Here is a 72089-nt window from a genome sequence, read left to right as displayed (position 1 = left end):
AACATCCAAACTTTTTCTCCAAAGAACATAATTTAGAAGTTAGCCTGAGGTACGCAGAACAGTAAAAAGTCTTAAAAGTTACTTTTCATTTTTACTTTCAGTAAAAGATCATAATATGAAATCGGTTTCTAATATCAACCAATTAAGCCTCTACATAAAAATCGGTAGTGTCCTTTGTCAGTGTATAACTGATACGTGGGTCGACCTTCAACATCTGACACAGTTTCGTGGTACGAACCCAGTTGACGGCGGTGCACGTATCGCTGTCACGATGTCGTTGACACTGATACATGCAGGCCAAGGCGTTGGTCGTGGTGGTTGTGAGAATAGGGTTAATTGATAAGGAGGAGTTTCTAGAAACTTTGAAGTAGTAGTCTCTGTGGGATGCGTAGCTGACCATCACTTTCACCTCACAAATATTTATAACGTCTGAGCCAAATCTGTTAGAAATTGTATGTATATATATATATATATATATATATATATATATATATATATATATATATATATATATATATATATATATATATATATATATATATATATATATATATATATATATATATATATATATAAACATGGGTTAGGTACTGCGAAATGGAATACGCTCAACGAAAACGAACCTGGTGAATCGAACAAATCTCCCCAATAACGGATTGGTACAGTTCTTTGTGAGCACCTCCCCAATGCCCAGTGATTCTGTTCTTGCGTAGCACACAGCGCCAGGCTCATTGGGGAAACCTCCAGACAACCTTGGGTCAGTTTTAAACACGTCGAATTGGAAAGTCTGTGTTCTAAGTGATGAGTTAAGATCGTCACCCCTGTAACGGTTAAGGACGTTATTGAGAATTAATATGTATTTGTGACAGGACAAATGATCTCAGACACAATATCCCAGACAAAAAAAAATCTCATGAACAAATTATCTCAGGACAAATGATATTAGGACAAAATATATCAGGACAAATGATACCATGGACAAATGATCTCAGACAAAATATTTCCGACAAAATATTTCAGAGATAATATCTCAGACAAAATATCTAATATTATTTTATTTAGGAGATTTTAGTCAATGTTAAAATTGTATTTTAATTGTCAAATGAATTTTATTTGCTTTTTTTTTACACATAATAATTGTAAAATATACTAAATGAATTAGTTAAACTCCACATTTTAAAACGTATTTTATATGTTCTGAAGGTTAAATCTGACTTTTTAAAAGCTTTTTGCGAGGATGTAATTAGAGGTTATAGCTGGGTAATCACCAGTAATACTACTTTGTTTGCATGCACACTATCATTAACATTCCTTCGCAATGACCACTGTCGTTGATATTAGCATTTGTTACGTGTGACCGAAATATCACTATTGACTTAAGATTATTTTTGTTTTGGGCGGATGTCTTCTATCATAGGGCATGTGTCCGCCAACAAAGCGAGTGGCCACCTTGCTGCATAAGTGTGTTTTCATAGCCCCATCATCAATAGATGAGCTAACCCTTTGATGTAGTTACGTTTACTTAATACGGTAGGATTGTCTCATGTCCGGCAAGCCGACCTACACTGTTTATCGAAACTTAGTTTAGATCTACCAATACTATATTTATAATTGTAATTTTAATATGATTATTGTTATGTGACCAACCTATGCGACTAAACTTTTCTCACATTATTATGTGTAAAAAAATAAAAATAAAAAACCAAATGACAATAGTTTTTTAAAATGTAAAACAAGTTAATAAAAAGTCTAGTGACAATTTAAGCGCAATTTCCTTATGTTATCCATAACAATTTTTAATTTTTTGTGACCGAACGAAAGGATATTTTTTTGCGCTAAAAAAAAGACAACTATATTAACCTATATCAACGGAAATAGTTTTATTTTAACGAGTAGGCCTACAAGATGCTCAGTTTAAAAAAGTAGTAAATATCATCCTAGGCCTACACGATGCTCAGTTTAAACAAGACGTATAATGCTGGGGTGCGTTTAAGCTAGGAGAACGATCGGTTTGTAGGTGTTCAACACTAATAATTAAGAACGAAGAAGAAGAAGAGAAGATTGGTAAATGTTTCAAGTCGCTAATATATGCCGAGATACGGGCAAAAAACTGCATTTTGTCGAGTTTTTTTGGCTTTTCCGGGAAATCCAGGAAGGAATTCCGGGAATTTTTTTGGCCCACAATCATCCTCGGAACTTGTTTAACATATTTGCTTTTGAAACTAGTCCTCGATATTGCTACGTTGTGGAGGAAATACGACTTAAAGCTGGGGACACACATCCATCCAGAAATGACGAGTTAATAATCGCAATTGTCCGTATGGAAATTGCGCTAAAAATATTTAGCTGTGAGAATTTTTGTCTAAGATTTTTTGTCTGAGATCATTTGTCCTGATATCATTTGTCCGTGAGATATTTTGTCTGGGATGTTTTGTCTAAGATCATTTGTTCTCAGACCATTTGTCATGGAATCATATATATATATATATATATATATATATATATATATATATATATATATATATATATATTATAATTAGCAGCCTGCAATACTATCATAATTTCAAAGCAGTAATAGTTTTAGTTTCGACAGATGTCGGTAAACTATTTTGCAAAAAAAAAGATATATGGTAGTAATTCAATGAATAGAAATTAAAGTCGAATGTTTGTTTAAATGGTATTAAATACCTGTTGATTAGAACAATCTGCTCCACACTGTAGAGTCCTCTCAGATCCACCATCCACCAGCCTGGGTTACACACATTTGTATGAATGCAGTGCATGCTACTTAAACTCACATCGTCATAGCCGTCGTTCGCTAAATTTGCCGGATAAGAAGGTATGAATGGATATTCTGAGCATTGGTAAGCTGGTTTGTATAGCGCTGCGTTAAAGAAACTCTCAGACACCCAACACATGCATATCATGAAAAGAACAAATATCAAGAACAAGCGCGACATTTTACCTAAACACTGCCTGCTCAATGAAACGAAGTGCGGAACTAATCTTCCTTGTAAATTACGGAGTGACCGTTAAGTAGCGCAGTCGAGCCCCTTCTTAAATTCATATAAATATAAACAAATAAACAAATAAACAAACAAATAAACAAACTAAATTAGTTAATTAATTAAAAAAATATTTAAAAAGTAAGTGAGTAAATAAATAAGTAAGTAAGTAAGTAAATACAGAAATAAATAAATAATATCATAATATTTATTTTACATAAGTTTAGTACTATCAACTAGGGATACAAATTACTTACCCAGATTACTTAAAATTGTTTTAGTCATCCTTTTCTTTTCGCTCATTTTCTTTTATATAAGAGACATTTTAATAATGACATTAAGGTTATACCGAAAACCAAACATCGTCTTAAATTACTTGTTTTCAATTATATTAAAAAAAAAATTGTGAATATTTTATAATTTATGACTTTTGTAGACAACAATCATAATTATTTGGTTCGTACATAACTTTAGATATTTCCAAATCTAGAATTCATTACATAAACAGAAATGGTAAAATAAATAGCACAATACCTTTTCATTGAAGGAAATGCACCATGACGTAACTAAAACGAAAAGCTTTACATTTTATCTCGACGAAATGGAACTACGTATACGTGTTCTAAATGATTGGCTGAACGCTCGAGTGAAGCAATTGAATTAAAGGAGGAAATGAAAGAATACTAAAAATATATACAAAACAATATGTTTTACATGTCTGCATCAATATTTAAGTTAAAATTAATATATTGCAGTTATTAGTTACACGTTTGTGAATTAACCTTCGCACATGACTTGTCCATCCACTGTATAGTTTTTGTGTCCAATAAAGCATGTACATCTATAACCTCCATCTGTGTTTGAACAATTTTGTTGGCAACCGTTCAGTGTTTTATTGGAGCATTCATCAATGTCTGTGAGAACACATTCGATCAATAAATTGCATAAGCCTATATGCTTACTTAGTTCTCTAGAAAACAGAGTGACACAGAATATTGTAGCTTTGGGAAAAGGGCTGAATATATTTTAGAGGATGGAGTTATGAAAGTGCTGCATCTCCCACACATACTCGAAATTGCGTCACTCGGTTCCGATTTCTATTCTCCCCATATATGACCTTTATTGCAAGCAAAATGAAATTTATATTTACACGATGTAAGTATTTATGATATCTTGTTGCAACACTATTTTGAAGAGTGCCTTGTCTTAAATGTACTTAATTTTCGCACCATTGTAAAAACATCAAAGCAAGCTGAGGTATTTTCTAAAGTACCTCTTTCAGTTAACCATTTAAAAAAACATGTAGGCTCTATTTATATTGTGACTTTACTGCTTTTAGTGGTCGGGTGTATATCAATATGTATATTAATAAGTTATTTATATATTTTAAATTTATCTCAGCTGTTTAGCACATCAACAGTTTGAATGGTTTCAATATAATATGAGCTACAAAACACACACACACACACATATATATATGTATATATATATATATATATATATATATATATATATATATATATATATATATATATATATATATATATATATATATATATATACATATATATATATATATATATATACATATATATATACATATATATATATATATATATATATATATATATATATATATATATATATATATATATATATATATATATATATTCTTTAGTTCTGCTATAAGGTTAAGCAAGTATTTAAACCGACAGAAGTTAAAAAAAAAATGATCAATAAATTAAAGTTTGGATTAAGATTTAAAAAAAAATTACGAGTTTAAAATGTATTCTAAACTTTGTTGCTTGACAACCCAACCTACCAGTGTAACTTATTGTCACTAAAGTCAAAACCCATCCTACTATGTGCGGAATGTCGATAATTGACATTCCCTTACCCGCAATTAAAATCATCAAGAAGATCGTACAATATATTTTCTAAGTGTGCTACAGTCTGTGCTGTCTATTAAAATGTACTAACTTTAATGTGTATGTAGCACCTCAAAAGAAATTAACTATAATGAGTATCAAGTAAACATTTACCTTTACACATTACCTGCCCGTCCACTACCTGGGACAGGTAGCCTTCAAAACACGAACAGGTATAACTCTCGTATGTGTCGGTACATGCTTGTTGACAATCGTTCAATGTTGCATTTGCACATTCATCTATGACTGAAAAATACGTTTCAAGTTTAATTTATAAAGGTGTTTGAAAAACGGCATAATTTTTTGGTGTGAATTAATGAAATGATAAAAAATAATAGTGGGTCTATACATATTTATGTGTGTTTATTGCCTCATGTTTTGATTGGAACTATGATTAACCTACAAATTAAGCCGTTATATTCCTTAATTATGTTATTTTTCCAATTCGGAATTTTATTTTTCGCTCAAAGGATTGAATGTTCAAAACATAGTAGCTTAACAATTCTTGAAAACTAGGACTAGATTTAAAAATATAAGCGTTCAGGTAAAGGTAAATGCAATAATAACAAAATGTTAACACAATCTAGCTAGATCGAGTAATTTTGATATGGATATCTCGAGTGAACACAAAGGTATATGTGCGCTGATTAATGATGTCTTACACTTATAAATATTTTACCACTTCAATTGTCTGTTCATTTGTTTATCTCGTTGAACTATGTGTGTAAAAATTGCATGTAGGGCCTATATATACTTAAAATTAATATAAAAGATCGCCATCCAATAAAAATTACAACAATTCTATTAACAAGAATATACGACTAAAATTACATCGTATCACAACACATGAAAACTTAACACAATGCAGACATTAATTTCACGGACACACTGTCCAGGTGTGAAATTTCGATATTGCTGAACACCAGAATCTGTTTTTAAATGTTGTTTCCTTATTTCAGTTTATGTCATACTTTCATTATTTTAGTTCAAATCAACTCGATAATAAATGTCCTAATCACATACTATATTTCAAATATTATTCTATAATGATACTATAATCTCATATGCATAGAAACAGTAAGGTCACGGCAGAAATTCGACTGTGTACACATTCGTAAAATATTTCAATCCTGTGTCTCTAAAAAACTTTGATAAAAAATAAGGGCACCAACAGTAACACAGTCATCGATTTCACAAGCCAAACAAAAGTGCAACATGTACATAGTACATCAAGTAACTAGATTTCAATCGTACTGGAATTCTCTGCTAGTATTAAGGAAAGGTAGAAACAATATGAGAATCGCAGCGAGTTCATCCTAACTTACAACTTACACATTTTTCCTTACCTATGTCTAGTAGGATTACAAGTTTTATACATAAAGGATACAAAAATTGCTCAGTTATATTAGTGTGAACAATTCTTACTTTGAAGATATATAATATAGATATATAAACTTAACCAGGATAAAAAGAAGAACCTAAAAAATGCTGGAATCTAGCAAACATCAATGTCTAGTTAAAACGAAACAAGTGTCAGTAAAACCAGAAAAAGCAACACAGGTATGTACTGACTAATGGATCTTGGAGTAAAATTTAAAATGCTTGATAAGAACGCACATTTATTTGAGAATAAATGAAATTATTTCACCAAAAATAGTTTCATTACCAGCAGCAGCTACTGCCTAATGTTAAATTATAATTGTGATGACTTTAATTACAATGTTTATTAACAATGTTTAACTACAACGAAACACATATAAAATCTACTTACAAATGACCATTTCGCAAATGAAGGACCACTGTTCAAAACATGAGGTGTCAACCCAGTCAGCATACCGAAGCAGAGCGCAGTTTTCACTTAATCCACCTCCAGGTTCACCTACATAAATAAAACTAAAATGACGACTGCCAGAAACCGAGTTATTTCATAGAAAAGTCTCGAATTCGCTTCCATATGTAACGGATAGGTGACAATTGCCAAGATAATAACTCAAGAACTGCATATGTGACAGAAACAAATTCAGGTAGGATACTTTACTTTCCTAGGGTTATTTATCACCCAAAAAAATAATATGTTAAACTATATTTAAACTGAAATTCTATATAATATACTTACATATATTAATATTTCTATCTCTAACCAAATAAAGGGTAGATGTATATGAGTATATGTTATATATATATATATATATATTTGTATATATAAATATATATATATATATATATATATATATATATATATATATATATATATATATATATTTGTGTATATATATATTTGTGTATATATATATATATATATATATATATATATATATATATATATATATATATATATATATATATATATATATATATATATATATTTGTGTATATATATATATATATATATATATATATATATATATATATATACACAAATATATATATATATATATATATATATATATATATATATATATATATATATATATATATATATATATATATATATATATGTGTGTGTCTGTGTGTAATTGTGAGTATATCTACGTGTGAGTCTGTGTTTGTGTCCATGTGTGTACGTGCTGTGTATCTGTGTTTGTGTGTCTGTGCCTACGGCTACTGGTACGGGCACAGCCATAGACATAGACACGGGCATGTACATGGGCATGGGCTTGGGCATGGGTATGGGCATGGGTATAGGTATGGTTATGGGTATGGGTATGGGTATGGTTATGGGTATGGGTATGGTGTGGGTATGGTGTGGGTGTGGGTGTGGGTATGGCGTGGGTGTGAGTGTGGGTGTGGGTATGGTGTGGGTGTGGGTATGTTGTGGGTGTGAGTGTGGGTATAGTGTGGGTGTAGGTATGGGTGTGGGTATGGTGTGGGTGTGAGTATGGTGTGGGTGTGGGTATGGGTGTGGTGCGGGTTTGGGTGCGGGTGTGGCTGTGGGTGTGGATATGGTGTGGGTGTGGGTATGTTGTGGGTGTGAGTGTGGGTGTGGGTATGGGTATGGTGTGGGTGTGGGTATGTTGTGGGTGTGAGTGTGGGTATGGTGTGGGTGTGGGTATGGTGTGGGTGTGGGTGTGGGTATGGTGTGGGTGTGGGTGTGGTGTGGGTGTGGTGTGGGTGTGGGTGTGGGTGTGGGTGTGGGTGTGGGTTTGGGTGTGGGTGTGGGTTCGGGTGTGGGTATGGGTATGGGTATGGGTATGGGTATGGGTATGGGTATGGGTATGGGTATGGGTATGGGTATGGGTATGGTGTGGGTGTGGGTATGGGTATGGTGTGGGTGTGGGTATGGGTATGATATGGGTATGGACATGGATATCAATAAAACAAAAACGTACCATATCCCCATAATGTGAATGTATATGGTGCTCCATCTAACCATTTCCATTCACCTTCCTGTTGTTCATCAGTCAATCCAATCCAAGCATGGTAATTGATTGCTCTGTACTGACCTGAGCAATTGATAAACATCAAATAACTATATCGTCTAAATTTCAAGTTGAATAATAATTTACATGTAAAACTGAAAGTTACGTTTAAAAAGGAATCGATTAAATGTTTTTAATATTGCTAAGATAATTTATTTCTGAACATGCCTATCAATTCACACAAAACATCAGAATGTATTTTGACAGAAGCTAAGTGTGTAAGAATAAATTTCAGTGTCCGTTTAAGTTAAAACTAGTTACTAAAAATATAGTCGCTCTCATCTTGTGATGTGATGGTAACTAAACTTCCGTTGTTTGCCAAGCAAATATTCTGAGCTTCACGCATGGTTACACGCATGGATACATAAGAATAGTAGACATCTGTTCCGTTTCTTCTCTGCCACGTAAATGTTGAGGCTGAAAGACAAATGGAAAAAGTAATGCCAACGGCTTAGAATACCCTTAAATCTAAGATTAAACATTTTAATGTATACTTTTCTAAAACTTGGTAGATTAAGCCCAGACACCACACATGTTTCGACAGTTTAAATTTTTTCTACTAGTATGGGTTTAACATTAATTCTGATAGTAATACCATTTAGCTATCTAACCTTAACGTTTCCAACCTCTACAGCCAACGGTAATCCGTTTATTGCGATGTGAAACATGGCACCGCCCATCAAATTTTCACACTACTACGCGGACAGCGGCTATCTTCGAACGTGTGCTACGTGATCTGTTGCCAACGAGGCAACGTAAAGTATACAGCAACCTATCGGCCATGCACTTGTGTACACGCTGATGTAGCGACCTTTATTTTGTTCTACAAATAAGTGGGATAAACGTTGTTTTCTACCAAGTAAAATTTGATGTCAAACTCCATATAATTGCATGCGCGTAAAAATAATGAATCTGAAGAGATTCAATGATACGTTTGACCAATCATACAAAAGTACAGTAAATCATAATAATCTACGATAGGTTGCAACTAAACACCTGTGCTAAGCAGCCATCTTGTTTCTAGACTAACAAAACAATCGCCTGTCTCGTTTGTTTACTTCATTTGCGTAGTATAATCTTCTATTTGTTGTTTTAAAGTTATAAAACAACATTAAGTTTAATAATTGAAACTTTGCCTAGAAATCTACTTTTGATTGTCACTGGAACACTATTAAACACTGTTTCGTACGCTTTATACTAAGCTTAAACAATGCGTCATGTACATGTCTGTCTGTTTAAAGAATGTACTGTTCATCCCGTTTATCCCCCTCATCCCCTTCTCGCCATTCAACCAACGGCCGGTTTATAATCTTGTTAAGGCATGCTGTGATAGGCTTGAACGCGTTCATCAGGCTTTACATCGCACTGTATACGACACATAAGTTAATGTGTATGCCAATCTCTCCGCATATGGTTTGCTAGCAACGAATGTAAATACGAGATGGGACAGCTGATAAATATTCACTTAGGCCCTGTACTTGACCCTATCTACACAGATGTGTTATTCACGGTTGATTGAACATTGGTAATCTATGGCTGATCGGTTCTTCACGCTCTTTCCAGCGATGGGGTGGGATGGAGGGGCGTGTCTAGCCTCAAGCGTTGTACCCAGTGTCGTGTAGTAGGCTATTATCAGAAGGCAATAAACTTGCGTAAGCTACAATTTAAGTAGGGATAGACATTGTATAGAAGTGAAAAGACCGGCTAACAAACAAAACTTAATCTGGTTTGATGATAGTTGTTCTGTGAATAACAATCAAATGATAGGATGTGTAAGACTTAATAGTCATTAATTAATTTCCTGTTGTATACATATTTTCTGCTTACACAGAAAAATCTATCTAAAACAACATAAATCAACGCGTATTGCATTAGCCAAATGGTTCTTACACACATAAAAAGAAGTCCTTTTCTGTTTTCTATAAGAGGAAACGCACAGTGCCTTTTTCCGCCTTTCTTTTCACGTTTTCTCAACTTTGCATTTTTACTCAAAATTCAACATTCAAATCGCTAAGGCTTTAAAAACCCTTTGTCATACAAGTTTGAATCATTTCACATCCATTAAGCATTATACCATCTACAAAACTACGTTTGTACATTAAGTTTACTACAATGCTCTAGAAAATATTGATATTTATGTGGCACCACCCCTTAATTTTTGTACATACATTTACATAATTTTTTTATTAAAAATTGAGTACGAGCTATCGCAATGAACAAACGTATAAATGAATAGTTTGGTTTGAGAAATCTAAATCTTTCATCCGCTTTTAAAAGTTTCTTATGGGAACAAAGTTTGAATAGGTGTTAGTTTTCACACCTTTTCGCGGTTTTCATAGCAACCAGTACTGCTATTTACGGCCATATATTATTTTTATCTATAGTTTAACAACTAATAACATATGAACTTATTGAACACCCAGAAATGTGTTAAATAAAAAAAAATTCTATCCGTGGTGCCTATCCTTAATCGATTGATTGGTTGGTTAGTTGATTGGTTAATTGATTCATTGATTCATTGATTGATTGCCTTATTGTTTAATTGCTTCATTGCTTGATTGGTTGGTTGATTAATTGGTTGTTTGTTTATTTGGTTGATATATTGATTATTTGATTCTTCAGCTGATTAATTAATTAATTAATTAATTAATTAATTAATTAATTAATTATTTACTTGATTGATTGATTGATTGATTGATTGATTGATTGATTGATTGATTGATTGATTGATTGATTGATTGATTGATTGATTGATTGATTGATTGATTGATTGATTGATTGATTGATTGATTGATTGTTTGATTGATTGCATCAAGCTGCATAAAAAACGAGATACATTTTTTATAAAAACGGTAATAACAATGGGAATTACTTCTCAAAACAAAGCTATGAAAATTTATTTCATCAGTTGTTTTTTTAAATTGCTTATTTCCCAAGCAGTCTGACTAACGTAAACCATCTACTACCCTGGGACCACCATTTGGTTGATTATTTGTTTATATAAATTGAAATATTTTAACTTACCAAATGTTCCCAGGTTGAGCATAATAAATAATATTAGGTACATTCTTGTAATTTGATATTTTCCTAGAAATAAAAATATGAAAAAGGCTAAAAATAATTTTATGCAATATACTGAAACATTAGCTATTGATTTTAAATAATTTTAAGAAATTCAACATTTCAATTCTTTGTCTGGTGCAGTAACAGACAGTTCGATTTTAAGCATAGTAAAAAACTTAGCAATGGCATCAAGATAAAAGATAGTTTGCAACTACGAAAAATATTGCGAATTGCAACATCCCAGAATGCTATAAAATGATATATATGTAATACTTTTTACATTTATGTGTTGTGTAATTTACTATCTTGATTGTGTGTTTAACTGTAGATTATACGTTTTATGTTATAAATATTTTCTTTTATTAAATACTGTTATAGATTGTACTTAAAGTGTATTTATTAGGAGTGAACACTGAGTGTGACAGTAGAATGCATGGCCAAACGGAAGTGACTGGATTCATCCGATTTTAAATATTTTTTCTCTGATTTTGCTCACAGAGTGTAGTGTGAGAATTAGACGGTATAAAATAAGGTGTGTAGTTGAGATGTTTGGGGTGTCATCTAAGATTAATGTAAGCTGGTACTACGTCCGTCGACAGAGAGAGATTATTTTTCAAGTATTTTGTATTAAGCATTATTTCCACTATGGATGTGATTACAATTTTAATGTTCAAACCAGAAAGGCTGATGCTTGATTTAGCATATATGAAGAACAAACAACCACTGTGTATCTCAATAATCACAAATTGTAACAATTGTGTCAAAAGTGGTTGTAATTTACAAATTCTAATCAGAAGCGTCTTCATTTACACGAAGTGATCTTTATTTACACGTCGTAAACTTGGAATCAAAAGTCGTTATGAATGCAAATTAAATAAACCGGGAGTGATCTCCCCTAAACTTTCTCGAATATTCTTATATAAAACAACAGGGGATGGGAACTAGGGCTATAGACATGATTTTTAATCCATTTTAAATACTTAAAGTTTTAAAAATAGAATAAAATCTCGTAGACAAAAGAATTGCACACCAAGTGAACGCGAAATAAAAAACCGGGAGTGATCTCCCCTAAACTTTCTGGAATATTCTAATATAACACTACGGGGGATGGCAACTCGGGATATAGACTTCTAGACATGATTTTAATCCATTTTAAATACTCAAATTTTTAAAAATAGAATATAATCTAGTAGAAAAAAGAAATGCACAACAAGTGAACGCTAAATAAAGATGTGCATAATAGTGCGCAATATTATTAGTACTTTATAAATTTAAATGCGTTTTTTGAGAAATCGGAAATAGCGTAACTAAGTACTTCCGGTGAACGGAAATTACTCAAAATTTGACAGAAGGTGGAGAATTATATCTTTTATTTACATATCAATAATTCATTTATCTATCTGAAATAGTACTCAAGTTATAGGCTTTTGAAAAATTCAAAGTAGAAAAAGTACCACTTCCGGTTATCAGAAATCGCTCACAAGGTGATACGGATCTACGATTTTGATAAAAATACTTATATATGAAATTTCATCAACCTAGCTGTAACGGTACTCAAGTTATCATGTTTACACATGGACACACACACACACACAGACAGCAGACGGACAGACAGACACACAGACATACGGACAAGATTGCAAAATTATGTTTTTTCGTATCATTGAGGTGTAAAACGTCGAGATTTGTAAAAATCTCAATTTTTTTTTTTGCACGATTACAAGACTTTCTCTATAGGCTACTTTGTATATACGAGAAAGTAAAAAACATTCATGAATTCATTAATGAGTTAAAACGCCAAATCTCCCCTAAACTTTCTCGAATATTCTTTTATAAAATAACAGGGGATAGGAACTCGGGCTATAGACATGATTTTTAATTCATTTTAAATACTTAAAGTTTTAAAAATAGAATAAAATCTCGTAGACAAATTAATTGCACACCAAGTGAACGCCAAATAAAAAAGCGCATAATAGTGCGCAATATTATTAGTACTTTTAAAATTTACATTAGTTTTTTGAGAAATCGGAAGTAGCGTAAAGTACTACTTCCAGTCAACGGAAATTACTCAAAATTTAACAGAAGATATAGAATTAGATCTTTTACTTACATGTGAAATTTCATGTATCTATCTGAAATAGTACTCAAGTTATAGGCTTTTGAAAAATTCAAAGTAGGAAAAGTACCACTTCCGGTTATCGGAAATCGCTCTAAAGTTGATACGGATCTACGATTTTGATAAAATACTTATATATGAAATTTCATCAACCTAGCTGTAACGGTACTCAAGTTATCGTGTTTACACACGGACAGACAGACAGACAGACACACAGACACACAGACATACGGACAAGATTGCAAAATTATGTTTTTCCGTATCAGTGAGGTGTAAAACGTCGAGATTTGTAAAAATCTCGTAATACAAATCTCGATTTTTTTTTTGCACGATTACAAGACTTTCTCTATACTTCGTATATACGAGAAAGTAAAAAGGAGAGAATAAAAGGTCAGCTAAATAAAAGAATAAACAGTGGATTGGTTTGGTGAGGTCGTTATCAAGAGTGCAGGAAACAACAATCAAATGTTTTTATTGCGATAAAAGAGGACTCATGAAATCTAAAAGTTGGTACAGATTGGCTGATCAAAAAAGAGACAGCAATTCAAATAGACCTATAGGCCTATTTAGTACACATAAAAATAGCAAGAATTTCAAAAGGCGTGTATCTCAAGAATGCAACAAAAACTATAAACAGAAGTCAAAATAACAAATTTATATACACTATAAAAAATTATGAGAGACTTAGAAACAGTAATAACGTATGTATTAAATTGGTTTATATACCAAGTAAGCAGACACAAAGGTAGTAAACTGCTAGCGTAGATCAGAAACCTACGCAGAACGACATGGTACAGATCGACAATTAAAATGGTGCTAATAGAGGAGCAAAACTCTACATCAACTAAATAAACGAAGACAGGCAAAATAAATTAAGTAAATTGTGACAGTATGCTAACTAGAAGCTTTACGTACAATACAAGGGAGAGATAGCAATAAGGTCATGAACTATATAAGGGTTAAAACAAACGTAATTGATTCAGATATTTATTGTTTGTATAAATATGAAAGCATTATGCAATACAAGTTGAAGAATGTTTACGATAAATACTTTAAATAACTTATGTAAACAGGTATACACTTGAGAACTATTATATCACATATAAATATAAGCAGGAAGTCTTAATACATGACTGAAATATATGTTTTATAGCCTGTCAATCGCAGGAATGTAATAATGTGTTGTGACCCAGATTCATTGTATGTGGGTCTCCAACCGAGACGGAGAAAAAAAATTAATCAATCGTGAAAATAGAATACTTGACGTTGAAATGTGTGTGTGTGTGTGTTTGTGTGTGTGTGTGTGTGTGGAGGGGGGATGACTAAGCTATCCCTATTTTCAAAACCTTATGAGATGAATTTTGTTTGAAGTTGATTTGTAAAATTATTTGATACATATGAAGATGAGTCCTGTGTCATATAGGATGAATGGCATGTTGCAATTTTACATTTTACTTCAATCAATTGGTAATTAAACTGTTTTCTTATTAATATATTATTTCGTCACACTCGATGCAGTTGTATATTAAAAATAATTTTAAACTGACACATTTTACTCATCAGTTTTTAATTAATGTTGATTTTTTAAGGTTCAGTATATGAACAAATTGTTCCACTGTCGAATAAAATTTCGGAAAATATCGAGACTAATATCTGGTCTTATCATCTTGTCACATGTGTTTTTACACATTTTGTTATTATGTGCGATTCACCACACATAGGCTATGTGCATTTTTTCTTCACTCTAAATTTGATGACCACAACTCAATAGTTTAAACTGAATGTTTTTTCCCGCTCCAGTAGTGTGAGCTGCAAGATTTGTATTTTCTGGCGCAAGATCCCGAAAAAATTGGTGCATAAAATGAAACTTAAAGGGGGGACATGTGGATGTACTTAAATATTTTTTTTTTGTTTTGAGTGAATATTCTGTTACAGTGGAATGTATTGCCAACGGAAAAAAGTGGGTGAGCAATTATTTATGTTTTATTCGTTTCTCTGATTGCGCTCACTGAGTGTAGTGTAAGAACACGACAATATGTATAGTGTGTGATTTCCGTGTTTGGAGTGTCATATAAGGTGTGTAATTGAGATTGTCTGGTTGTCATTTGAGATGAATGTAAGCTGGACATTCGTCCATCGACTGTAAGAACGAATGTAAGTACGCTGCTATCGAGTATGTATTCTGTATCGAACATTATTTCTATTATGTACCGAGTTTATTCAATTTATTGTAAACATACACATTTAAAGTTCAAACTAGAAAGTCTTATGTTTGATTTATCTTCTAAAATGTTTTCACGATGTTAACCTTAGTCTAAAGGCTGTCAAAGGTTTTATTGTACCCTCTAGACTTTCAAAATACACACACGAGCACATAATAAAAAAAAGTCCTAGATATGTTTTCCAACACTTAATAACACTGAATCAACATACCTCAACGGGATTTTCACATTTAAACTGCCAGTATTTATTTAACTATAGCAGCATACTAACTGTAAACACAGCTTCCAGTCTACAGGTACACAAAACAACCGTTATATAACACGCAGGCTTATAGACACGACAAATCGTATCCAGCTTATAAATAGCCTTTGTACCATCAAGTAAGTAGGTCTCAATACCGTACACTACGTGTTCAGTCGTGTAACATAATAGGTTTTAAGCTTTCCTAAAGGTTGAATTAGCATTATTTCGAGTAGTAATTCTTATAAGCAGCATATTTTCTTTTCTGAATTAAAACAGTGTTGCTTTTCTAGTTTAAAAAATGCTCTTGTTTTCTAAATTCATTTCTAATATATAAAGCTCAATTCTGTATGTAACATGTAATAAGTTTGTCGTTGACATACTTGGATGGATTTAAGTGTTAGATTATTATCGTGCTCATAGTCTAAATTTATGAGTAAAAAATTACTATTGAAAGTGTTGGGAAATAATTTTCATTTTTCAAACTGATAGTAATAATTGTCGGCATGTTCGTTAAACACAATTTAAAAAAAATATCATCTTTTACAAAAACTCTAATTATGTCTGAAAATTATTTATATTTAGTCCTTTAGCACTTACTTCCCTTTGATAAATTAGGAGACACAATTACTTCCCTTTATAAAACATTGCATTAGTGGAAAAGAATTTACTTTTTATTACTTTGTTTTGGTGTTGGGAAAAAAATAATTACATAATTATCGGGGATTGATCAAGTGCAAATGTTGTAGTTATTTTAAGGATAAGCTTGGAGTATTATAATTGTTCATTTGGTTTGATTTGGCACCTACGTTCTTTTAAGTGAGTGCAAAAGACTATGAATAAGTTAGGGTACTATAGTCGTTTATTAAGGTGAAACAGGCGATTCTGCCCCGGGCTAGACTGTGAGCACTTTGCGTTTATGTTCGCGTTTGTGTTTTCTTTGTGTTTAGGTTGGGTTTAGTGGTTGCGTTTTGATTTGGTTCGTTTTTGTTCTTTCTTTTTTCGTTTTCGTTTGTGTTTTTTTTCTTTGGGTTTGTATTTGTGTTTGTGGTTGGTTTTGCGTTTGGATTTGGTTTGTTTTCGTTTGCTTTTTCGTTTTTTTTCTTTGTGTTCGTATTGGTGTTTGTGGTTGTGGTTGGGTTTGTTGTTAGGTTTTTGTTTTCGTTTGTATTTGTTATTGTGTTAGCGTTATGTTTGCGTTTTGTTGTTTAGCTTTTGGTTGGTTTTGGTTTGGGTGGGCAATGCCGGTTTTATGATAATTAATAAACACACAGGTAATGGTCTTTAACAGAAAGGTTTTTCACAGAAGCCAGAGCAGGGCCTGGCCGGGACGGCTAGTATCTCTATACATGTATCATTTCAAACTATTAATTAAACATCACACTAATGTGACGCATTTCAGATCAAATATGTTTAGCGTTCATAGTTCTAAAGTGGCGTCTAAATTAGAATAATTTAGTAACTATAGCATCAATCAATTTAATTAGTGGGCGCGTGGTCAGGAGTGAGATCGTATGATTACTAACACCGCACAGTTTTCACTCGTCCCACCATCAATCTGGTTCATCTTAAAATTTTTAAAGATCTTTAAAGTTAATATTCACGGGATATTTTAATACGATACAATTCTAACGGCATAACAGACTAAATAAATATAGGCTAACAAGCTGTTAACACTCACATAGGGACCATATTTCGTATACAACAGTTGTTCCAACAAGCCATACCCAATTTCCTTCGTGAACTTCATCAGTGAATGCAATCCAGGAGTAATCATGGTTGCATTCGTATTTAGCTAATTAAGGTAATTTTTAAAATATCAAACAGATAATTAGCAAATGCCAAAGTAAACATATTTTTAAAAATGCTATTCATACTTTTTTAAACATGCGAATGAAATCATACAGGAATCGTTGTGGCCACCGTATTAAACTGGGTTTTTTTCAGTATCATATGATTAATATAGTGCTTTTACAAGTTTTTATTTAAATTGCTTCTTCTGTCGTCAGTCGTCAGTCATTGTAGATCAAAACGCTCGAGCGAAATATCGGTCACTTCTAACTGACAGATTCGGTTTAAAGTTGGCACGTCGGTAAAGACAAGTAGCCTAGACAATGCAATCTGACATTAAATTCGACTTCCTTGGATGCCTAATTAGCTTTTTATTTAATAATTTATTTGTGTCCAAATTACTAGGCTGTATTATCCAACTATTCGGCATTATTATACGTGCGTTATCATGTTCATTGGGTCCGCAATAGTTTTTAGTCATGCAACTCTATTGTAAATTTAAAGGAAAAATAAGTACTAAATAGAAATTTAAAAAAAAACACGTTTTAATAACAAGCTTTTATGTAATCATGCACTAAAGAGTAGAAAATAAATTATGCACTACTATTTAACACTTTATCTACTGACGGTACTTATACGTACCACTTTAATTAAGTGCATGTATTATTTTTAATTTAATACGAATTTTAATAATTATTGAAGTAATTAATAGTATTATCTCCCCTGAATAGCCGGTAGTTAGAGGGATTGATGTTTTTTGAAAATTACTGGTGTGGCGCCATTTTCAATATCTTGCTATATCGGTAGTTCACAATTTTTCTGTACATTTCTCACACACGTTCTAGATTTTCCTTTGTTTTACCTTATTTTTCAAGTTTTCAACTTTAACATCTAGTTATACAATTTTAATCAAATTGTCTTTGTATTAGATCGATGTTTACAAGTGTACTTATAAGTACCGTCATGGCACACGGTCATGTTTTTGCATTTTTGTAGTATATATATATATATATATATATATATATATATATATATATATATATATATATATATATGTATATATATATATATATATATATATATATATATATATATATATATATATATATATATATATATATATATATATATATATGTATGTATTTTGCGGTCAAACTGCAAACGGCGTACTTTGGCGTACTTAATTACAGTACTTCACGGGAATGGAGCAATATATCTATAACATAAAATTATTTTGTTCTCAGCCCACAATTTTTATATATATATATATATATATATATATATATATATATATATATATATATATATATATATATATATATATGGTTCCATGACAAATGATCTCATGAGAAATGATCTCAGGACAAATGATCTCAAGGACAAATGATCTCACGGACAAAAGATACCAGGACAAAATATATCAGGACAAATGATACCATGGACAAATGATTTCAGACAAAATATCTCAGACAAAATATCTCACAGCAACATTTTAATAGTATATACGATAATTTTAGTTGATTTGAACACTTTTTTTTATTACTGTAATGTAGTTTATTTCTTTTTACTTTTTTTACACAAAATAATTGTAAATAAAAGGAATTGGTTAGACTTAACAAAACATCTAAAAATTTATCTAACTTTATCTTTGTTATAGCATTTGATTTGAAAACGTAAAAATTAAAACAAACTTACTGCTTTAGTTTGAAAGTTATAATAAATGATAATGTATAAAACAAATACAGTAACGACAGCTATGCAACATTAATGTTCAAAACACGCGATATATATTTCAAACATGTGATTTGGTCTTCATGTTCATAACGTAAAACCATTGTTTTTATTGCATCGACAACTTAAACATGATCACACCTCTCCAATACTCTGGGATCATGTATTGTATGAACTCTTGCTCGACATGTTCTAACTTCACATTTCCAAATCACTTTATCTGCTGCACCACTTATGGTTTTTACAAACAGAAATTCGACAGAAACGAATTTCCTATAACCTTTCTGCGATGTAACCATAGAGGCCACATCTGATTTATTGATTTATTCATTGGTAGATTAACCACATTAATTCTAAAAGTTCAGAACAATGACTTTACTTAGAGTGAATAATGACGTCACATAATTTATTTACTTTTTACATCAACAATGTCTTCATATTATGAAGGGATTTTGTGGTCAAAGACATGCTCGGGCGGAATCGTTTTTTTTTAAACAATAAAAACATGTTGTTTGAGACTTGGTGGGACACTGGGCAGGGGAAGTAGAGTTGAGTAGTTCACCTGTGACGTCAGTACATGAAGGGATAGTGTGATCAGACCCATTTTCAGCAGAAATCGGTGTTTTTAAAAGATAAAAAAACGTCTTTATGAATGTTGGGTCTGGCTATTTTGTGATGATGAGTGACAAACGTGATGCCATTTATGTTTGACCCCCGGAACCCACAGTTATCTAACTAGTTAACAGGTAGTCTAGTATAATATTAAAAGTTAGCTGTGAGATATTTTGCCTGAGATATTTTGTCTGAGATCAATTGTCCATGGTATAATTTGTCCTGATATATTGTGTCCTGGTATTTTTTGTCCGTGAGATTATTTGTCCTTGATATCATTTGTCCTGAGATCATTTGTCCTATCCCCATATATATATATATATATATATATATATATATATATATATATATATATATATATATATATATATATATATATATATATATATATATATATATAATTAGTTGTCTGGTTTTTGTACGGTTTTGAGTTTGATCTTTGAATTTCGGATACTTTATTTGAATAAATAAAATTGCATTAAAGAATAAATATGGTAATCTTAACGCGCAGAAAGATTTATTATTGATTTTTCGTAGTTGGTTGTCGAAAGAACACTGTTGTCTTCAAATCAATGGGTATGAGGAAGTAAAACGTACAGCAGGGGGTTTATATCTGTAATGAAAAAAACTTAAGCTCTAGAATCCGCCAGCTATTGTCCTCACGTTATGAAAGGAAAATGTTTGAGGTACTGTAAACATTTGACTCATCACAAATAGCCTTAACCTCGTTTCCCACCAACCACTACAATGAAGTATGTTTAAATCTCCCTGACCTTTCCGCACTCTAAAATAACACATTTTTAAATTTATTAGCTTGCATTTTTAATAATTTTTAAGTTCAGCATATTCAAATTGTATTTTATATTATCTGAACTATGTGTATTTAACCCACTTTCCATTATCAGATTTAGTAGAAATATAGCACATTGGTAGATCTTGGATGACAATTCACGAATATTGAATTTTTGTTTAACTAGTAAGACATTTAGTCATAAAAATTTAATTGAAGTATTAAATATTCATTAATAAAAGGGGAGATAATAAGATTAAAAAAAATTACTAGAGATCCTTTGATCAGAGTTTCTTTCAGGCATCCGAACGAAATATAATTTATATAGAAAAATAAGTACTTTTAACAGTGTCCGCACCTCCCGGGAAATTTAGTCTGCCCTCCCCCCACACCTCCAAGAGAAAAAAATCTGAAAAAAAGCACTGATCAGATAGCCGTCGAGAGTGAACTATTTTCAGTTCACGGTTGACTGATTTCGTCGACAAGGGCAGGTAAATCAATTTCTAGAGATCATAAGCTACTTGACGAATTTTAACGTAATACGAGCTGACCCGCGACGTAGCATACGCCATTATTTAGTTGTTTTATTTTCTATTTTTCAGTAATTCATTTTTTGTAAATTCGACACAACCAATGCTTTGACTGAAAATATTTTGCTTTACAACACAATCAGTAGCTCGTGAAGGACGATTATCCTCAATCTCACTTTCCATTCCTTTCCCCCACCCCCTCCCCCCGTGAATGCAGCCGTCTGTGGCTACAGTTTACAGACGACAATAAAAAGATAATTTGTTATTACCTCCCCTTAGTTTCAAATCGTTACAAAATCTAAATTATCTGCCCCTACTAGTCATTACTAATTCAACCCGGCTCTTCGACTGTAAACAGCTCACCAGACTAGTGTGGTGGGGGTGGTAGCGATATGCTCTATTGAGCATGCCTGGAAAGCGACAGAGGGGGACGTTCGGGGTGCGTTGACGTCTTGTCCCGCATTGTCCCTCCATGAAGAGAATTATAAATATAAATAATCACTTTTTTAAACAAATGACTAAAAAGTGGAAAATAAATCTCACATAAAAATGTTTAAGGGAAAAAGCTTTATTACATTAACAAATCACAAAAAATAATCATAATCACAAATGAAATAATGCATTAAAAAGTGTATCATAACTAAAGTTATATGCTGGTATGTCTAAAAAAGTAAACACTGGGCGCTCACTTATCGAAAATATATTCCCTTTACATAGGTAGTTCATTTATATATCGTATGTTATGATCTATGTTCGACTAGTGGCACACATCCGAAACCATGTAAAGGCCGCAGCTTAAAGTCAAGACATCTGGTTAGGGTCGAGAGCAAAACCCTTCTTGGTTCCCGGCAGTCTTGCACCTCTCCTCCCCCACGCTATTTAGAGCAAGCAACGGAGATTCGCCCGTCTAGTGTGGACAAATCTCCCGGCTCGCCCATGTAGGGGACTTGGGAGTCCGACGTACCAGGCTCTTCGGAGCTCGTCCTACGAAAATCCTACAGCGGCTCCTTCCTTAGGTCTCGGGCGTACAGATTAAAGACCCCTAGCTACCGCTAGCTCCCCGGGTAAAAACCCGGGTCCCCTTCCGCGACCACGAGGAGGTCGTAGCTTCAGGTCGAAACATCTGCCGTAGGGCCATAAAAACCCCTTTCGTTCCTTAAACACTGACATAGACAATCGAAAAACTTACAAACTTTAGGTTTTATTTCCCGATGCTGCTAGATATAAACAAAATGCCATAAAAGTTGTCACAATGTGTTACAATGTGTAACATGTTAAAAACTCCAAAACTGATTTTGTAAAAATATATAAAACTCTAGTGTTAATAATCGTTAAATGAGTTAGTCCATCAATGATGGCGCAATAATTGTGGTAAATCGTGCCATCCCAAAAATTTACATCAAGCACCGTATTGCCAAATGTCAAGTATAATTAGATTTTCCCTAAATTACCCCCCCCCCCAAATTCCCGCCTCAAGTAAAGGATAAATACAATGTTTTTTTTCACCAAATTAGACTTACAACCATTTAAAAAAAACAATTATGTTACGAACAATCCAAATTTAAAACAATTACATAATTTCAGATTCTCATTTAAATTAAAACACAACTAAGCCTCTATGTAAACATCTGTATTGCCGTCATATGTTAATGTAAATTTTATGCGTGGGTCAACCTTTAACATCTGACAGAGTTTCGTGGTTCGAACCCAGTTGACGGCGGTGCACGTATCGCTGTCACGACGTCGTTGACACAGAGCTGTACAAGCCAGGGCGCTGGTGGTGGTGGTTGTGAGAAAAGGCGAAACTTGCAGGAAATGATTTCTGGTAACGGTGAAGTAGTAGTCCCTGTAGGATGCGTAGCTGACCATCACTTTCACCTCACAAATATTTATGTTGTCCAAGCCGAATCTATCGGAGAGAATATATATATATATATATATATATATATATATATATATATATATAAATATATATATATATATATATATATGTATAGAGAGATAGATAGATATAAACACATTTTACATGTAAAATCCGCATTTTATATGGTTATACAAAACACCCAACCCATGCGTAATAATGTAAAATACTGAATATAGGAATATTATATACTTCACATATAACCTGAATGTTTTGAGTTTACTCATTTTTAAAATTACTCTAACATATGATCATCATGAAATATCCATGACACCTATCAGCCTTAAATCGAGATCCATTTTCCAATACCTGCATTCTGAATTACGATATAGACAGGCTATTCTTCAAATAATGACTTTAAGAGAATGAATTTGCAAATATGTCCTCTATAAAACAAACAATATATAGGTTATCTTGGTGTGCTACGAAATTTATGTAAATGAAATATGAACCTAGTAAATCGGACAAATCTCCCCATGATTGGGTAGTCACATATCTGTGTCAAGGTCGCTCCCTGTCCAACTGGTTCTATTCTCTTGTAGCACACCTCGCCAGGGTCAGTGGGGAAGCCACTAGACAACCTTGGGTCAGACCGAAACACGTCAAACTGATAATTCTGAGTTCTGAGAGATGAGTTGTTGTCGTCTCCCCTGTGAGGCGAAAGGAAGACATTTTATACAGTATCATATATTATACAGTATCATACATTTAATATTACACAGGATCATATATTATACAGTATCATATATTAAATATTATCATATATTACACAGTATTATACTTTATACAGTATACTTTATAGAACCATACAATGCACATTCATTCATTATACAGTGTCATCTCCTTTATAATACCTTACTTTACATAGTGTCATAAAATACACATTATTATTACCCCATTTGCCGACTAAAAAATTAAACGTAAACCATGTTTGACAACTTAGAATTTTAAATTTGTTTTAACCTTTGTTTTATTTTGATGATGAATGCAGCACAATCTAAAACGTGAAATGACTGTAATAAGTTTTTAATTAGAGAATCAATATTAATAATAAAGTTTAACTAGAAGCGTGAAATGAATGGGACTAAGGCGATTTGAAAATACCTTTTTCACAACTTATAGTAATTATGCTACTTAAAAATTATTATACCATACTTGATTAGCATAAACAAAACTATGACCTTTAAAACATTTATTCATCATTTTCCATTTTCTCGGTGTTTTCCACTAAATTAAAATACACGCGAATTAGAAATAACACAGTATAAATAGAATATTCATTAATTTTCATCACAACATTGTAATTCACCTGTTTACTAGAACAATCTGCTCCACTCTGTAGAGACCTCTGAGATCCACCATCCACCATCCAGGGTCGTCCACATTAGTATGGGTGCAGCTGGCTAAACTCACACTATCGTTACCGTCATTAGCATTACTAGCTGGCAGAGAGATGGTTGTATACACCGAACTGACATAGGCTGGTTTGTACAGCGCTGCGTTAAAGAGACTGTCAGACACAACACTCATGCTGCGATGTAAAGACAAAATAGTGCGAACATTTATTTTAGCAGTCTCCAAGAATGATGCGACAAATGCGATGTAGTGCTTCCGCACAACGAAGAATGACAATTAAATACAAATTTTTTACAACCTTCTCTACTTTTGTTATTAAACGCATTGACCTTTAATGACACGCCTGAATTAAAGCAACTTATTGACTAGCTGCTGATTGCTTTAGTCTTTAACCCGACTAACTCTCTCTTAGTACGATACATTTACAGGATACAACGAGGGGCAACATTCCTATTTCTGTTAACTCAGATCTCGGCTATCATTTTACAGCGTATGATTAATTGATCACCTTCAGTTAATTAAACAAAGTATTGTCCTTTAGCTACAAGTATAGATTTAACGTACACAAAAAATGACTTGGCTATTTATTTTGAACACTGTTCATTTAAAAATGTTAGCTACCGTTTTCTCAGGTGCATCGTTAAATATAAATGGGGATCATTTACTATTGCAGAGAAAGATTGTTGGGCTGTCGTCGAAACTGTATAACGGCACACAATATCTACTTCACCGCAATACATGGAACAGGATACTAGCTGGATAAGACAAGCTCTGGTATACAAAAAAAGTACACCGGGTTAGATCGAGACATAGCACCTTGCTGGCCAATCGGCATTGGTTTTATAAAGTAATTATTAAATGTCTTTCTTAATGTGAATACAATGGAAAAAAACACACCGAAAGCGTCAATATAGAACACGTTCAAATATTGACGTAGAATAGTAGTAGGTGCTTTGACCACAGGTGCTTTGACCATAGGAGGTTTGACAATAGGGGGTTTGACCACAGCTGAGCTTTGACCATAGGGGGTTTCACCATAGGGGGCTAACCACACGGGGTTTGACCATAGGGGGATCGGCCACAGTGGGGCTTTGGCCACATAGGGAGGGGGGAATTAATCATAATATATAGATATTAAAATATACATTTTGAACTGTTATTTGATTTTAATTTATGATACACTTAACACGATTTTAAAAATATTTCCTGAGAGTACATTAATAAAAATTAACATGTACAAAAAAAAAGTCAATAACGATATGTTAGTCTCCACATACAGGCTGGTGCAAGGCGTCATAGATTTATTTTAGAAATAAATGAAAATGGAACATAAATAATGTAAAATATAAAAAAGGTTCACACATTAATAATGAAGATGTTCTTGAAAATACATAGCATACATAAAGGATAAAACAGCATGCCAACAGTATTGTCAAAGAAGTAACACTGTCCCCCATTACCCAATATTAATCCTTACTATATACAGACAAAGCGCTTGTTATCAAACGCCCGCATTGGACAAACCACCTGTGATCAAAGACCTTCTGCTGAGAAAACAGTTGTGGTCGATCCTCTTATGGTCAAAGCCCCTATGGTCAAAGCTCCTATGGTCAAAGGTCCGCGCACCATTTCTTTTGACTTTGCCTTAGGCAATTGATATGTAAAACATGTAACAATCATTAATAAATAGTATTCTAATAAAGCTATATACTCAATGACTTTAAAGAAAGAAAGATAAATTAACTTACCGATCCTATAAATATGTCTTTATCCTTCATGCATATTTGATTATTCCCCGTGTAAAAGATACATTTGAATAATTGCATTAAAATGAGTGTTTGTGTGTGTGTCAGCGGCGTAGCAAATGGGGGGGGGGGGGCGGGGGGGGGGAGGTTGACCGCACCGGGTGACACCATTTAGGGGGGTGACACCAAGGCAAAAAATAGCAAAATATATAGAGAAAAACGATTATTTCAATTAATTAAGTGATTATTTCGAGTGTTAAATAGTCTTTTAAATATCCATCGTTGTGTATCTGTTATCAATTATCACCTTTCTAGACGATAATCTTACTTGATTATTATCCAAAAATAAATATGAATGAATAGGCCTTTCTATTTAAGTATATATTTCAGTTTTTCTCATAGTTATTCATGTTTATTATTAAACTGTTTCGAACTATATGCAGGAAAAATTATCGTCTTTTCGACAATCTCTGAAATTTACACTATAATAATTTACGGCTGCAAAACAATGATTTTTTTCAACTTTTGAAAAATACGATACACGAGCACATTCAGTTATGTTAACATTTAAAATCAACTTACCCTCAAGGGTTCAGTGGCGTAGCTACCGTAAAGCTAGCGTAAGCAAGGCACAGGGGCCCAAGCCATTTAGGTGCTCTTTTACATCTTAAAAGAATAAAAATTTTACGTTGGAATTTTAATATTTGTTTTATACAAATAATTTTGAAAATAAATTAAAATTCAGTTTCTTTTCTATTGTAGAAATAATTAAAAGTTCCAAAAAGGCCCTTCAGCCCTTTCTTACTTTACAAGTAGTGGGATTCTGTGGGGGGGGGGGGGGGTCAAACAGGGCCAATCCGCAATAATATCACTATATCTTTACCTTAATTACATTTCCATTTTTTTATGAAATTAATCTTTAAACAATATGGCGCTACCGACACTATACGTTTTTGGTTTTCGTCCAATCGCCGAGAAATTTTGTGAAATCGTTGAGATGACTCCAAAAGAAAGTTTTTTTCCCTGGCATTTTTCATGAAAAGGTGCATGAAAGCTACTCTGACTTTTGGGAAGGTTTCTGCCATTAAATTTTATTTTATTTCGGGGGAGGCGCCGCTGCAGTTAGCCACCCAGAGCTTCCCAGCGGCTATCTTTGCACCTAGGATCCGTTGATTGGATGTCCGCCGCAGCGCGTCAGCGTTACTACTTGATTCAGCACGGACGCATCAGCCGGCACCCCGGCGGTCGTGTAACCCGGTACATCCTGGGCTCCCCCATGACCACAAAAAACAGATCTAAATATATTCATGAACAATAAAAAAAAATTGTTTGGTTAGTAGCGTCACAAGGTCGGGTGTTATCCTACGTGTTTACTAAAGATGCCACCCCATCGTCCCCAACAATTTTGCATTTTCGGAGTGGTGTTAACCCTCTCTCACCAATCTTTTATTATTTTATCTGGATACAACTTAGTTTTGACAGTAAATTTTAAATGTCTTGTCATGGTGTCACGCCTAAATGTTGTCATCCTTTGCTGACCGCACCTCTGCCCCAGCCTTATGATGCTACTGTGTTTGTTTGCTTAAAAAAAAAACAAATTAACTGTAAGCCTATAACATTTTTACAAAACTACATACTAATCTATATATATAAAAAGCAATGTATGTCTGTGTGTGTGTGTGTCTGTGTGTCCTTTATGCATTACTACACCTCTCATCACATCGCCGTGAAACTTTGGAAAGTTGTTGAGAATATTCCTGGGGAGGTTTCTGCGAAAAAAAAATTTCAAATTCGCAGGGGTGGCGCCCCGGCAGGGCGCGATTTGTTTTTCTCTATATACCGTATATAAAAATAAAAGTCTTTTTTGATTTCACACTGTTCATCCGATAGGCGTGAAACTTTGGGGAGTTGATAAGAACACTCTAGAGAAGGGTTCTGTACAAAAATCATTTTTAATTTTGCAAGGGCGGCGCCACGGGAGGGTGCGATTTTTCTCTATATACGGTATAAAAAAATAAAAGTCTATTTTGATTTCACAATGTTCATCCGATAGGCATGAAACTTCGGGGAGTTGATTAGAACACTCTAGAGAAGGTTTTTGTACAAAAATAATTTTTAATTTCGCAAGGGCGGCGCCACGGGAGGGTGCGATTTTTCTCTATATACGGTATATAAAAATAATAAAAGTGAATTGCCGTGACTCCGTTTACACGATCGCCATGAAACTTTAGGAAGTTGTTGAGAATATTCCTGGGGAGGTTTCTGCGAATAAAATATTTCAAATTCGCAGGGGTGGCGCCCCGACACGGCGCGATTTGTTTTTTTTCTATATACGGTATATAAAAATAAAAGTCGATTTTTGTTTGGCACCGTTCATCCGATAGCCATGAGACTGTGGGGAGTTCATTATACAACTCTAGGGATGGGTTCTGTAAAAAAAAAAATTTTAATTTCGCAAGGGCGGCGCCACGGGAGGGTCCGATTTTTCTCTATTTACGGTATATAAACATAATAAAAGTGAATTGCAGTGACACCGTTTATTCGATAGGGGAGTTCATTATACAACTCTAGGGAAGGGTTCTTTAAAAAAAAAAAAATTAATTTCGCAAGGGCGGCGCCACGGGAGGGTGCGATCTTTCTCTATATACGGTTTATAAAAATAAGTCGATTTTGGTGAGACACCGTTATCCGATAGCCATGAGACTTTGGGGGAGTTGGTTAGAACAATTCAGGGAAGGGTTCTGTAAAAGAAATCCTTTTTTAGTTTCGCAAGGGCGGCGCCACGGGCGGCTGCTATTTTTCTCTATGTAACGAGACTATTTGCCTGTAGGGCCAAATGTTAACGAGTTCTGCTCGACAACGCCAAATGTTACCGAGTCTAACCACTCATTCTACACAACATCGACCACAGTATAGATACTCGAAGATGCAGGTTCGCTATTGATCCTTTTATTACATGAATCAAAGAAATGCTTCACAATAATATAATAAATCAAAAGGAATGCTTCACAATAATAGTCTGAATCAACTGACCCCCAACAGTCCTCACTAGTCTTCACATAACTGAATGCACATGTCTATCGTCCTTCTTAACACAATACGGCTAACCCGTTCAATAACCAACTTGATACTGCCTCACTGACTGACTGATCGAGAGAGAGACCGAGAGACAGCGAGCTCAGCCGTCGCCTTCCTATATATCCCCCTCGTATTCGTAATCGTATTCGGTTCTATCATAATCGTACTTGTAATCGATTCTAATCGTTGCATCAGAATGTTAATTACACCGCTTCTGTCGTACAGTCCGATTTAATAAGCCATCTGCATCCTGTCACGTCAAAGTTGACAGACCGTATTGCGTTCTTATCGTATCGCTTCCCAAGATACTACGCCTTGGCTTTCTGATCGTTATCAGCCAACACCTGTGTTATTGCATCAGTCGTGTCAAAGTTGACAGCGCTGTACTGCGTTATGTCTCTGGTAACTTCCCCTAGTTACATCCACCCCTGCCTTTTTTTGTGTGTTATCAACCACAAACAACGCTTGGCAGGTGCAGTCCTTCAAAGTCAATCGCACCACCGTAAAAAAAAATGTATTGTTCCACTCACTGTCAATGTCGTCACATTCGTATAAGATTGACAGTTATCCCTATTTCACATATCAAATGTGTCTACATCATCTTCCCCAGACACAAAACAGTTCTAGAATTCACATCCACCTTTTTTCGTTTGGTGCCTTCACCAGTTCACTTTTATGACTTTTTGAACAGTCTGTTCTCATACCAGCGCGACCATGAAAGAATTGATGGTTGCTGACAAAAAATTTCGTATTCTTTCTGTTTCTCAAACTTCTCCGCGGACCACTTATCTGATGGTCTACTGTCTCTCTGCTTCTGGGAGGAACGGGATCCTCTTCGTTGCCGTTATCCTCCACTTGTGTATCGCTGTTGTTCTGTTGATGGTGACATGGTTCCGGGATGGGTATGTGAATTTCCGTTATAGTTTCCGGTTCCCTAATTGTCTTGGGTTTCCTTGTGTGTAACTGCTCTTCTTGACTATGACAATATTTCTTTAATTGAGCAATATTCGCCCACCGATCCGGTTTGGCGTGATCGATGGGTCTTATCTTAAAGGGGCCACCTGCTACTTTAGGCATCTCCACGACTTGCCATATCTCCTGTCCCCAGAGGTCGTGGATTTTGTTTCTGCCTAACGGGTGGCTACGCAGTAATACCCTGTCGTTCAGTTTGAGTGGCGGGTCCTTTGTCTGTACCGGCGGTTCCCTTCGCCGTGCTTCATGTTCTAGTCTTTCCTGTACTACCCTGTACATTTCTCTAATTCGTCTCATATGTTCATTCACATATTCCAGTGCAGTGTATGAGCCAGTCATACTCTCCTTTTTTCCTAGGAACAAGTCAAGAGGGAGTCGAGCCTCCCGTCCGAACAGCAACATGTGTGGCGAAAAGCCGGTTGTGGCATGGGGGGTGCAGTTGTATAGATATACCAACTCTGGGAGAAAATCAGGCCAACGTTTTTTCTGTTCAGGTTCTAGAGTACGCAGCAAATCATGCATGCTGCGGTTGACCGCTCGCACTGTCCGTTTCCTTTCGGATTAAATGTGGTTGTTCTAGATTTGTTGATCCCGTAGTGGCTGCACAGTTGGTTAATTACTTCTGACTCAAAGGCCCTTCCTTGGTCAGAGTGTAATTGTCTTGGTATGCCATATTTGATGAACCAATGTTCTATTAAGACCTTTGCCACTGTTTTGGCAGTCTGATCTCGTGTGGGCACCGCCACAGTCCATTTGGTGAATACATCAGTCATTACCAACACATGTTCCGTCCCATCCGATGATTGCTCCAACGACGTAAAGTCCATAGCCACAATCTCTAGTGGTTTTGTCGCTAGTAGGTGTCCTGATGGCTGTCTCATTTTGACAACTGGCATTTTCGCATGCTGACACCTCACACAAGCCTCACAATGGCGTTTGACCTCCATTTCCATATTGGGCCAGTAACACCTCCGTCGTAATATTTTGTGCGTCCTGTCCTGACCCTGGTGTCCTGCCCTGTCATGTGCCAACCTTAGCACTTCTTCTCGTAATTGTCCAGGCACCACCACCTGGTGTATTGTCCCATCAATTTGGTCATGAATTCTCCGCATGAGAACACCATCCTTTATACTGAGACGGTCCCACTGACTCAGTATTTTCTTTGTTTCTCGACCAAATTGTTCTCTTTCCCTTCTTCCTGGGAATTTTTGTTCCTGGACGTGTTTCAACAGCGGCTGTAAGCCACTATCCGTTCTCTGGGCATCTCTTATCTCTTTGTGATTAAGGCAATTAAAATCACTAATGTCCATATGTCCGGGCTCTGTGGATATGTGCTCCACCCCGGTCTGTCCGTTTTGCATCACTTGCACCCCGTGAGGGATATCTGTTGACGCTCTGACCTCACATATTCCTGTCAGCGTTTCTTCCTCATCGCCCGGTCTCTCGTACGGATTCCTTGATAAAGCGTCCGCATTGCCATTGGACCGCCCCGGGCGATATTTTATCTCCAGGTCAAAGAGTGCCAATTCTGCTGCCCATCGCTGTTCGATGGATCCCAACTTTGCTGTCTTTAGGTGACTGAGGGGGTTATTGTCAGTGTATACCACACATTTAGCACCTAATAGATAGTCCCTGAATTTTTCAGTCACAGCCCATTTTAATGTTAAAAGTTCTAGTTTCATGGCGCTGTAATTTGTCATGTTCTTCTCTGATTCCTTCAGAGCTCGACTGGCATACGCAATAACCCTGAAACCTTGCTCTTGTTGTTGTGATAGCACAGCTCCCAGACCTTTAGAGCTGGCGTCAATTTCTAGCCGAAATGGCTTGTCAAAGTCTGCGTATCCTAATATCGGCGCCTCTGTCAAAGCCTTTTTCAGTAGCTTAAACGAGTTCAGGCATTCCTCAGTCCATAATTCACCTATCAGTTGTGTTTTGCCTTTCTTTTTCTCCTTACTGTGTTTCTTTGTCATTTTGTTTCTTAAGTCATGCAACGGTGCGGCATTTTTTGCAAAACCAGGTACAAAGTTTCTATTTTCTTCTTCAGATAACAGACACTCTACAGATGAACGTTTCTCCTGTGCTTTTACTTTTCATGAACTTTCCCTATCCAGTTTCATGGTTAACCTTGAGATCTCATTCTTAAGTCTACCAATTTCTTCCTTATCATCATTTTTCTCAGCCAACAAATTGTTCACTTGAAACTTTTTAACATCCAAGTTCATTTCACAGTTCATTTTTTCAATATCTGATAATTTCTCTTCGAGTCTTGTTTGAGACTCTTTCATTGTTTGTCCCATTTTGTTTCTTAAGCCATAACCTCGCCGCTCTGTAGCCTTGACCTGCCTTACAGAGGGCGATCGTTTCACCGGACAGTACCGTGCCATATGTCCGGGTTGTGAGCAGGACAAGCAAATTGGTCGACCGTCAGCCGTCCACCGGAGCGATGGACCGGCAGGTCGCGGCTGTCCAACCTGTCTCTGTTTTGTCCCGTTCTTTTCCTGATTCTCAGCTGTTGACCTGCTTTCTAACCTCTCCAATCGTTGGTCAACCTTATCCAGGTGGGCCAACAGTTGAGCCAACATGGTTTCCACCGTGCCGGTCCCTGTGGGTGGGAATTGTTTCTGTTCCGGCACAGAGACTTTGTCCACCGAACAGTTCGATTGGTCCTCATCCTCGGACCTGCGGATCGCTGAGTTCCTGACCTGAAGGAAGGTCAACTGCGGGTCTTTGTGGACCTCCTCTTTCAACTCTCTCCTTAAGATCGGGGTTGCTAGCCCCTCGATGAAATGGTCCCTCAGTAGGCGTACATCAATGTCAGGTGTTTTGCCCTTTACCGAATCAAAGGCCCTGTTCATTCGGTGTGAATACTCCATCACACTCTCCGCCATTCTCTGCTTTAAGCCTACGAACCCCGATAGCAGTTGCGATCTCGACCGTCTCTCCCCAAAGGTCTCCATAATTAGATCCAGCACCTTATCTGGATCTGATTGGATGGTTTTATCGTGGCATTTGACCTCTGCCCTAACCGTCTCTCCTATACTGCCCATCAGCAGTCTTAATCTTTCCTCTGGTGACATGTGTCTCGAGGCCCAGGCCGCTTTGACCTCTTCACTGAACCTGTTGGTTAAAGCTGGATCACCGTCCCCGTAAAATTTGTTAATGTGGGACTCTCTGGGCAGGACCACAATATGGGTCTGCTTCTCGTCCAGAGTAGACATTTTATTCCTTGAGTAAAAAAAAAAAAGAGTTCTTTCTTACCGTGTGTGTATGAAAAATTTTCCTCGTTCCTCAATTTTCACTGTTCCTGAATGTCCGAATTCACACACACACGAAACACAGTTATGAACAAGGTTGACTATGGGTGCCTAAAGCGGCAAGTCTAGTTGAATTCATCCTGTCCGCAGCGCCAAATGTAACGAGACTATTTGCCTGTAGGGCCAAATGTTAACGAGTTCTGCTCGACAACGCCAAATGTTACCGAGTCTAACCACTCATTCTATACAACATCGACCACAGTATAGACACTCGAAGATGCAGGTTCGCCATTGATCCTTTTATTACATGAATCAAAGAAATGCTTCACAATAATATAATAAATCAAAAGGAATGCTTCACAATAATAGTCTGAATCAACTGACCCCCAACAGTCCTCACTAGTCTTCACATAACTGAATGCACATGTCTATCGTCCTTCTTAACACAATACGGCTAACCCGTTCAATAACCAACTTGATACTGCCTCACTGACTGACTGATCGAGAGAGAGACCGAGAGACAGCGAGCTCAGCCGTCGCCTTCCTATATATCCCCCTCGTATTCGTAATCGTATTCGGTTCTATCATAATCGTACTTGTAATCGATTCTAATCGTTGCATCAGAATGTTAATTACACCGCTTCTGTCGTACAGTCCGATTTAATAAGCCATCTGCATCCTGTCACGTCAAAGTTGACAGACCGTATTGCGTTCTTATCGTATCGCTTCCCAAGATACTACGCCTTGGCTTTCTGATCGTTATCAGCCAACACCTGTGTTATTGCATCAGTCGTGTCAAAGTTGACAGCGCTGTACTGCGTTATGTCTCTGGTAACTTCCCCTAGTTACATCTATATACGGTTTATAAAATTTCGGTTTCACACCGTTCATCTGTGTACCATGAAACCTTGGGGAGATGATTAGATCACTCAATGGTAGGGTTCTGCAAAAAAATATTGCATAGCGAGTAAGGGGTACTACTATATTCAGCGGTAAAACTATAACAGGCTTCTAAAAATAACTTTGTAACGCGAGTAAATCCTTCTGTACAGTTTCGTCACCTTGCGAAAGATGAAAAAATAACTTTTTGAATTTGAGGAGCCTACTGTAGAGTTTCGTCACTTTGCGAATGATGCAATAAGCATCTATTATTAGACAATTCAGTCAGAAATTGAGATCGAGCATCTAATAATAGACCATTAGTAACGCTAGCATATTGCATCAGTCACACTGATATTTAAAATACGTCAAATAATTTTTTTACGCGTTAAAGAAAAAAATCCTGTTCATTTGTGTCACTTTAGCGAATGACGAAAGCTGCATCATTATTAACAGGATGCTATTTGGCCGATGGCGCCTGTTAGTTTTAAGGAGCTAGGGGTCGTACGCCGCGCCTATGCGGTAGTGTAATCGGGGGGTGGGGGCCCTGAGAGCGCCCCTCTACGTCTCTGACACAGAGGCGGTCACCCAAGTGTGTTCTACCATATTATTTCGGTGAGTGATTAATGTACACTCAAGGTTTTTATGCGGTAGTGTAGGTAAACCCGTGTCCTGATATTTATGATCCAAGAACAGGCATTGTTTACATTTAAATAACTCATTTTTAGAAAAGAAGGTCACGCGTCTAAGAACATATAATTATAATTAATAACGCGTTGGTGAAATCCTAATATATTTCGTCAAACTTTATTCTATCCCCGCGGCAACGCGCGGGGGTCGGGTACGCTAGTATAGTATAAATACACAATAAGAACGTATCTATCTATATATACAAAAAGCAATGTATGTGTGTGTGTTTGTTTGTCTGTCCTTTATGCATTACTACACCTCTCATCACATCGCCGTGAAACTTTGGGAAGTTGTTGAGAATATTCCTTGGGAGGTTTCTGCGAAAAAAAATATTTCAAATTCGCAGGGGTGCCGCCCCGGCAGGGCGCGATTTGTTTTTCTCTATATACCGTATATAAAAATAATAAAAAGCAATGTATGTTTGTGTGTGTGTGTGTGTCTGTCCTTTATGCATTACTACACCTCTCATCACATCGCCGTGAAACTTTGGGAAGTTGTTGAGAATATTCCTGGGAAGGTTTCTGCGAAAAAAAATATTTCAAATTCGCAGGAGTGGCGCCCCGGCAGGGCGCGATTTGTTTTTCTCTATATACCGTATATAAAAATAAAAGTCGATTTTGGTTTGGCCATGAGACTTTGGGGAGTTCATTATACCACTCTAGGGAAGGGTTCTGTAAAAAAATAATTTTTAATTTCGCAAAGGCGGCGCCACGGGAGGCTGCGATTTTTCTCTATATACGGTATATAAAAATAATAAAAGTGAATTGCAGTGACACCGTTCATCCGATAGGCATGAAACTTTGGGGAGTTCATTATAAAACTCTAGGGAAGGGTTCTGTAAAAAATCATTTTTAATTTCGCAAGGGCGGCGCCACGGGAGGGTGCAAGTTTTCTCTATATACGGTTTATAAAATTTCGGTTTCACACCGTTCATCCGTGTACCATGAAACTTCGGGGAGATGATTAGATCACTCAATGGTAGGGTTCTGCAAAAAAATATTGTTTAATATTGCAAGGGCGGCGCCCCCCGGGGTGAGCGATTTTTTTTCTCTATACACGGTATATAAAAAATAAAACTTGGCTGCGGTTCATGAAACTTTAGGGAATAGATGAGAATACTCCCGAGAATATTTCTGCGAAAAAAAAATAAAGTTTCTTACGGGCGGCGCCATATAGGGTACAACTTTCGTCAATACACGGTTTGGCGCCCAGAGTTTTAGAGCGACTAAGTTGGCACTTGGCATCCGTTAATCGAGTATCCTGCATAGCGAGTAAGGGATACTACTATATTCAGCAGTAAAACTACAACATGCTTCTAAAAATAACTTTGTAACTCGAGGAAATCCTTCTGCACAGTTTCGTCACCTTGCGAAAGATGAAAAAATAACTTTTTGAATACGAGGAGCCTACTGTAGAGTTTCGTCACTTTGCGAATGATGCAATAAGCATCTATTATTAGACAATCCAGTCAGAAATTGAGATCGAGCATCTAATAATAGACCATTAGTAACGCTAGCATATTGCATTAGTCACACTGATATTTAAAACACGTCAAATAATTTTTTTACGTGTTAAAGAAAAAAAAATCCTCTTCATTTGTGTCACTTTAGCGAATGACGAAATCTACATCATTATTAACAGGATGCTTTTTAGCCGATGGCGCCTGTTAGTTTTAAGGAGCCAGGGGTCGTACGCCGCGCATATGCGGTAGTGTAATCGGGGGGTGGGGGCCCTGAGAGCGCTCCTCTACGTCTCTGACACAGAGGCGGTCACCGAAGTGTGTTGTACCATATTATTTCGGTGAGTGATTAATGTACACTCAAGGTTTTTTATGCAGTAGTGTAGGTAAACCCGTGTCCTGATATTTATGATCCAAGAACAGGCATTGTTTACATTTAAATAACTCATTTTTAGAAAAGAAGGTCACGCATCTAAGAACATATTATTATAATTGATAACGCGTTGGTGAAATCCTAATTTATTTCGTCAAACTTTCTTCTATCCCCGCGGCAACGCGCGGGGGTCGGGTACGCTAGTAAATTATAAAATTTATATTTTTTTATATCCTCCATCATAAGTAGCAGTTGAATTCTTCGTTTAACTCCATTGTAGCTTAAAGGCTGAGGAAGGTGGCCCACTGATAAAATTTTTGCACAGGGGCCCAAAAATACTAGCCACGACACTGCAAGGGCTGTTCCAATCTAAACAGCGACTACTTCATTAATGATGGTCGAATACTCGCAGTAAGAACGTCATTCAATCTGTACAAAACCACCGGTTACAAAATATGCCAGATGAATAAACACGACTCGACAAACCACATCAAGTTTATAAATAGTATTTTTAGCATCAAGGAAGTAGTTTGTTTACCTTAGACTACCTGCTCAAGTGTGAAGTACACATATGTTTACCTCTATTCAAAACGTTACTTTAGCTAAGTTGTTTCTTATTCAATCATAATTTTCTAGTTGTGTGATATACTGTCAAACAGATTGTTTTTTCTATAACGTAGAATCTGAAGATAAACTACAGGAAAAAAAAAATTATTTTATACTAAGTAATTCTGATACATGTTTATAGTTAAGATTTACTGCAAAATCCTAAACTTCTCTATTCATAAGATACACACCTACCTGACAAAAACATTGGGGAATACCCACACTGGAAGAAACACACTTTCCCATATCACGTGGTTAAGCCGCAGTATGTAGCGTACATCACAGAACACCATTGAATGTGTCTGAAAGCACCGAGCACAGAGTGAAAGGCGTCAAATCTTAAAAGTATTGACCGTCGCATCAGTATAAAAGATTTCCAAGCTATTCATGCACATCATGAATTCATTCACCTAAATAAAAGTGACGATTCTAAATCACGCCAACTTGATGCATTTTATGTTAAACTACCGTACCCGTTAACGCGCGTAAAAATATATTAGGAGGGTTACATCAATGCGTTTCCAATCCTATATTCTTAGTCGTGTGACTTTATTTCTAAAAACTGGCTGGGTAATATATATATATATATATATATATATATATATATATATATATATATATATATATATATATATATATATATATATATATATATATATGTGTATATGTATGTGTATATATATATATATATATATATATATATATATATATATATATATATATATATATATATATATGTGTGTATATATATATATACTAGCTGTATCCCGTGCTCCGCCACGGTAAATCATTTTTAAATATACCAACTTTGGAACAGAACAAAACTAAACACAACACAAACGAACGAACGCAAAAAAAAAAAAAAAACGAAAAAACGAACACAACACTCATAACATAAACACAATTTAAATGCAATCATAAAGGCATATTGCTCACAGTCTAGCCCGTAGCGCCAAATCGCGCCCTTTCCGAGTCCCGGCGGACGCGTCTGACACAGTGAATGACTACAAAACAGAGGCGTTGCGACCCTTTCCGGCGCCCGGGGACAAACTTTCGATTTGACCCTCCCTCAAACTTACGATTTGCACCCCCTCCCCTCAAAATTTCAATTTCCACCCATCCCCTTAAACTTTTGATTTGCATTCCCCTAAGACTTTCGATTTGCACCACTTTTGATTTGAAATTCCCCCCCCGCTCAAAATTTTGATTTGCACCCCCCTCAAACTTTCGATTTGCACCCTACCCCCCTCCTAGCTACGCCTCTCTTATAAAACCCCAGCTTGTCCGCAAACCGAAAGATAGAATAATAATAAATAATATACAATAAAAAATAGGCAATATTTAAAATATCCGTGTTTACCTACCATATATCACTTTATCAATTCACGCATTTTTTTCCCAGTATTTTAATTTAAATAAACCGGGAGTGATCTCCCCTAAACTTTCTCGAATATTCTAATATAACACTACGTGGGATGTCAACTCTGAATATAGACATGATTTTTGTTTACTTAAACTTTTAAAAATAGAATAAAATCTAGTAGAAAAAAAAATGCGCACCAAGCTAGCACCAAAACCAAATGTGCGTAATAGTGCGCAATATTATTAGTACTTTAAAAATTTACATTAGTTTTTTGAGAAATCGGAAGTAGCGTAAATTACTACTTCCGGTCAACGGAAATTACTCAAAATTTAACAGAAGGTAGAGAGTTAGATCTTTTACTTACATGTGAAATTTCATTTATCTATCTGAAATAGTACTCAAGTTATAGGCTTTTGAAAAATTCAAAGTAGAAAAAGTACCACTTCCGGTTGTCGGAAATCGCTCAAAAGTTGATACGGATCTACGATTTTGATATAATACTTATATATGAAATTTCATCAACCTAGCTGTAACGGTACTCAAGTTATCGTGTTTACACACAGACACACACACAGACACACAGACACACACACACACAGACATACGGACAAGATTGCAAAATTATGTTTTTCCGTATCAGTGAGGTGTAAAACGTCGAGATCTGTAAAAATCTCGATTTTTTTTTTTGCACGATTACAATACTTTCTCTATACTTCGTATATATACGAGAAAGTAAAAATTTACAATTGAGTTTCATAACTAAAACCATTGCGCACCCAATGTCTATAATGGTGCGGAATAGTTGATTAAAAATTATAATTAGTAAACAGTACATTCAGTGAATAAAATAAATAAAAGATAGCCTTTTATCAATCAATGCTAATAATAATAATATTCCAACAATAATGTACTCTTACACGTCAGCATAATTTGCATTCACATTTTGCTAACTATATTATTCCAACAATCATTCCGTCTTGCAGATTTTGCATTCACATTTTTAGCGTGAGTTCAATTTATCTTTGAATTACCTCCATTGGCAAAATTACTAAGCATTTTAATTAGATTTTTCTACCCTACTGTTATTATGTTATTAAAATGTATCCACTTTTTCTGGGAATATTAACGAAAACGATATTTGACATTGATCCTTTTAATATGTTTTAGCAATGTCCGTGTATTTAATATTCTCTTTACGTTATGCAAATTGTACAAATAGTGGAAATTATAAAATAGCTCTATGCCGTTATATAAACAAACCCTACTCCATTACTCATAATAAGACACTGCGGTGCACTGAAAAGCACAGCATGGTGCGTTGTTTACTTTTATAGTCCCAAAATCTATAGCGATGACGGACGGAAGGAAGGACAGACACAGCCCGCTTATATTATACGAGCCGACCCGCGGCGTATCATACGCCGCTATTTAGTTGATTTATTTTCTACTTTCAGTAATTCATAATTTGTGAATTCGACAGTACCAATGCTGCCACTGAAAATATTTGCTTTAAAACACTAACCCCCCTCCTTTCCCCTAACCCCGACCCTACACCCCCCCCCCCCCCCCCGTGAAAGCAGCCTCCTCTTAGTTACCTCCTGTAAGTTTAAAGTTGGTTCAAACTTAATTATCTGCCCCTAATAGCCGTCACTAAACCTGGCTGTACGGTTTGTAAACATTGACGTGACCACAGCTCAGCAGACCATGTGATAGAGAGAAAGAGAGGGGACTGTAAGGAGGCGCTTGCAGCTTGTTTTCTAACGGCTCGCAGAGGAGAATTATATATATAGATATATACATATATATATATATATATATATATATATATATATATATATATATATATATATATATATATATATATATTATATATATATATACATATATATATATATATCAATGAATGTGTGTGTTTGTTTGTTTGTGTATTTGTCTGTCTTTTATGCATTTATGCATTACTACACCTTTCATTCGATCGCCATGATACTTTGGGAAGTTGTTTAGAATACTCCTGTGGAGGTTTCTGCTAAAAATATCTTTTAATTTCGAAAGGCGAAAGGGCGGCTACCCGATCGGGTGCGAGTTTTGTTAATACACGATTTGGCGCCCAGCGTTACAGAGCAGCTATGTTAGCTCTTGGCATCCGTTATTCGGGCGTACTGCATAGCGGGTAAAGGGTACTAATATATTTAACTGTAAAACTGCAACAGACGCAACTGCTGGCGCCCCGTCAACAAAAATTAAAATGAGGTGTACATATCACAGTTGGCCTGATGTCTTTTGCCTGACGCTGTCCTGATGCTTGTCTAATGCTGTCCTTTGGTTTTTCTGATGCTGTCTTGACCTTTTTCGGATAATGTCCAGACATTTGCCGGATAATAACATGACATTTGCCAGATGAAGTCCTGATTTCTGCCTGATGCTTTTAAAATGTATTTTAAGAAAATATTGCTGATCTCATTTTACGGTTTCACATACTGTAAATAAATGTCATGAAAAAGGAACATAGTTGTAGAGCAGCGATTCAAATATAACAGAAAACATTGGAAAATGTAGAACATGGCACACGGTCCAATGGGAGTCGAAAAAGGCAAGGAGAAAGATTAATGTTTTTACCACATCGCTATTTTGAGTGTCGCATACATCAAAGTATTTTGTTTCCTAATTTTTTTTTATATGTGCTGCCTCCTTCATCGAAAAATTGATTTTAATAATCAAGAAACAAATTCATACGTTTATAAATTATTACAGTATAGGCCTACCTTTTCATTGAAGAGAAGATCATCAAAGCTTAAGTAAAACAAAAATGTTTCAAATCCGCTCTCGATCAAAATAGAAAAACGCATCCGTGTCTTAAATGGTGGGCACAATAATATAAAAAAAATATTTTTTTTTCTCTCATTTCGGGCGAGATGTAATGGTAATGTAAATACGTTTATATTTCATTTATACCTATTTAAAATATTTTATTACTATTTTTAAGATGGACATAATATGCTGATAATTAAAGTTCTAGGAAATACATGAAAAATATTATTTTCTTCTATTTTTTGTGGCAAAATATTTTTCTAAACGTTTTAATGTAATGAGATGTATTTAAAAATGAAGATCAACCTTTGCAAGTAACGTGTCCGTTAACTGTGATGATTTTGTTGCCATCAAAACATGAACAGATGTAGCCTCCATTGGTGTTTGTACATTTTTGTTGACAATCGTTCAATGTTTTATTGGAGCATTCATCGATATCTGCGAGAGAGTATTTGGTCTTGTCATTAAAGATTTTCTTTTACAATTGCCTTCTTAAACAACATTGTGAAGTTTGGACGAGTACAGTGTTCAAAACTACCTGTACAATTTACCTGTAAAACAGGTGCGAATGTAATTTAAAGAAAAAATTAATTTTAATGTATTAAAGATGTATTTTTGTGGAGGTATCCAAGGTCTTTGAATGTATTTCCATGTTTGTTATACCATTTTGTGACGTGACTTTAGTGGTAGTGGCGAAACTGTGAACTACTAAGAGCAACTGCCTGCTCTCCCACTAAAGGTGTGCGTTGGTCACATGCTCCCCATTATCATTTAAGTATTCCTCTACCTCGTGGGAATTTTAAAGAAGTATCGCACATTATAATAACATATTTTATTCGCGATATTTGTTGGCTGTCATAGTATCATACTTGTATTTTTCAAAAGAAATATCAGGTAGCTTAAGATAAATCATTCACTTTTTAAACATTTGCCTAATTTAAGATTATTTTAACCTTCATTCGATTTAATATCGTGACAGTTTTTTTATAATTATGCTAACAAATATGGAATATGGAGTCTATGGTAAGTCTTTATTGTATCTATTTACAACTGCCTTAAAAAACAAAATTTTGAAACTAGCACATGCAATATAATAGATTTACCTGTACACGTTGGATGTCCGTCTATTAACTGATACATGTAGCCTCCCTTACAATTGCATCTGTAATTCTCGTATGTATCAATACACATTTTTTGATAATCGTTCAATGTTTTATTCGCACAATCAGCTATCGCTGGAAGAATGTTTGAGGTTTAATTTCAATTAAAGTTTAACCCCACCCGACATTTAGATACCACAGTACAGTTCTAGTTTTAAAGATTACGGAAGAAACCACCGATTAGTGATATTAAAACTTAAAAAGGTAAAAAGTGTTTGACGGACAAGGGAGAAATAGTGACAAGAAGATATTTAACACTCGTGGCAATATGATAAAAATAAAACACTAATTTCAAAAACACATCTATTAACATTTCTTCAAGATAAGAATGTAATAACCAAAATGGTAAATTTGGGTAAAAGTGTTTCAATATATGCGACACACAAACACCTACAGCATCAATGCGTTGTATTTTGGTTTAAGTAGGAAATACATTGTTTCATCATATTATGATGTCTTTACTGAAACGGATTTAAAAAGCTATCCTTCTCTTAGAACGAAAGTTTTAATGCTGAACTTAATACATTTATCCATCACTTATTGTTGAGACACCATATTTATGTTTAGATGCAGTAAGAAAAATATTAAATATCTTCAGAGGAAAACAGTAACACATCAAAGGGAACGTGCCTATTAATTATTCATAAGAACAAAAATACAAAATAATTTATAATAATTTGCATTGCGAGATTTTTAAAAAGAAAATAGTGTAACCCATCTCAAACAACTTATGCTTACGATTGCCTACTTTGATGGAACTCATCACACATGCCTTATACTTACGAATGACCATTTTAATGCAACTCATAACAACTAAATTATACTTAAGAATGCCGTTTTTAATGTAACTAACTACACATGTTATACTTACGAATGACCCTTTTGGCATCAGGACAGAACAATCGATGTTAACGTAGGCATGCGCACTTGGAGAAAAAGCAACACAGTTTTCACTCGTTCCTCCACTAGGTTCATCTGTAAGAATTAACATATTGATCATACAGCATGACCTACTCATAAATAGATAGCCAGGCGATATCTAGTTCAAAAGTACATATTTCGGTTTTAGATCGGGACAATACCTGATTTTTGCGAAGATTATAATAGCACGGCTTATTATATACAACAAATATTTACTACATATAAACTACATAGTGACATAGTGCGCCATATATATATATATATATATATATATATATATATATATATATATATATATATATATATATATATATATATATATATATATATATATATATATATGTATATATATATGTATATATATATATATAAATGTATATGTGTTTTATATATATATATATACTTATATATATATAAGTTTCCATTTCCACTTTTTTAATCTCGATTATTTTGATATTAATAAAACACAATTAGTTACTAGATTCTAGAGATTAAAAAAGATTGTATTCAAAATAAATATATTGTTGCGAACAAAATGCAACTGGAAAAATCTAGTTCTGGTACACACACTACACCCAAGAAATAGTTCCTAATACAACAAAAACCAAACATATGACACGAACTATTAAGTTGGGCCATATACTAAAACAAGCTTAGCATAAATAATAACAAAAAATATTAACAAACACAATAAGTAGCCCTAAAAAAAAGTAACAAAAATGATGCCCGCGCCATAATAGCGGACTACTTAATTAAGAACAGCAACAATCTTTAACAGAAATAAAAGCTACATTCGCTTTTTTTATCCAAGTAGTAGAATAATAATAATAATTAAATTAACTCTCCAGTCCCTTACACTAATAGTGCTAACGACACTAGTAATCACGAAATAAGTGTTTTAATAATAATAAGAGTAGTGTAAAACCAGATACACACAACAAAGATTTAGTCGCAATATCCGCCCCAAAGTGTCTAAAAATACACGCAACATAGGTAGGTCTCAATACTCGCCCCAAGCAATGTATATAATAAAATGGTGTGCTACATTCCAGCGACCATTCAATAGCGAAACGTTGGTATTACGCTAGACACGGATATAGGGCTGGTAAGTAGGTCACCATCCAGTTCTATGGCTCATGCAGGTTTTATTGAGCTGTATAACTAGTTGGTGACCTACTTACCAGTCCTATATGCCTACAGCTAGAAAATCTAGGTTGAATAAAGTTAAATTTAACAGCCAACACAAAGAGTAATACTGGATCGCTTCAAATATAATTTATAAACCAGGATCTGGTGATTTCTCAGTGTGGTATCATTGTTTAATTAGATGGTTAAACGTTTAGTAATATAAAATACAATCAATATTTAAAAAAATATTTTTTAGAGTTTGATATTTAAACGAAAACTACGAAATTTAAGGTATTAATATACAATTTAGAATAGATAATGTAATCGCAATGTTTTCAAACAATTATCATCATTCTTTCTTGTGAGTGGTGTAAAAAAATTTTTATTATTATCTTAAGGTTAAGGGGATATGCTATGTTTTTTTCTATTTTTTTCAGTTTAAGATCTAAAGCCTTTTGAATACTTTTATCATATTTGGCATATAAAAGTAAGTATTAAACAGCAAAAAAACGGGTCGAAAACAATGTTGGTTGTCATGGAAACCCAAAAAACCTCCGCCATTTTGAATTTTTCGGTACTTTTAAAAATACTAAGGCTTTTTTATTTAAGCACCTATAGCAATCAAATTTAAACTGCTTATATTTCAGTATATATTAAAACTTTTGTCACGACAACTTTTTGAAATAATTACTAGTAAGAATTTTACAATGTCTAAAAAATCTTACCCTTTTTAGTATTCAAAAGTTTCAAAATGTGCATATTAATTACCAAATACTTTTTTTCTATGAAAGCAATCACAATTCCCTCGTGACAAAAGGTGTATTTTTGCATCAAGAACATTTACTGAAAATATGGTTGGCATTGTTTAATCAATAAAAAAGTAGTAGGCTTTTTAGTGTTAAAAACCTGCGAACTGAGAAAAACCGCCAAAGGTAACGAAAACTAGGTCAGGAAAGTACCATATCTGTGTAAACTGCAAAGCCGATTGTAAGCGTTGGGTGTTTCCGAGATGTAGGAAATTAAGTTTATTAAATACATGAGAAATCCAGCTTTCCAATGATGTCAAATACAATATAATGACGGATATAAAACTTTTCATAGAGAGCTTGTAAGATTGGGAAAAAATGATTATTTTTTAATTAGAAGGGTCATAAAAATCGTAATTCAAACACATAAAATGTTTTTTTCTCTTTTAAGTTATTATTTTCTTTATACAAAAATGGACAAAGTATCCAAAAGTGCAAGAAACCCATCATGACGGAAAACAAGAAATTTTGTGATTTCGTTCCGCGCATATCCCCTTAATGTAGGCCTACACGCGGAAGTGAAACTTAACGGAAGGGGCTGAACCTTGTAATGAAACGACTACCTAATACATTTATCAGTTATCTTTCGTTTTGTAATGACGTTGTTAACGTTGAGGGTACTACGTACAGTTTACCCATAGCAAATAACAACATCCTCGTCTTCAATCAACTACTAAATTATAAATGTATGCATATCAAACACTCCCCCATATATATATATATATATATATATATATATATATATATATATATATATATATATATATATGTAACTAGTGTAGTTACTAAAGACGATAAGAACGCAATACAGTCTGTCAACTAAAGATACGATCAAGGCCAAAATGGGCTGATGCAACTGATACAGGGGGTATGGACTGATAACGAACACAAAGCCGCTGCGTAGTTCATAGTCTGATGCAACGAATGGAAAGGATTACGCCATACGAGGGGATATATGGGAAGGCGACTGGTAGAGAAGGGCAGAACCGAGTTGGAGACTGAACTGTGTAGACCTGTCGTGATTTGTGAGAATAGGAACGATGGACACGTGCATTCTGATATGTGAGGACTAGTGAGGACAGTGGGGGTCAGTTGGTTCATTGTATTCTTGTGGAAAATTGATGCATTGTTATGTGGAGCATTTCTATTGATTCATGTAATAAAGAGATCAATGTAAACCTGCACTTCCGAGTATCTGTATTGTGGTCGATGTTGTGTGCTGGTCAAAGATAGCACGAGTAAATACACTCGGTAACATTTGCACTGCAAGTAAATAGACTCGGTAACATTTGGCGCTGTCGGCAGTGGTAACATTTGGCGCTGCGAGCTGTAGAATTCAACTAGACCAGCCGTAACGGCACCCATTGTCAACCTAGTTAATAACTGTGTGTTGTGTGTGAATTCGGACAATCAGGAGCAGGGAAAAGTATTCTTACATACACGGTAGGAAAGGTCTTTTTTTACTCAAAGAATTAAAATTAGAATGTCTAATCTGGACGAAAAGCCGACCCATATTGTGGTCCTGCCCAGAGAGTCCCACATCAACAAATTTTACGGGGACGGTGATCCAACCTTAACCAACAGGTTCAGTGAAGAGGTCAAAGCGGCCTGGGCCTCGAGATACATGTCACCAGAGGAAAAATTAAGGTTGTTGATGAGCAGTATAGGGGAGACGGTTAGGGCGGAGGTCGAATGCCACGATAAAGCCCTCCAAACAGATCCAGATAAGGTGCTAGATCTAATTGTGGAGACCTTTGGGGAGAGACGGTCGGGATCGCAACTGCTATCGGGTTTTGTAAGTCTAAAGCAGAGACCGGCGGAGAGTGTAATGGAATATTCACACCGAATGATCAAGGCCTTTGACGCTGTAAAAGGCAAAAAACCCGACATTGATGTGCGCCTGCTGAGGGACCATTTCATCGAAGGGCTAGCAACCCCTATTCTAAGAAGATATTTGAAAGAGGAGGTATACAAAGACCCACAGTTGACCTTCCTTCAGGTCAGGAACTCAGCGATCCGCAGGTCCGAGTATGAGGACGAATCGAACTGCTCGGTAGACAAAGTCTCGGTGCCGGAACAGAAACAATCACCACCCACAGGGACCGGCACGATGGAAACCATGATGGCTCAACTGTTGGCTCACCTGGATAAGGTTGACCGACGGTTGGAGAGGTTAGAAAGCAGGTCAACAGCAGAGAATCAGGGTAAAAACGGGACAAAACATAGACAAGTTAGACAGCCGCGACCTGCCAATCCATCACTCCAGTGGACAGCTGACGGTCGACCAATCTGCCTGTCCTGCTCACAACCCGGACATATGGCACGGTCCTGTCAGGGAAACGATCGTCCTCTGTAAGGCAGGGCCAGGCTACAGAGGGGCGAGGTTATGGCCCAAGGAACAAAATGATTGGAGTCTGTCCCGAGATGATGATCACGATCGGGGACATCGCGGTTAGGGCAATTGTGGATACAGGCTCCCAGGTGACGACAATTACGGAACAATTTTACACCAAATGGATGAAAGGAAAAGACCATAGTTTAAGGTCTGACACATGCATGCGCCTGACGGCAGCTAATGGATTAACCATTCCATACTGTGGCTATTTTCTGGCAGATGTGGTGGTGGCAGGACACAGTTTGAAGCAGGTTGGGGTGTTCGTCACGAAACACAACCTAGAGACAAACGTGTCAAATATACCTTGCTTGTTATGCATGAACATCCTTGGCCAGTTGCCAGAATTTCTTACAAATGTTGTCGGATCGCCCACACCAGGTCGGGGATCCTAGTTGGCCAGGTTTGCTAAGACCAGAGGAAGGACATCAAGCCCGGCAAAAACGGTCAAGGCAATCACACTACAAATTGGTGATAGAAGCGTGAATGGTGATGTGATGATAGAACCATGTGGCGCCGCACTGAGGGCAGGTGTCATGTTACTGCGGACATACACATCTGCGGAAAACGGACTGGCCTTAGGGTTAGTGGCAAATGTATTGGATGAGGACATTTTTGTACCGCCTAACACTCTGGTAGGAGTACCACAGAACATCGAGGTAAAAAATTCGGCACAGTGCATCGAACTGATCAATACCAGCAGTAATGAAGTAACAATTAGGTCGGCCAATGTGACGGCCGAGGTGAAGAAAGAGGATGACCGAACATATACATTCCCGGAAACTGATGACCCAATATTAAATGAATTGCTGAATAAGTACAAGGATATATTTGCCTCGTACGAGGGTGATTTGGGGTACACGAAAGTAATAAAACACCAGATACCCTTACTGCAAGACAAGCCTGTGGCGCAACCTTATCGAAGATTACCACCAAGTCACTACTCTGCGGTGAAAGCACACCTGAACGATCTACTAAAAAAGGGAATTATTACAACCAGCACAAGCCCGTATGCGGCACCGATAGTGGTTGTAAAAAAGAAGTCAGGGGAGATAAGACTGTGTTGTGATTACCGTAAATTGAACAACATCACAAGAAGGGATGCATTCCCCTTGCCTCGTATTGATGAATGTCTTGATGCGTTGGGGGGAGTAAGATTTTTTTCTACCTTAGATTTGGCTAGTGGCTACCACCAAGTGGCCATGCACTCCAACGATCAACATAAGACTGCATTTATTTCTCCACTAGGACTGTACGAGTGGACCCGTATGCCGTTTGGTCTAACTAATGCGCCTGCTACATTCCAGCGAGTAATGCAAAGTGCTATGAGTGACTTCCTATTTCAAATAATGTTGGTGTACTTGGATGATATACTAGTTTACTCAAAAACTTGGGAGGACCATCTAGAAAGATTAGAACAAGTTTTTCTCCGTCTTAGAGAGATAGGAGTAAAGCTGAACCCAGACAAATGCGGCTTCGGTCTGAAATCGGTACGTTTTTTGGGCTATGTGATTTCTTCTGATGGCATCGCCACTAACCCAGATAAAATTGCAGCTGTTAAAGAATGGAAACAGCCAACAACCACAGTAGAGGTCAGATCATTCTTGGGCTTTGCTTCCTATTATAGAAAATTTGTACCTGGTTTTGCAAAAATTGCCGCACCGTTGCATGACTTAGTAAACAAAATGACACAGAAACACAGTAAGGAGAAAAAGAAAGGTAAAGCACAACTGATAGGGGAATTATGGACTGAGGAATGCCTGAACTCGTTTAAGCTACTGAAAAATGCTTTGACCGAGGCGCCGATATTAGGATACTGTAACGTTAACCTATCTATCAGCCAAATAGAAGGAGAACGTCCCCGGATTCTTTTTTCGGGGTCATATGCAAATGCCTTACGGCCTAAGTGGATGAACACTTAACACAACGACACACTAGGGCTCGAATTTAATGTCTAGGGAAGCTAGTGATACTATTGTAATTAACACTCATCCAATCTACATACGACCTTTTAATCAGCGAACACAGTTGTGGCAGAACACAAAGATGAACTAGATAAAATATTTAATGTATAAAATATCAAAAACCCAACTTACAAAATGCAGGAAAAAACACTATCACAGATTTCTACACTGTCTAAAGAACAGCCACAGACCACACAACACTGCTGTAGCTTCAAGACTTACTTAGCGACAAGTAATATTAAACTAGAAGACTAAATCAACTGAAGAAAGCAAGGCACACACAGGTCTTAAGTACTCTCACGTTCAAATGGTCAGAGTCTATAGCCGGACAATATGGACGGCTGCCTGATCAAGGTAAAACTGCCTCGTAGACTGCCAGGTCAAGATAAACTGCCTGGTGTTGCGAGTGTGCAGAGCAATTAAAGACTTCTGTGACAGGGGAGGTTATCCTCAACTCATGTCGCCATTGGTTGGGATAATCATCTGATCAGAATCATTCAATCAGATTTTAATGGAAAATTTCTATGTCTCAAACACCTTAATAAGTCAGTGGAAAAACCCCAGGTGTTACACCATCATTCCATATAAGGAATTATACAATGTCAAAATAAAAATGACTCGACCTAAGTAGGTCACAATACGCAGACTTTGACAAACCATTTCGGCTAGAAATTGACACCAGCTCTAAAGGTCTGGGAGCTGTACTATCACAACAACAGGAGCAAGGTTTCAGGGTTATTGCGTATGCCAGTCGGGATCTGAAGGAATCAGAGAAGAACATGACAAATTACAGCGCCATGAAATTAGAGCTTTTGACATTAAAATGGGCTGTAACTGAAAAATTCAGGGACTATCTATTAGGTGCTAAATGTGTGGTATACACTGACAATAACCCCCTGAGTCACCTACAGACAGCAAAGTTGGGATCCATCGAACAGCGATGGGCAGCAGAATTGGCACTCTTTGACCTAGAGATAAAATATCGCCCAGGGCAGTCCAATGGCAATGCGGACGCTTTATCAAGGAATCCTTATGAGAGACCGGGCGATGAGGAAGAAAAGCTGACAGGAATATGTGAGGTCAGAGCGTCAACAGATATCCCTCACGAGGTGCAAGTGATGCAAAACGGGCAGACCGCGGTGGAGCACACATGTTACTGTTCGGACGGGAGGCTCGACTCCCCCTTGACTTGTTCCTAGGAAAAAAGCTCATACACCGCACTGGAATATGTGAATGAACATATGAGACGAATTAGAGAAATGTACAGGGTGGTACAAGTAAGACTAGAACATGAAGCACGGCGAAGAGAACCGCGGGTACAGACAAAAGACCCGCCACTCAAACTGAACGACAAAGTATTACTGCGTAGCCACCCATTAGGCAGAAACAAAATCTTCTGGGGACAGGAGGTATGGCAAGTCGTGGAGATGCCTAAAGTAGCCGGTGGCCCCTTTAAAGTAAGACCCACCAATCACACCAAACCGGACCGTTGGGCGAATATTACTCAATTAAAGAAATATTGGCATAGTCAAGAAGAGCATTTACACACAAAGAAACCTAAGACAATTAGGGAACCAGAAACTACAACGGAAATTCACATACCCATCCCGGAACCGTGTCGCCATCGACGGCACAGCAGCGATACACAAGTGGAGGATAACTGCAACAATGAGGATCCCGGTCCTCCCAGAAGCAGAGAGACAGTAGAACATCAAATAAGTGGTCCGCGGAGAAGTTTGAGGAACAGAAAGAATACGAAATTTTTTGTCAGCAACCACCAATTCTTTCATGGTCGCGCTGGGTTGAGAACAGACTGTTCAAAAGCTATACAAGTGAACTGGTGATGACACCAAACGAAAAATGGCGGAAGTAGATGTGAATTCTAGAACTGCTTTGTATCTGAGGAATATGATGTAGACACATTTGATATGTTGAAATAGGGATAACTGTCAATCTTATACGAATGTGAGGACATTGACAGTGAGTGGAACAGTAAATTTTTTTTACGGTGTTGCGTTTGACATTGAAGGAGTGCACCTGCCAAGCGTTGTTTGTGGTTGAAAACACACAAAAAAAGGCGGGGGTGGATGTAACTAGTGTAGTTACTAAAGACGATAAGAACGCAATACAGTCTGTCAACTAAAGACACGATCAAGGCCAAACTGGGCTGATGCAACTGATACAGGGAGTATGGACTGATAACGAACACAAAGCCGCTGCGTAGTTTATAGTCTGATGCAACGAATGGAAAGGATTACGCCATACGAGGGGATATATGGGAAGGCGACTGGTAGAGAAGGGCAGAACCGAGTTGGAGACTGAACTGTGTAGACCTGTCGTGATTTGTGAGAATAGGAACGATGGACACGTGCATTCTGATATGTGAGGACTAGTGAGGACAGTGGGGGTCAGTTAGTTCATTGTATTCTTGTGGAACATTGATGCATTGTTATGTGGAGCATTTCTATTGATTCATGTAATAAAGAGATCAATGTAAACCTGCACTTCCGAGTATCTGTATTGTGGTCGATGTTGTGTGCTGGTCAAAGATAGCACGAGTAAATACACTCGGTAACATTTGCACTGCAAGTAAATAGACTCGGTAACATTTGGCGCTGTCGGCAGTGGAGGTAACATTTGGCGCTGTCGGCAGTGGTAACATTTGGCGCTGCGAGCTGTAGAATTCAACTAGACCAGCCGTAACGGCACCCATTGTCAACCTAGTTAATAACTGTGTGTTGTGTGTGAATTCGGACAATCAGGAACAGGGAAAAGTATTCTTACATACACGGTAGGAAAGGTCTTTTTTTACTCAAAGAATTAAAATTAGAATGTCTAATCTGGACGAAAAGCCGACCCATATTGTGGTCCTGCCCAGAGAGTCCCACATCAACAAATTTTACGGGGACGGTGATCCAACCTTAACCAACAGGTTCAGTGAAGAGGTCAAAGCGGCCTGGGCCTCGAGATACATGTCACCAGAGGAAAAATTAAGGTTGTTGATGAGCAGTATAGGGGAGACGGTTAGGGCGGAGGTCGAATGCCACGATAAAGCCCTCCAAACAGATCCAGATAAGGTGCTAGATCTAATTGTGGAGACCTTTGGGGAGAGACGGTCGGGATCGCAACTGCTATCGGGTTTTGTAAGTCTAAAGCAGAGACCGGCGGAGAGTGTAATGGAATATTCACACCGAATGATCAAGGCCTTTGACGCTGTAAAAGGCAAAAAACCCGACATTGATGTGCGCCTGCTGAGGGACCATTTCATCGAAGGGCTAGCAACCCCTATTCTAAGAAGATATTTGAAAGAGGAGGTATACAAAGACCCACAGTTGACCTTCCTTCAGGTCAGGAACTCAGCGATCCGCAGGTCCGAGTATGAGGACGAATCGAACTGCTCGGTAGACAAAGTCTCGGTGCCGGAACAGAAACAATCACCACCCACAGGGACCGGCACGATGGAAACCATGATGGCTCAACTGTTGGCTCACCTGGATAAGGTTGACCGACGGTTGGAGAGGTTAGAAAGCAGGTCAACAGCAGAGAATCAGGGTAAAAACGGGACAAAACATAGACAAGTTAGACAGCCGCGACCTGCCAATCCATCACTCCAGTGGACAGCTGACGGTCGACCAATCTGCCTGTCCTGCTCACAACCCGGACATATGGCACGGTCCTGTCAGGGAAACGATCGTCCTCTGTAAGGCAGGGCCAGGCTACAGAGGGGCGAGGTTATGGCCCAAGGAACAAAATGATTGGAGTCTGTCCCGAGATGATGATCACGATCGGGGACATTGCGGTTAGGGCAATTGTGGATACAGGCTCCCAGGTGACGACAATTACGGAACAATTTTACACCAAATGGATGAAAGGAAAAGACCATAGTTTAAGGTCTGACACATGCATGCGCCTGACGGCAGCTAATGGATTAACCATTCCATACTGTGGCTATTTTCTGGCAGATGTGGTGGTGGCAGGACACAGTTTGAAGCAGGTTGGGGTGTTCGTCACGAAACACAACCTAGAGACAAACGTGTCAAATATACCTTGCTTGTTATGCATGAACATCCTTGGCCAGTTGCCAGAATTTCTTACAAATGTTGTCGGATCGCCCACACCAGGTCGGGGATCCTAGTTGGCCAGGTTTGCTAAGACCAGAGGAAGGACATCAATCCCGGCAAACACTGTCAAGGCAATCACACTACAAATTGGTGATAGAAGCGTGAATGGTGATGTGATGATAGAACCATGTGGCGCCGCACTGAGGGCAGGTGTCATGTTACTGCGGACATACACATCTGCGGAAAACGGACTGGCCTTAGGGTTAGTGGCAAATGTATTGGATGAGGACATTTTTGTACCGCCTAACACTCTGGTAGGAGTACCACAGAACATCGAGGTAAAAAATTCGGCACAGTGCATCGAACTGATCAATACCAGCAGTAATGAAGTAACAATTAGGTCGGTCAATGTGACGGCCGAGGTGAAGAAAGAGGATGACCGAACATATACATTCCCGGAAACTGATGACCCAATATTAAATGAATTGCTGAATAAGTACAAGGATATATTTGCCTCGTACGAGGGTGATTTGGGGTACACGAAAGTAATAAAACACCAGATACCCTTACTGCAAGACAAGCCTGTGTCGCAACCTTATCGAAGATTACCACCAAGTCACTACTCTGCGGTGAAAGCACACCTGAACGATCTACTAAAAAAGGGAATTATTACAACCAGCACAAGCCCGTATGCGGCACCGATAGTGGTTGTAAAAAAGAAGTCAGGGGAGATAAGACTGTGTTGTGATTACCGTAAATTGAACAACATCACAAGAAGGGATGCATTCCCCTTGCCTCGTATTGATGAATGTCTTGATGCGTTGGGGGGAGTAAGATTTTTTTCTACCTTAGATTTGGCTAGTGGCTACCACCAAGTGGCCATGCACTCCAACGATCAACATAAGACTGCATTTATTTCTCCACTAGGACTGTACGAGTGGACCCGTATGCCGTTTGGTCTAACTAATGCGCCTGCTACATTCCAGCGAGTAATGCAAAGTGCTATGAGTGACTTCCTATTTCAAATAATGTTGGTGTACTTGGATGATATACTAGTTTACTCAAAAACTTGGGAGGACCATCTAGAAAGATTAGAACAAGTTTTTCTCCGTCTTAGAGAGATAGGAGTAAAGCTGAACCCAGACAAATGCGGCTTCGGTCTGAAATCGGTACGTTTTTTGGGCTATGTGATTTCTTCTGATGGCATCGCCACTAACCCAGATAAAATTGCAGCTGTTAAAGAATGGAAACAGCCAACAACCACAGTAGAGGTCAGATCATTCTTGGGCTTTGCTTCCTATTATAGAAAATTTGTACCTGGTTTTGCAAAAATTGCCGCACCGTTGCATGACTTAGTAAACAAAATGACACAGAAACACAGTAAGGAGAAAAAGAAAGGTAAAGCACAACTGATAGGGGAATTATGGACTGAGGAATGCCTGAACTCGTTTAAGCTACTGAAAAATGCTTTGACCGAGGCGCCGATATTAGGATACGCAGACTTTGACAAACCATTTCGGCTAGAAATTGACACCAGCTCTAAAGGTCTGGGAGCTGTACTATCACAACAACAGGAGCAAGGTTTCAGGGTTATTGCGTATGCCAGTCGGGATCTGAAGGAATCAGAGAAGAACATGACAAATTACAGCGCCATGAAATTAGAGCTTTTGACATTAAAATGGGCTGTAACTGAAAAATTCAGGGACTATCTATTAGGTGCTAAATGTGTGGTATACACTGACAATAACCCCCTGAGTCACCTACAGACAGCAAAGTTGGGATCCATCGAACAGCGATGGGCAGCAGAATTGGCACTCTTTGACCTAGAGATAAAATATCGCCCAGGGCAGTCCAATGGCAATGCGGACGCTTTATCAAGGAATCCTTATGAGAGACCGGGCGATGAGGAAGAAAAGCTGACAGGAATATGTGAGGTCAGAGCGTCAACAGATATCCCTCACGAGGTGCAAGTGATGCACAACGGGCAGACCGCGGTGGAGCACACATGTTACTGTTCGGACGGGAGGCTCGACTCCCCCTTGACTTGTTCCTAGGAAAAAAGGAAAGCATGACTGGCTCATACACCGCACTGGAATATGTGAATGAACATATGAGACGAATTAGAGAAATGTACAGGGTGGTACAAGTAAGACTAGAACATGAAGCACGGCGAAGAGAACCGCGGGTACAGACAAAAGACCCGCCACTCAAACTGAACGACAAAGTATTACTGCGTAGCCACCCATTAGGCAGAAACAAAATCTTCTGGGGACAGGAGGTATGGCAAGTCGTGGAGATGCCTAAAGTAGCCGGTGGCCCCTTTAAAGTAAGACCCACCAATCACACCAAACCGGACCGTTGGGCGAATATTACTCAATTAAAGAAATATTGGCATAGTCAAGAAGAGCATTTACACACAAAGAAACCTAAGACAATTAGGGAACCAGAAACTACAACGGAAATTCACATACCCATCCCGGAACCGTGTCGCCATCGACGGCACAGCAGCGATACACAAGTGGAGGATAACTGCAACAATGAGGATCCCGGTCCTCCCAGAAGCAGAGAGACAGTAGAACATCAAATAAGTGGTCCGCGGAGAAGTTTGAGGAACAGAAAGAATACGAAATTTTTTGTCAGCAACCACCAATTCTTTCATGGTCGCGCTGGGTTGAGAACAGACTGTTCAAAAGCTATACAAGTGAACTGGTGATGACACCAAACGAAAAATGGCGGAAGTAGATGTGAATTCTAGAACTGCTTTGTGTCTGAGGAATATGATGTAGACACATTTGATATGTTGAAATAGGGATAACTGTCAATCTTATACGAATGTGAGGACATTGACAGTGAGTGGAACAGTAAATTTTTTTTACGGTGTTGCGTTTGACATTGAAGGAGTGCACCTGCCAAGCGTTGTTTGTGGTTGAAAACACACAAAAAAAGGCGGGGGTGGATGTAACTAGTGTAGTTACTAAAGACGATAAGAACGCAATACAGTCTGTCAACTAAAGACACGATCAAGGCCAAACTGGGCTGATGCAACTGATACAGGGGGTATGGACTGATAACGAACACAAAGCCGCTGCGTAGTTTATAGTCTGATGCAACGAATGGAAAGGATTACGCCATACGAGGGGATATATGGGAAGGCGACTGGTAGAGAAGGGCAGAACCGAGTTGGAGACTGAACTGTGTAGACCTGTCGTGATTTGTGAGAATAGGAACGATGGACACGTGCATTCTGATATGTGAGGACTAGTGAGGACAGTGGGGGTCAGTTGGTTCATTGTATTCTTGTGGAACATTGATGCATTGTTATGTGGAGCATTTCTATTGATTCATGTAATAAAGAGATCAATGTAAACCTGCACTTCCGAGTATCTGTATTGTGGTCGATGTTGTGTGCTGGTCAAAGATAGCACGAGTAAATACACTCGGTAACATTTGGCACTGCAAGTAAATAGACTCGGTAACATTTGGCGCTGTCGGCAGTGGAGGTAACATTTGGCGCTGTCGGCAGTGGTAACATATATATATATATATATATATATATATATATATATATGATGTGTGTGTGTAAATTTATATATATATATATATATATATATATATATATATATATATATATATATATATATATATATATATATATATATATGTGTGTAATTATTCATAATCTCACAACATAAGAGCAAGGAATATATCTGGTTGAGAAAATGTTTTTTGGCTATTTTATTTGTTGAATACTATCTTATATTAATATTACTTATTTATAAAGTTTTATGCGACTATTAATTTCATATTTCCGATTTCTCAAAAAAAAAACGCATGTGAATTTATAAAGTACTAATAATATCCCGCACTATTATGCCCATTTTATTTGGCGTTCACTTGGTGGGCAATTCATTTTTTTTACGAGATTCTATTCTATTATAAAAAGTTTAAGTAATTAAAGATAAATTAAAAATATTGTCTATGTCCCGAGTTGCCATCCCCCGTTGTGTTATATTAGAATATTCGAGAAAATTAAAGGGAGATCACCACCGGTTTATTAAAGTTATAATAAAGCACTATTTTTTCTAATGGGTGTTCACGTCGCGGAGGGTTTATGTCCAGGGGGTTTATGACCGGACACCCTGAAAATCTATAAATTATACATAAATGAAAATTGTTTGTGGGTTTGTTTGTTTTTGGGTTTCTTTGTGTGTTTGTCCTTTATGCATTATTACACCTTTCCTCCTATAGCCATGAAACTTTAATTTTTCGCTATGTACGGTACATAAAATCGATTGCGGTTTGACGCCGTTCATCCGATTGCCATGCCATGAAACTTAGGGGAGTTGATGAGAATAATCCAGATAAGGCTTCTGCTAAACTAAAATTAAAATTTCTTTTTGGCGGCGCATGGGGTGCAATTTTTGTCAATACACGGTTTGGCGCTTGGAGTTCCAAATCGGCTATCTTATCACTTGATATAATTTAATTGGGCGTCCTGCATATCAGGTGAAGTGTCCTACTATATTCAGCGGTAAAACTGATACAGACGCAACCGCCGGCGCTCCGGCGACTGCGTGACCCGAAGCGCCCTGGGCTCTCATGTGAGCACCATGATGCCTACATTCATTTTATAAAAGGCTATACGCTAAAGACACGATGGGCAAAATAAAATTGTTACTATATCAAATCAGTCGCGCCCTCATTGTTGCGGAGAGTAATTAAGGTACACTCAAGGCTTTCATACAGCACGCCCTGTGGTGTGCTCCACCATAGTTTGGGCAAATCAGTTTTATATAAAATAAGGTCGCGCGTCTAAGAACAGGGTAGGTAAAGCATTGATAAAACCATCTTCAAATATTTCGTCAGACTTTCTTCTGAGACCGCGCCAATGCGCTGAGACGGGAACGCTAGTTGAATTTAAAATAAACTAGCCATTACGATAATACTTTCTAATCTAATATATAAAGTTCTTTTTTATGGAGATATGTAAACAAAATGTTTTTTATTTTATTTTTTAATTTTTTTAAGTACTTTTATTTGCCTTTAAAACAAGTACATCAACATCAATTTTTTTTACATAATTTCGAACATCAAATGAAAATGAAAGGTTTTGCAAATGTACGTAATGAATATTTACGTGATGTCATGTAGGCCTATATGATTATAAAAAATTGCAAAGGATGACAGTAAAAGGGGTGAAGGTCAAATGAAAGTGTCAGGAGTCAGGGTGGAGAGTGGAAAGGAAATTGTTCAATTCTGTTGTTTGTTGTTGTTTGTTTGTAACCAAGTATTACAAAGGCATAAAAGAAAAAATAATATTTCTATAGCGTTAAGTATTAAATGTCTAAAGTGCTTATCGTCTAAACTCATGATTTAAAAAATTAATATTGAAGGTGTTGTAAAACAATTTTCATTTCTCAAACTTATAGTAATAATTGTCGGCATGCTCTTAAACAAAATGTAAAAAAAAATCATCTTTTACAAAAATTCTAACTATGTCTGAAATTATTAACATTTTTGATAAATTAGGAAAACACAATTACTTCCCTTAAAAATATTACATCGGGAAGGGGGGGGGGAGAATTTACTTTTTATTACTTTGTTTTGGTGTTGGGAAAAAATAATACATAATTAGCGGGGATTGATCAAAGGCAGTGTTGAAGGTATTTTTAATACTGCCTTTTACTTATTCTATACACTGAACGTACTGTTTACTAATTATTTTTAAAAAATCAATAACAGTTAATTCGCCAGCTCTTAAATGTCCCATATTCTCTGAGTGCTATAGTGCATAATTTATCTTTAAACATTGCAATAGACTATGAATAAGAAAGCTTACTATAGTCTTTAAATGAATCAAATCCAGGCGTCCCCGGCACTTTAAATTTTTTTACCAAGCCAGGAGATGGCGTGTTTGAAGAGTTATAAATAGTGTTGGAGCGAACATATTGATTAAGTGTTTAATGAGGCGTAAGGCAGCTAACATTTATACGCTGTGTTGCTCTGTTTGTCTGTAACTCGATATTGTTATTACCATAAAGATAGATCTAACATGAAACACATGATGCTTACTTAGTTAATTGTGTTATCGATGATGTTTCCATGAAAGGGTATCAATAAACACTGACACAGACAATCGAAGAACTTACAAAACATTAGCTTTGATTTCCTCTTGCAGTTAGATATAAACAAAATGCAATAAATGTTTGTCACAATGTGTAACACGTTAACGTACTCCAAAATTGATTTTTTTTAAATATATAAAACTCAAGTGTTAATCGTTAAATGAGTTTGTCTATCAATGATGGCGCAATAATTGTGGTAAATCGTGCCATCTGTTGGGTTCTGGAATCTAGGGTATATATATATATGTAGCGACAAACAAAGACAACTAACACTATATAAATATAATAATAACAATAAGATGTTTAATATAAATGTATACAGTAATAAGAATAATAAAAGAGCAAATGGAGTCTACAACATAAAATAACAAGATACTCAACGTCTCCCCGTCCACAGCCACAGCACAACTTCACATCCAGATCTCAACCCCACGTTCCACGTTCCACGTCCACAGCCACACTACAACCAACTGATTCACACACTAGCACACGCTCTGACACCCGTCACCTGACACACCTCACGTGAACACCTCTCGCTCCATGTAAACACACTCAACCAAGGGATACAACTATACACCAAAGGGAGGGTACCTGTCGTTCCAGCACACAACACACACACACACAAGCAGGGGACATGTAAGGGACGTAACATCCCTCCCCTCCACCTTCAGATCTCTTTTTCTTCAAAAGAGATCAAACATCTCTTGTTCCATTAGCCACTGTTGGTGCCCGAGCTCGACTACTTATTCTTTAGTCCTTAGAAAGCCTCGTTTTGACCGTGTGGCGTGTATCCAGCCTGGACAGTTTGATCCAGAGTGTGGCTTGTATCCAGCCTGGACAGTTTGATCCAGAGTGTGGCGTGTATCCAGCCTGGACAGTTTGATCCAGAGTGTGGCGTGTATCCAGCTTGAACAATTCGGTCCTGAGAGTGGACTATGGTTTTTCTCCGGCCAGGCACCAAGCTCGTGGTCTGACTATCTCAACCTATAATGATACATGTGAGAAGCCACAATAAAAAAAATTAATCAGCATAATCATTCTATACTGCATCAGTAATACCTTTCTCAAACATTTCTCAATATAATCACATTATAATGCCCCAATAGTAAATTCCTTAACATAATCATACTATCTCCAACAATGATAAATTTCTCAATATCATATACACTAGTTGTCGTAAAACACTCTTGATAGATTGTTTGCTACAAAGTTCTCAGTTCCCTTGATATGTTTCACAGTACAGGCTAATTCCTGTAGTGCAAGGGTCCATCGGCAGATGCGTACGTCGCCATAGATGGTCATCTTTCCTTAAAGGCGATCAAACTGAGTTCCCTTCTCGATAGCCGTTTTAACTACATCAATCATCTCCAGCCCATAATCATCATACACAGCTTCTGTACAAAAAAACAAAGAAAAATTAACATTGATTGAATAAATTATCTTAACAAAAAAACTTACCAAGGACACTACCTTTGTAAGGATACGCCTCCAAATTTCATGCTTTACCTCACTCTCATATGAGAGTCTTTAAGCAGGGAAAAATTTCCTAACATATCACGCTGAGCTGTGGGACACACCCGTGATATGTGACCAACACCACCGCAGCAATAACACTTGAGATCATCTGACCGTCGATGTACATTTGCAGTCGGCCAGTTGCTCGCTCTACTGGTCGCGTTGGGACAGTTTCGTTGTATGTGGCCTGGCTTTCTACACCTATAACAGGCGCCTGTATCTATATCCATACTGCACTCTTTGGCAATGTGACCTTGTTCATTGCATTTGTAGCACCGATAAGGTCTTTTGTTGTTTCCATACTCCACAACAGCTCTTTTATCTGACCTTTTTCTCCAAGGAAAACCGCTACTACTATCGCTATGACAATCCCTGGCATAGTGTCCATAACGTCCACATGTGAAACCTTTACTGCTCAGGCTGACCTTCCCAACACCATGCATAGGCTGTACACCAGCTAGTCATGCCTGCCGTTTACCTGTTTCGTTCCTGTCCCGTCTAAAGGTGGGACAGACTCCCGCTATGTGATTAACTCCCCCGCATGAGTAGCACTCAATTTCTTCCGTGGAAGGGCAAGTGTGGCGTCCTGGAGATCGCGGTGTCTTGTTTTGCCAGGGTATCCTCTCTGCTGTAGAACTTGCAGCGACGTACGGAGGGGTTTGGTGTACTGGCCTCGTCACTCTAGCGATTTGCGTGCTCTTATAGTTGTCAATAACTTTAAGATTATCTTCCACACTTACCTTAGCAGCACCATTCAGCCTCTCCAACAGATCACATGTGACCACCGATTTTATCCGATCAACAATCAGGAGGTTCACCAAGTCCTCAAACGTTTCTTTTGTCTCCGACTGCCGGACCCACGCTCTCAACGCGGCTTCTGTGTTGACTGCGAAGCTTCTCATGTCGTCGTGTGTTGGTACCAGCTGGTGGAATCTGACCCTATACTTTTCCTCGTTGAAACCTGCGTGCGTGAATAACTTTACCTTTACTGACTCGAAGTCATGATGCAGGTTCAGTCCCGTCTCAACGAGGAAAGTCTTCAGTTGTCCACTCATCTTGTCCGTCAGAAGGAGCGACCAGTCCTTGGGGTCAATGCCTTGTCTCTTTGCCTGACTCTCAAAATGCCTCACATACGCACCCAGGTCTTCGTCCACCGTCATCGCCGCCACATCCCTCAAGCGGGGTACAGGGTTACATACCTTTGCTACAACCTCGACCTTCGCATCTTCCACTCTCCTCAACTCTTCCTTTACCCACTCCGCTAAACTGTCATCGGTCAGCCCGATGAGCTTTCCCTCCTCCTTCAAGTCACTTATTAGCTGTCTTCTGGCACTCCTGGTAGTCGCCATACTAAGCGGACGAGCCCCCAAATGTTGGGTTCTGGAATCTAGGGTATATATATATATGTAGCGACAAACAAAGACAACTAACACTATATAAATATAATAATAACAATAAGATGTTTAATATAAATGTATACAGTAATAAGAATAATAAAAGAGCAAATGGAGTCAACAACATAAAATAACAAGATACTCAACGTCTCCCCGTCCACAGCCACAGCACAACTTCACATCCAGATCTCAACCCCACGTTCCACGTTCCACGTCCACAGCCACACTACAACCAACTGATTCACACACTAGCACACGCTCTGACACCCGTCACCTGACACACCTCACGTGAACACCTCTCGCTCCATGTAAACACACTCAACCAAGGGATACAACTATACACCAAAGGGAGGGTACCTGTCGTTCCAGCACACAACACACACACACACAAGCAGGGGACATGTAAGGGACGTAACACCATCCCAAAAATTTACATCAAGCACCGTATTGCCAAATATCAAGTATAATTAGATTTTCCCTAAATAACCCCCCCCCCCTAACTTCTCGTCTCAAGCAAAGGATACATAAAATGTTTTTTTCACCAAATTAGACTTACAACCATTTAAAAAAAAACAATTATGTTACGAACAATTCTAAATTAAAACAATTGCATAATTTCAGATTCTCATCTAAACATAGCTAAGCCTTTATGTAAAAATCTGTATTGCCGTCATATGATAATGTAAATGTGATGCGTGGGTTGACCTTCAACATCTGACAGAGTTTCGGGGTTCGAAACCAGTTGACGGCGGTGCACGTATCGCTGTCACGACGTCGTTGACACAGAGCTGTGCAGGCCAGGGCGCTGGTCGTGGTGGTTGTGAGAAAAGGCGAAACTTCTGGTAACGGTGAAGTAGTAGTCCCTATAGGATGCATAGCTGATCATCACTTTCACCTCACAAATATTTATGTTGTCCAGGCCGAACCTAATGGAGATTATATATATATATATATATATATATATATATATATATATATATATATATATATATATATATATATATATAACACATTTAATATGTAAAAGCCGCATTTTATATGGGCATTCTAAACACCCAACCCAAGCGTAATAAAATAATATACAGAACAGAGGAATATTAAATGCTACACAAGATAACCTGATTTTTGGAGTTTACTCATTTTATTTTATTACTCTAACGTATGGTCATCATGAAGTATCCATGACGCCTATCAGTCTTAAATCGAGATCCGTTTTCCAATACCTGTATTATTAATCACGACTTAGATATGCTCTTCTACAAATTATGACTTTAAGAGAAAGCATTTGCAATATGTCCTCTATGAAACAAACAATATATAGGTTATCTTGGTGTGCTACGAAATTAAATAGGACTTGGTAAATCGGACAAATCTCCCCATGATTGGGTAGTCACATATCTGTGTCAAGGTCGCTCCCTGTCCTACAGGTTCTACTCGCCTGTAGCACACCTCGCCAGGGTCACTGGACAACCTTGGGTCAGACCGAAACACGTCAAACTGATAACTCTGGGTTCTGATAGATGAGTTGTAGTCGTCTCCCCTGTGAGGCGAAAGGAAAACATTTTATACAGTATCATACATTTAATATTACACAGGATCATATATTATACAGTATCATAATTAAATATGATTATATATTACACAGTACCATACATTATACAGTATACTTTATAGAACCATACAATGCACATTCATTCATTATACAATGTCATATACTTTATAATACCTTACTTTACATAGTGTCATAAAATACAGTATTATTACCGTATTTGCCTACTAAAAAATAAACGTAAACCATGTTTGACAACTTAGAATTTGAAATTAGTGTAGGCTTTACTTATAATATTGCGCCTTGAATCACGTTTGTTTGTTTTTTAAATGAAAAACACATCCCTTTGTGTTTTTGTTTTATTTTGAAGACAAATGATTATAAACTACTTGATGAGCATAAGTAAAACAATGCCCCTTAAAACACTTATTCATCAGTTACTATTTTCTCGGTGTTTTCCACTAAACTAAAATACACTATAATCAGAAATAACAGAGCACAAATTAAATATTCATTTATTTTCATCACATCATTGTAATTAACCTGTTTACTAGAACAATCTGCTCCACTCTGTAGAGTGATGTAAAGAAAAAATATTGCGAACATTTAATTTAGCGGTCTGTCTCCAAGAATGATGCGACAAATGCGCTATAGTGCTTCCTCACAACGTAAAATACAGATTTTTTACAACCTTCTCTACTGTAATAATCCAGGATCGCTTAAGTATGTTTAAAAGTCTTCTGAACTGGTTTTTAGCATAATCTACTTTTGTTATTAAACGCATTTACCTTTAATGGTACGCTTAAATTAAAGCAACTTATTAAGTAGCTGCTGATTGCTTTAGTCTTTGACCCGACCGACTCTCTCTTAGTTCGCTACATTTACAGGATACAACCAAGGACAAAATTCCTATCTAGGATATCGGCTATTATTTTACAGCGTATGATTAATTAATCACCTTCAGGTATACAACGTAATGTCCTTTAGACTTAGCTGCAAGTGTAGGTTTAATGCACGTAAAAAAACAACTAGGCTGTTTCTATTGAACGCTGTTCATTTAAAAATGTTAGCTTCCGTTTTCTCAGTTGCATCGTTAAATATACATGGGGGTCACTTGCCATTGCAGAGAATGATTGTTGGGCAGTCGAAACTGTATAACGGCACACTATATCTACTTCACCGCAATACAGGGAACAGGATACTAGCTGGATAAGACAAGCTCTGGTTTACAAAAAAAAGTACACCAGGTTAGATCGAGACATCGCAACTTGCTGGTCAATTGGCATTGATTTTTAAAAAGTAATTCAAAAATGTCTTTCACATTTGTCTTAATTTGAATAGAATGGGGAAAAAAATCGTAGAATGGAAATACATTTATTTTGACATCGTCTTAGGCGCATTGATATATAAAACATATAACAATCCTTAATAAATAGTACTCTAATAAAGCTATATACTCAATGATTTTAAAGAAAGAAAGATAACTTTACTTACCAAAATCATATATGTCTTTATCCTTTATGCATATTTGATTATTCCCGCTTATAAAAGATACATTTTAATAACTGCATTATTGTGTTCGTGAGTGTGCGTTTATGTGTAAATATACATCGTTGTGAATATGTTATCAATCATCACCTTGCTAGACGATAATCACAATAGCTTGTTTCTTACATAGCTTTAGATATCTGACAATGTATTAAAATGTATTACGTAAAGAGAAAATGGTGACAAATTAAAGTACAATACCTTTGTATTAAAGGGAAATGTATCATGGAGAAAAAGGAAAAGAAAAATCTGTCAGTTGGCTTTCAACGAAATAAAAACACGCATTCGAGTTGAAAATCATTGCCTTGAAATTCACGATAAATTAATATACACAAGCTAAATACTACATTATAGGTTTTGTATCAAATATTAAAATTAACATTAAGTTTTTAATATATACACATTTTGTTAAATTAACCTTGACACATAACTTGTCCATCCGCTGTGTGGTTGTTTCCATCAAAACATGTACATATGTAGCCTCCATTGGTGTTAGTGCAGTTTTGTTGACAATTGTTTAGAGTTTTATTGGAGCATTCATCAATGTCTGTAAACAAAATATTAGATCACATCAAGAAACAATTCACAGAAAAAATTTAAAACATTTCCCAGTACATCGATACCTTTTTTTATAGTGGTATCGTCAAAACCAGCCGAAAATGTAGGTTCAACAAAAACGTGTAAAACAATGCTATACCTGCCCCAACATCCATCACCTACTCGTAAAAAAACGCCCCATTACTATCATCAATGAGCTATAACATATGACCATTAATGTAACAATAAATTAACATGTATATATGTAATTAATTATACCTATATTAGAAGTGATACCGTGATTTTTAAGTACATGTCGTCTATATATACATATTTAACTAGATTTAGAGCTATTATAATAGACTACGATTTCCTGACCGATAGATTATTAAGGTTATTACTGCACGTTTTTTTTTTCTTTAGAATAATTAAGTTGCTCTAAAAATACTTTATACTTTAAAATATTAGCAAAAGGCAGTGTAGCTTTTAATGTGTATTTTAGTTGAGTTATTAATAAAATATTTCCAGTTTGATTTTTCTAATGTGTCATATGCTTAACACATTTAATAACTATCCTATAACCAAATTACACATTTTCCAACCATACCGCTCTAGGCGAGACACCATTGACAGAAGAGCGCTAAGTCCAAAGAGAATATTTTAAATCTGCTATTCTTGGTAGCTAAAATACGCTTCCCTATTGTTAACTACAATGACAAAGGAGTTCTAAATGTTGTATGATACATATAGTATTCTGCATGTATTATGCTATATGCAGCATGTTACAACATGTTGTATAAATTATCTTGTATATTTATCTTTAGTAATTACCTCTCTGTACAGCCTATGGTAACAAATGATGAGAATAACGTAAACGTTTACCTTTACAAATTACCTGCCCCTCCGCTACATGGGACTGATAGCCTACAAAGCACGAGCAGGTGTAATTCTCGTAGGTGTCAGTACACAATTGTTGACAATCGTTCAATGTTTCATCAGCACAACTATCTATTGCTGGAAGAAATTTATAGACCATGGACATAAGAAAATTAATACAATCACATACATACTCCAATGCAAAATGTATCGATTATGTATTCATTTATTACACGTAAATATAAAAGTGGTGTAATAATTTCTAATTGTAATTTCGTAAAGCCTAACGCATAAGCATGAGCAACTGGTAGAAAAATAATTGTTTCAGCGTGAATATACTTATAATTGATTCTAAGAAAAGTCAAAAGCTGACTTTGTGTGACACAATACTTCATCGTAATTAATGGATTGTTTATCAAACAACAAGGACTTTTAAGTCTTTAGCGCAGTTATTATCATCAGTCTTCAAGTGTCCAGTAGTGGCGTTGTGTAATATAAGGTTAGGTCGTCAAACTTCCTGTTTTTAGGAGGACATTTGACATTACTTTCATCGTCGTTCACACAACAGTGTAATTACCTTATGATTCTGTATGCATTATTAATTGTACTTTGTTTTTAGATAAAGAGAAATGTAAACTGTTTGCTAAATAATACTCTGAACATAAAGCTGTAGTCTTTATCACTATGCCACTTCACAAATTATACTAGAAAATAGAAATAGAAAATCAGAAAACACATAATTTGTACTCACGAACCACCATTTTGCAGATAAAGTTAAACAGATCGGAACAAAAGGCTGAGTACCAGGAACTCCATCCATAAATGACGGCACAGTTCTGGTACGTATCGCCGTCTGGTTCCCCTAGTACAATATAATAAAATAAAAATGCCATTTACACCCGCTGTCGGTAGTTACACAGATTAGCGAGACGGCCAATCACAACGTCTTTAGCTCGTTTGAACTTCTGCAGTTTACAAAACATAAGCAGGCGGTAGTTATACAACCATAAATGTTTAAAGTTTCATGCTTCATGATGTATATTAGTAACAAATGAAATATTTAAAAGGAACACCCACCGTATGACCATTTTGAGTACACAATTGGAGATTTATCTAACCATTCCCACAGACCCTCTTGTCTTTCATCAGATAATCCAATCCAACAATTTATAGGGTTCCCATTGTAACGATCTGCATGATTTTCATCGAGACAAAGATAAACATACTTAAATACGCTTTAACAAAAATGGAAAAAGTTATCGTAAACTTAGCTTTACATAAAATGTTTCAAACCCAGATATAAAATATTTTCACATTGGATTTAGGCATGGCTGGCTAATAATCCACACAATCAGTGCTTTATGGGATACTTATTTTAACTCTAGTTATTTTCGTTATCCTCTAGCAAATGAAACACGATAATCACTTAACTACCATTAATGTAGTAGTTTTCGTCCTCAGAGTTTATCCATAGTAAACTTGCGTTGTTCGCCATACAATAAATGCTTGCATCGTGCATATTCAATGTGAGATCTATATAAGAGTAGTAGGCATCTGTTCCTTGTCTTCGCTCCCACTTTAATGCTGAGGCTGAAAAAAAACGAAGAACAAGTAAACCACAATGCTAATATAGATCATAGAGTAATTTAACGTTGTAAAATTATGGTGTATTTATAAAATGTAACTATTAATGTGTCCTCCACCTTTCGTATTTGTTAATTCTATAACTATTCAATACACAATTATTATGCAAATTGCAAATTATATATTTTCTAAATATTTCTTGTCGATGGAATTCTCAAAGGTAAGATAGTAATAGTAGTATCTCATGCTTTGGTCAAGCATGTTCATAAACTCACTTGTAATGTAACTACATTATTAGGTCCAAGCAAATTTGCTCGAGTACAAAACACAGTTTAAATAGGATGGGAATCTAGTCCATACACATAATGTAACAATATAAATTATGTAGGCCCCATGTTTTGCGGTATTATATAAAAAAATCACTAATATATTATTCGTATGTGTTTTTTATATTTTTTATATAGTTCTTGGAAATAAAAGACTGTTTGATAAAATAATTAATGCTATAAGCATCAGCAGTAGCACGAATTGTGATCTATAAATAGCATATATTTAACTTACCAAACAAAGCTACTTTCAGTATCAGGAATAATTTTCTCAACATTCCTTCTATTTGATATTCGCTGAGAAATAAAATATCATTAAAACGCTAAAATATATTTAACATTGTTAAAACTTACGGCACTACTTTTGAAATAATTCAAAATGAAGTAAACGTGTTTTTTACCCTTAAATGATCATGCATGGCATACTATCTGGATCACATAAAAACATTGTTTCTAAACATAATTATGTAATCAAAGTCATTGCAATTAGAGCTTTTTAGATCTAGTTTGCACTGACGCCATCCAAGCGTGAGCCGAGTAGAGGCTCAATAAGCAAACAGCAGTTTAACAGAACAAAATTATGAAAAAAGTTCTTGGTATTAAAGTACATCTCCTCTCTACAATATTTTAGTCCTTTATGTAGAGAATATTTTACCGCACTTGATACAGTACGAAAAGTTGTAACGACAACCAGTGGCGGAGCAAGAAAGAAAGGCAAAATATTTTTGGGTCCCAATATATATATATATATATATATATATATATATATATATATATATATATATATATATATATATATATATATATATATATATATATCCTAATATATAAGACCATGTGCGCACTTCTGTCTCTGTCTCTGTCTCTCTCTCTGTCCGCAACATATTTTCACAGGCTACGATATCAGTATTTTCAGCAATATATTGAGAAATCGATACGAACTTATGTTGAAAATAATATGTTAGATGTTTTAAATGTATAACCTTAATTTTATTTAAAGAAGAAAAGAAATAAACGCTTATTCGAATGTAGAAAAACAATTGAAATTAAACAACCGAAAAAGTGTTTATAGTTGTGAAAAGAACGCAATAAAGAATGACGTCACATGCCACATGTTTACACTATGAAAAACACAGCACTAATAGCGTCATTTTCCGAATTTAGAATATAAAGTATAGAAAAATGAACTATTTCATGCAAATTTAATTTAGATCGAGATACTATAAATACGTATCAAGAAGTACGCTATGAAATATATACAATTTTGTCGGTTAAACTAATACAAATTACTATAAAAAAACATAATGACCATTGAATAGCCGGGTTTTTAACGGAATCATTTAAGTCTATTAAAAAGTGTGTGGATTTAATATGGTATTCTGTTGATAAAAAATGTATAACTTATAATTTGGTTTTAATTTTTCTAAAAGGAATAATAGCCTATGTTATTTTAAATGTGTCAGATTTTTAGCTATTTAGTTATATCTTTGCTTTGTCGCTAAAGTTGTTCAACGTGTAGTAAAGCACATTGCGTTTTGACCACTAATTTTTTCTCAAACACGTATAACATTAAAAATATATAGACCTATAATTCACGTGTAACGGTTACCGACGGCTAATATATATATATATATATATATATATATATATATATATATATATATATATATATATATATATATATATATATATATATATATATATAATATTTTTAAATTGTCGCTCTAATTATATTTATATTCGATAGCTTGTAGATGCAACTTATTTGTTGTTTGGCTGTGAGCTGGTCACTTGAATTTATCCAAATAAGAAGCAGTAACTCTCACAATTTAGTCATACACACCGAAATGACGCAGCATTTTTAATGAGGTTCCCACCTGCATGTTACAAATTGTGTATTTATTTTAGACGTTAGCCTTGTTTTCTAGAACTGTGGTAATTAAATGTAAACAATGTCAGCCCTCTATTTGTTGAATGACGTCATTTAATTAACAATATTAATTAATTATAAATATTCAATTAATTCATTTACCAATAATATAATATAAAAAAAAATTCTTACCTTCCTTGTTTTATGAATAAGTCATAAAACTAATAAATATTAGTTTGTATGATACAGATAGTAAAGAATAGTAGTTCTACCAATACAAGAAACGTAATTCTACTTTGTAAAATCAATGATTTGTGGCCTCTAACCAACTCTATAAAGAAGCAAAAGTCCTCTTAACGTCTTGCGGTCTCTAGCGCAATG

The 72089-nt window shown here is 36.3% G+C and overlaps 3 protein-coding genes across 4 annotated transcripts; all 3 read right to left on the bottom strand.

Moving 5' to 3' along the window:
- Positions 1-3731: 3731 nt before the first annotated feature.
- Positions 3732-16074, bottom strand: LOC131930948 (lithostathine-1-alpha-like). Of its 2 annotated transcripts, XM_059287631.1 has the most exons (7): positions 15965-16074; positions 11377-11439; positions 8614-8769; positions 8263-8376; positions 6705-6812; positions 5048-5179; positions 3732-3919 (listed from the first exon to the last, which is right to left on the bottom strand). In XM_059287631.1, exons 2-7 carry the CDS (start codon positions 11417-11419, stop codon positions 3783-3785), a joined length of 690 nt encoding a protein of 229 aa, XP_059143614.1. In that variant the 5' UTR covers positions 11420-11439; positions 15965-16074; the 3' UTR covers positions 3732-3782. The 2 variants fall into 2 exon arrangements, with proteins under 2 accessions (XP_059143614.1, XP_059143615.1); XM_059287632.1 differs by lacking the exon at positions 11377-11439 and having other exon boundaries at positions 15965-16044.
- A 6845-nt stretch (positions 16075-22919) lies between these two features.
- Positions 22920-71708, bottom strand: LOC131930946 (C-type lectin-like). Its single transcript, XM_059287620.1, has 9 exons — positions 71682-71708; positions 70074-70135; positions 69363-69518; positions 69006-69119; positions 68680-68790; positions 67935-68066; positions 65926-67062; positions 64773-64958; positions 22920-23357 (listed from the first exon to the last, which is right to left on the bottom strand). Exons 2-7 carry the CDS (start codon positions 70114-70116, stop codon positions 66929-66931), a joined length of 690 nt encoding a protein of 229 aa, XP_059143603.1. The 5' UTR covers positions 70117-70135; positions 71682-71708; the 3' UTR covers positions 22920-23357; positions 64773-64958; positions 65926-66928.
- LOC131931011 (fucolectin-7-like) lies at positions 23779-24899 on the bottom strand. Its single transcript, XM_059287695.1, has 2 exons — positions 24679-24899; positions 23779-24019 (listed from the first exon to the last, which is right to left on the bottom strand). The coding sequence occupies exons 1-2, from the start codon at positions 24897-24899 to the stop codon at positions 23779-23781; spliced, it is 462 nt and encodes a 153-aa protein (XP_059143678.1).
- Positions 71709-72089: the final 381 nt, after the last annotated feature.

This window comes from Physella acuta, unplaced genomic scaffold, assembly GCF_028476545.2.
Source record: "Physella acuta isolate Inbredline_101_S28 unplaced genomic scaffold, ASM2847654v3 ptg000102l, whole genome shotgun sequence".
Lineage (NCBI taxonomy): Eukaryota > Metazoa > Mollusca > Gastropoda > Physidae > Physella > Physella acuta.
This window is presented reverse-complemented; position numbering and strand designations above follow the sequence as displayed.

Bases quoted from the DNA above. Each gene is read 5' to 3' on its own strand.
- LOC131930946 (XM_059287620.1), bottom strand. From the start codon at position 70,116: ATGTTGAGAAAATTATTCCTGATACTGAAAGTAGCTTTGTTTG. The intron at 69,120-69,362 runs GTAGTTAAGTGA...AAAATCATGCAG, and splicing joins CGAAAACTACTACATTAATG to ATCGTTACAATGGGAACCCT. The intron at 67,063-67,934 runs GTAAACGTTTAC...TTTTGTTTACAG, and splicing joins GGGGCAGGTAATTTGTAAAG to ACATTGATGAATGCTCCAAT.
- LOC131930948 (XM_059287631.1), bottom strand. From the start codon at position 11,419: ATGTACCTAATATTATTTATTATGCTCAACCTGGGAACATTTG. The intron at 6,813-8,262 runs GTACGTTTTTGT...TTATTTATGTAG, and splicing joins ATTCACATTATGGGGATATG to GTGAACCTGGAGGTGGATTA. The intron at 5,180-6,704 runs GTAAGTAGATTT...CGTATTTTTCAG, and splicing joins CATTTGCGAAATGGTCATTT to TCATAGATGAATGTGCAAAT.
- LOC131931011 (XM_059287695.1), bottom strand. From the start codon at position 24,899: ATGAGTGTTGTGTCTGACAGTCTCTTTAACGCAGCGCTGTACAAACCA. The intron at 24,020-24,678 runs GTGAATTACAAT...TTCGCCTCACAG, and splicing joins CAGATTGTTCTAGTAAACAG to GGGAGACGACAACAACTCAT.